Below are 72,089 nucleotides of genomic sequence, written 5' to 3'. Positions count from 1 at the left end.
TTGATTAGAATTGTGAATGTAATTGTTTAGAATTTGACTTTTGGAAGCTGTATATTTTGGGAATGTAAAGTAATTGGGTAGATTATGTTGTAAGATTTGAACGTTTATAAAGGAATTGACCTTCCTGTATCTCTTCGATTTTTAGTATCGATGGGTTATTATTGAGTTTAAATTGAATTAGTACCGAGTCCTGGCGAGAGCTGGGCAGGCGTTCCGTCGATACCCTTGGGTTCGCCCTCGGGAGAAGTGGGGCGTCACAGTTGGTATCAGAGATTAGGCTTTAGATCTTTGTAGAGTATCCTAGGCTTAAAAGTTTAGGATGCCGGACTGTGGGATTTGATTGTGTGTTGCGTGCAATGTGATCTTGGTGTTTGAGGTTGTAGCACCATTTTTGCTCACAAAATACTATAAGACTTTACTCTTTAAGTTGGGTTGGAGGTGAGTCAAGATTAGAAAATCTAAATAGCCATCTAGTGAGTTTAAGGGTTAGAAACCTTGCTTTCCCCACTCTTTTGCTTGTTGAACATTTCGAAAGAAAAGTTGAACCATTTAAACAATTTTGGGCTCCACTTTGAACTTGAAAATGTGATTCCCCAAATTTTAGGACAATGTTTTTCCCTCGTTCTTTTAAAATTTTGATTTATTTCTTTTGTTTTGTTTCAAAATATTATTTTTTTCCTTGGACACTTTAAATTTAAATCGAAACCCTAGTTTTATTTGTGACTAAAAGGTTATTATGTAATTGAGTTTATGTATGACAATACATATTTTATTATAGGTAATTATAGTGATTGGGTGATTAGTGGAGTAATTGAGGTGTAATTAGGTTTTTGGAATATATCAAGTATGTAAATTGTGGAGTAAATTGGTAGGATTGTGAATTTAATTGGGCTATAGTGTGACTTTTGGTTAATTACAAGTTGCTAGACTTCCTAAAGGTTCCATGATATTCCTAAGCTTAATTTTGATTGGCTAATCAAAAAGGTAGGGGACTTTGACCAAGGGACTTAGTATTAATCTTCTTAGCAAGACAAAAGCCAAAAGAAACAAGCAAAGTTTCGGCCAGCTTGTGGAAGAAATGAAGAAAGGAAAAATCGAGAGACAAAAGAGAAAGAACAAGAGAAAATTTCTGGTTTTGTGCAACCCATCCAACAAGCTTGGGAGTTAGAGCAAAAGAAAGCTAAGGAACTTGGTTCTTGAAGTGCAACCTTGTGAACCCATCTTTGGAAGGTAAAGCAGCCTTGAACTCTTGTAAAAGCTTATAGCAATTGAGTAGAAATGTTGATTTTGATGTTGTAAAATGCTAATGAGGGTTAATGATGGTTTATATATCACTTTTGTGGGTTTGTGTGGAAGATTTGGTGATTTCTATGGTAGTTTGAGAAAATTCCAGAATTGAGATTTCTTATGGTTCAGTTCTGCCCATTTCTGTTTGAGTATGCTAGAGACTGAATTAGCCTTAAATCAAAATATAAAAGTTGTAGAGAATGATGTTTTATAGTTTCCTGCAAAATTTCAGCCCAATCCGAGCACTGTAACTCATGAAAAGACAAAAATACCTAACTGCCATAGGAGTAAAGTCAGTGAACAGTTTTGACAGTGCACCAAGTTGGTCGCGTTTGTTCACCTTGATACGTACTGAACTAGCATTTAGTCAAAACATGAAAGTTGTAGTGCTATGTCTTAGCTTTCCAACACCCCTGGAATCACCTCCTTTGGATTTCGGTAGCCTGAGTTATGGTTGTTTACGCATAATGCGGTTAACTAGCCCGAATGTGAGATTTTGGTTCTGTAATCCGGACTTTTGACTTAGATACACTATAAACTGGACTGAGTTGTCTTCATAAAAGTTTTAGCCCTTTGTCTTAGCTTCGAAACGGTATAAATTTCACCCCAATCCGATAAGAGTAGCTTTGGTTGTTCCCGTTACGCTAAGCGACGGCAAATCTGTCTTTTGGTTTATAACTTAAACTTCATTTCCGGACATTTTCCTAGTTTGCTTTTGTACTTGTATGATTTTGAGCCTATTGAACGGCTATTGAAATGAGATGATTTTGTGTATGACTTTGGGGCTTTATTGTGATTAAGTTGAGAAGTGATTTGTAATGTCTTGTAGGATGGAAAATAAGGAATTTAAGGGGAAGTGCTGTCCAATCTTTGGGAACGTTTAATCGCTGTGAGTTTGGGTTAATTCTTGGTAGAATGAAGAGTTTGGACTTGATCGAGGAAAACTGTCTATGATGGATGAGGATTAAGAGCCGTGGCTGGTGAGTGATCCAAACTATTTCCAAAGCTCCTTATGAACTGTTTCTTACATTATTTACTCGATTGCATATCATGTGTGCTTGCATGTGAATTCATGACATGATTTGGCTCCAATGAGTTCTTGGGAAGTCTTTTGTTGAACACCAATGTCTCCACCACTGTTTACTTGGAGCAAGTGGCTCCCTATCACTGTTTCACTGTTACTGAATCAATTTGAGTTTTGGATGTTTAAGTACAATGATTTCACTAGCTCACGAGAGCAATAAACGTACATTGGATTATTGATTCATGACATCATTGAAATGAACTATTGAGAAACTAATTTGATGACTGCTTTTACTGGTTACTCGCTGAGCTTCTAGTTCACCCCAAAACGTTTTATTTCCCCTCCACAGGGCTCGAGGCGAAGGAAGCGCTTGTAACACATTATTCATGTGACTGGATGGCTTATATCTTGTATAGTTTAGGTTTGGACTCATTTGTGTAATAGTTGGGCAAGTGTGACTGTTTGGACTCAAAAGTGGATGTATGTGTACGTTCCACGCTTAGAATTAGTTTCCGCTTCGCTTATGATATGTGAATTTGTGGAACATTTCATGTGATATTGGAGTTTAATTTGTAATTTATTTGAGAATTGTAATGAACGACTGAGTCCTGGCGAGAGCTGGGCAAGCGGTCCGCCGAACTCTTTGGTTCGCCTTAGGGTGAGGTGGGGCTGTCACAGAAAATGAGACATCTTTGTATTCCGTTTGGTTTGACTTATTATCCTAGTTTGTACAAGAACTTTCACCTTGAATCTAGCGAGGAGGCTGAGAATTTAGAAAGTAACTCAGGCTTTTAGATGCAATTTGGAGTGTATAATAATTTGAATGATGTGGCTTGGTATCATCGATTCTTCTAGTTTTGTTCCTAACTGGGCTTATGATTTTTCTTTTGATCCTGCCTAGTATAGTAGGGGTGGTGCTCGCCGTGAGGCCTTTTGTATTTTGCCTGCAAGTACTATATTTGTGGCACTTAGTTGCATATGACCTATATTTGATACTATTAACTCGTTGTATGCACATCGACATGTGACATGACTTCTAGCTTATGTAAATAGCTATGCTTTGACTTAAAGTGTTCTTACAATATGTACCTGTTTTTCGATTCATATGCTTATACTTTCTATTTCTATTATGCGTTTAGAAGCTTGCTAAATGAATCGGCGAGGACGTGAAGGGGGGCGTGGACGTGGGCGTGGGTTTCGGTAACCCCGCACTCCCGAGAGAGGTGAGGAATCCGCGATTGGACCAAACCAAAACTCTAGAAACGAAGAGGGTGACCAAGTGGCTACGGCCATTAACCGCATGACTGATATTCTCGAGCGCTTAGTTGAGCGCCAAGGACCTGAACCAGTCAACCAACCTACGAACCAAGAGAGGGGTGAGGATAGAGCCCTAGAGCGATTCTTGAAACTCGCTCCACCTAAGTTCCATGGAGGGTCTGATCCTGAAGTAGCGGAAAATTGGTTTGAAAGGATGGTTGACATTTTTGTCACTCTAGATTATACCTAGGAAAGGCAAGTGAATTTTACCATTTTTCAATTTGAGGGGATAGCATGCTTGTGGTGGAATATTGTTAGTGCAAAGTGGGAAAGAGAACAAATCCCTTGGACTTGGATAAACTTTGAGAGGGAGTTTAATGTCAAGTTCCTCCCACCAATAATACAAGAAAAAAGGGAGGACGACTTTACTAAGTTAAAACAAGGGTTATTAAGTGTGGTCGAGTATGAGGAGCGGTTCACCAAACTTGCCAAATTTGCCCCTGAGCTTGTACTCACCGAACGGAAAAGGATAAGTAGGTTTATTCAGGGGTTAAATGTAGAAATTCAAGAATCCCTAGCAGCTGCCCAAATTACTACTTTTACGGATGCCTTGGATAAGGCACAGAGGGTAGAGAATGCTAAGTCTCAATCTAAGACTTTTCATGCTAGAAAGAGAGGTAATCCAAGTGATATCCCTAAACCATCTGAGAAGTCTACCCAACCCCTTAATATGGAAAAAGGGGTTGGAGGAGTGAAGATGTATGAAAAACCCAGAGAAACTCCATCAAACAAAGCCCCGCCAAAAGGAAATAGGAGTAGACGAGGTCAACAAAAAGGAAAATCTCAAACTGGTCCAGCCATGACTCCTCACGTAACTTGTGGATACTGTGGCCAGATTAACTACACTGAGACCGAGTGCTGGAGAAAACAAGAAAAATGTCTGAACTGCGGTAGTACCGAGCATAAGTTTTTGAATTGCCCTAAAGTTTCTAAGGGAAAAGGAAATTCTCAACAACCTGCTAAATCCATTGCAAAATCAGTCGAGTGCTAGAAGGAGTGATTAATGCTAATGATTGTAAGAGGGACCCAAGTAGTAGAAACTCAATGAGTAGGGGTAAATCTAACTCCATTCGACATATAGGAGTTGTAGTTTTACCCTAGCATAAACTGGCACTTTTAGAGGTTGTAATCTTTTGTATAGGGGATGACATCCTTTTGATGTATATTGCGACTTAACACGTTTTGATCTTGTTGATTCCCCTATTTTTTTGAAATGATTTGATGAACTTATTATAATTTAGTGTAATTATTGTGATCTTTTATGGTATATGAAAATTTATCTTGCTTTTAATTGATTTTACGGCTTATATGTATCTGTAATCTGTTGCTCTATGTCTCAAGACCTGTAATAAGATCATGAATGACACCTGAGAATAGTTAAGTTCCATAAGTGTGAGTTTTGAATGGGAGAACTAAAAGAGGTGAAAATTGGTCAAGTAAGAAAGGACCGGTAAAGATTTTGATCGAAAAGTGAAGAGGTTAAAAACGCAAGCAAGTCCCTCTAATGAAGGTTTTATAGAGAGATTATGGAATCAATGAAGCAACTTGAGAAGTTAAAGAGGAGACCGAAAGAAGTATTTGAGGTTATTCATAAATCAAGGTATGAATTTTGAGGACGAAATTCTTTTTAAGGAGGGGAGGATGTGAGGACCCGAAAAATTTCTTATTTTTATCGAATATTATTGGTTTATTTAAATATTTATTCACCTGTTTTCTCCAAATAATTTATTCTAACCTTCTTATATTCAATTACATAGAATTATGGCTCACATGTATTTTTAAAATGACTTGATTCCAAAATTTAATTTTTGAAAACTCGTTAAGTGAGAATAGTGAATACACGTTTGGAGACAATAGCCGATTTGAGAGTACAATGACCTTGAAAAATTGGAGACTTGTACATTAGTTTTAAAATAGGTATTTTTATGTTTAAGTGCTCAAGTGTTAGTTAGTTATACCATCGATATAAGAAATTCTTAGAGATTCCACTTTATCGCGCACAACTCGGGAGTACTCGTTTTTACGCGCGCGATTAATTGAGGGACTTTAGACCTTTATTATTAGACCGTTAAGAGTGAATAATAATAGTATGAATACAAGTGCATTAGAGGTTTAGTGCACAAGTAAAACAAACTCAAGAGGAATCGAGCACGAAACGTGCGCGTAAGCGAACTATCCTTAGTTGACTTTTGGAGTATTTTGGGCCACACATTCTTAAGCTTCTCATGGAAACATCACACCAGATCAAAACCCTTCTCTTCATCACCTCAAGTGGCGCTGTAACTCTTCCTTTCTTCCTCTTAGCAGCCGTGCACTCCATGGAAGAAAAAGACTAACAATTCTCTTCATTTCACCTCACAATTCTTGCTCAAATCACCTCAAATTTTACGTACAACTTACTAAACACTTGGTGAACAACCTAAGCTAGGAAAAGAGCTTGCTTTCCATGGTTTTCTTTAGCTAGCAAGGGCCAAAAATTTCTGCTTGAGTCACCAACAAAGGTAATCAACGATCAACCTTTCAATTCTTAGTTTATGGAAGCTACCTTGCACTTATAAGCTCATATAGTCATTGGGTAGCTTTATTTTTGTTGGAAATTGGATGTGTGGGCTCTATAAACTCCCACTCTGGCTTGATGGACTGATTTGTTGTGTTTTGATGTTATTAATGTTGGATTAGTGTTTAATCTAGTGGAAATAGGTTGTATTGTTAAAGGAAAACTCAAAGGAAGTGATGAGGGAATTTTTCCATTTCTGCCCCTGTACATGCCGTGGCCCTTAGAGCATAATTTTGTGGTTCCAATGACGCGTTTATAATGTATACATGTTATGTTGGTTGTGTATAAAGTTTCATCAAAAAATGTCATGATTTGGTTGGCCAAATGACGTGTTTTCGGAAGTCAGTAAAAACTGGAAATTTTCCCGTAACTGCACTGGCAGTGTTTTTGTTTTGGCTATAACTTTTTGCTCCGATGTCAAAATGGAGTGCTGTTTATGGCACTAGAAACTAGACATTCCCAGCTTTCCAACGGTATAAAATGAACATTCTGATTCCACCTGAGTAGTCCATACCAATTGTTTAAACATGACTGTCCTGTTTTGCATCTAAACTGGGAGCTCTGTTTTGAGCAGCGAATTGATGCTCAAATATGAGCTATCAGTGGACAGATTTTGAAAACAATTTCTTCTAATAAATTATAGCTTTATGAATCTAGTTTTCAACACCACTAATCACGCTCGATTCCAAGTTCAATTGAGTGAGTTGTGGCCGAAATTCAAAACTGACTCAATGATTTGAAACCCTCTTTTTGGATAGTAAATGCCTAAATCTTGATTGGGACTTGTTGTTTTGAAATTCTTGGTGTTGATCACCTACCAAATGTATCTTGGATGTTTCTTAGACATTGTCCACACAAATGGACCATGTTTGAAACATTTTGTTGGCCAAACGTTTTGAAAACAGAAAACGGGACCACAAGGCAGTTTTGTCTTGGAAGTTCTTGGAGTTTTAATGATTTTGTTAATCGACTTCCCGTACGTATTTTTCTATGATATTTAGTAGAGGGGTAGTCCTCATATGGAAGTTGAATTGTACCAATTTTGGTGTCAATCTAAGACCATTTCGATATACAAATGATATCCCAAATTTGCTCTTCGAATCTGGAAAATGTTTCCTTTTCTCTTGGCCGAATGGTCAAACCTAATTTGGGGAGTTATATTTCGAAAATTGTGATGTCCATTACCTTTAAATTTCTTAGTGGATATTTATGGACTCTTGGTTTCGAAAATGGAGTGATTTAGAACTGATTTCATTGCACAAAACGTTTGCAAGCAAAAGAAAAGTGAGAAGGCAGATTAGCCTTGAAATATTTCTTGAATTTTGGTTGTTTTAATGACTGCCTTCCCGTGGGAATTTTTGCATGAAACTTGGTAGAAATGTTGTTCACACATGGAAGATTTAGTGTACCAATTTTGGTGTATTTCTAATGCCAAATCAATGGCCAAATGATATTTCAAAGACAGTCTTTAAATCTGAAAAATGACTGAACAGTTTGCGAAATGTGACCAACTTTGGACTGATGTCTCTCGATACTCAAAACTCCAATTCTTGTTCTGCTTATTGTGTTGAAAACAATGATTATAAATCTAATCTAGTTCCAAATTTCAGAGGCTAATTTGCATTGTGTGAATTTTGCCGAATTTCCAAACTTTGCCAAAAATCAACCCAAATCTGTCTTGGTATTCCAAAACAGCCACTTTGAACCACATTCCGAATGTTATCCATTTGGAATCATAGAAAAGTGTCTTCTAGAAACTTACTTTGGAAGAAGTTTCCAACGGTACCAAGTTTTCCAATTTTGGACTTATAATGAGTGAGATACGATTTTTCAAAAATCTTGTATCAAATTTGAAATTTTTGAAACTTAAGGAAATGGAGTTTTTCGAATTCTCCTTTTTCCCTCGATATCTCTTGAACATTTCATACTTGATTTCGAAGATGAAAACTTGATTTCTCTTGTACTTTAAAAACCCCACTTTTGAGTCTTGATTCGCGAGTAATTTAGGCTCGTTTTCGTGAGATTTTCTTGGATTGTACAAGCGTACAATCATTCGTGATAATTTGGGTATATAAATGATGGTTCACTATTAATTGCTCAGGCTCGCACGAGGACCTTCAAGAGGATTCCACGATGGACGCCTGAATGTCAAGTGACATTTCTTCTTTGTTTATTTGGTGAGTGTCAAGTATGTGTTAAATGCTTATGTGATTGACATATTAGTTGTACAAGTGTTATACAAGATACATAAACTTGTCGAGCCGAGTGTGTACTTTATCGCACTCGTTCTCATTTGAAATAAATGACTCATGCTTGACCTGACTTGACTTGCTTGACCTGACGTGACTTGCTTGACCTGACTTGTCTTGACCTGACCTGACTTGCTTGACCTGACATGACTTGACTTGGAAACTATGCTATGGCTGCATATGTCGATTGGAGCGATGTCTCATCGACCTCCGAACGATAGCAAGTACCACACCGATTTGGTGGGAGGTACCTCTCGAATCGTTTCAGACCTATTAACTGAACGATTGTAAGTACCACACCGATTCGGGTGGGAGGTACGTTTCGAGTCGTCTTAGTACCCTAGATCTCTGAACGATAGCAAGTACCACACCGATCCGGGTGGGAGGTACCTCTCGAATCGTCTCAGAACCCTAAAGCATTCTAAGTCGATTGGAGCGATGTCTCATCAACCTCTAGACGATAGTAAGTACCACACCGATCCGGGTGGGAGGTACCTCTCGAATCATCTCAGAACTATAAACTGAACGATAGTAAGTACCACACCGATTTGGGTGGGAGGTACCTCTCGAGTCGTCTCAGAAACATATATGGAATACATGAAGGGCTACGAACTCAATTACCTACCCGTGGGACGGGGTGTCGTCACGAGAAGGTATTAAAATTGAACTTGGGCAACGTAAGAAATCATTAGCTCCGAAGAGCTTCTGCATCTTACTCAAGGGTGTTTATTATAAATTGTGAAATTCCTTGAATGTTATAGTTTTCACTATTGTTCAAGTGCTATTGCTATTGAATTACTTGTCTTGCATGTTTTCTTGGCCTCACGAGCAGCCGCTCACCCCGTTAGATTTGTTTTCCTTAACATGAGCTGAAATGGGAGGAATTCTGGAGAAGCTTACTTGATGCTCCATTTGATTAGAATTGTGAATGTAATTGTTTAGAATTTGACTTTTGGAAGCTGTATATTTTGGGAATGTAAAGTAATTGGGTAGATTATGTTGTAAGATTTGAACGCTTTTTAAAGGAATTGACCTTCCTGTATCTCTTCGATTTTTAGTATCGATGGGTTATTATTGAGTTTAAATTGAATTAGTACAGAGTGCTGGCGAGAGATGGGCAGGCGATCCGCCGATACCCTTGGGTTCGCCTTCGGGAGAAGTGGGGCGTCACAGATATAGGAGCTCTCAGGAGCTATTTTCCACTTGCACGATCAAGAACCTCCACGAGTTGACACTCCGTCAATCGGGTAGGTTATAGTCTGTAGAACCTCACTTATCATGTCCCCGTTCACCATTACATATCCCTACACCGGGCCCGCCTGTCATTTGTTTGAGGCGATACTGCTCGAGTATGCCAAGCAAGACCTCTCAATAGATCAAGCTTATATTTTCTCATGGTTCACCAAGGAGCCCGACCAAACCCATGCTGGCTCGAGTCCAAGGTTGGCCAGTGAGAATTGGACGTCCCCCATGTACATTTGTGAGTCGAGCAGATTCACTCCAACGACGTATGCAGCCATAGCATAACATTTCATTTCATTCAATCATTCAATCATTCAATATCATTCAATCATTCATTTCATTCAATACATTTCATTCCATTCATTTCAAATGAGAACGAGTGCAGTAAAGTACACACTCAACTCCATTTTCAAAATCTCCAATCATTTATAACAGTTAAGCATGTATCAAGTACTCATACACTTGACACTCACCAAGTAAACAAAGAAGTAATGCCCTTTTGAGGGTTTAAGCGTCCACCGTAGGATCCTCTTGAAGGTCCTCTTGTGTGCCTGAACAATTAATAATGAACTATCACTTATAAACCCCAATTATCATGGAAGATTGCACACATGTACAATCTAGAAAATATCGCGAGGACGAGCCTAAATTTTCTTGTAAATCGAGGCTCAAAAATGGGATTTTAAAACACAATCGAAATCTGTTTTTCATCTTTGAAATCAAGTGTAAAACGGTCTAGCAATATCGAAGGAAAATAGAGAGTTCACAACCTTCAATTTCCTTTAAGTTCGAAAATTTCAGATTTGTTGAGCGATCTTTGAAAAATCGTATCTCACTCTCTGTAAGTCCAAAATTGAAAAATTGATACCGTTGGAAACTACTTCCAAAGTACTAATAGTTTCTAGAAGACACTTTTCCATGATTCCAAATGGAAGATATTCAAATTTTGGGTTCAAGATGCTGTTTTGAATACTAAGGCAGTTTTTGGGGTTGGTTTTTGGTCAATTTTGAAAATTCGAAAAAATTCACACAATGCGAACTAGCCTCTGAAATTTGGAAACCAATTAGAGTTACAATCAAAGTTTAAAACAAAACAAGCGGAACAAGAATTGGAGTTTTGAGCACCAAGATATGGCGGCTCAAAGTTACCCAAAAGTTGGGACGGTAAGACCATTTTCCAGGTTTAAAACATAGACTTTGAATCTTTGGTTGAGCATCGAAATGGACTCGGAATGGCACCAAATTTGGTATGATTACACTACCATATCTATTCGTCTATCAAATTTCATGCAAAAATTCGTTCGGGAAGTTAGTTAACAAAACCATTAAAGTTCCACAATTTGCTAAGGCAAATCTGCCTTGCACTTTCGTTTTTCTTTTCTCAAATATTCGGCCAATGAAAATTCCTCAAACATGATTCATTTATGAAGAAAAAGTCTAGGAAATATCTAAAATACATTTGGTAGGTGATTAACACCAAGGATTTCGAATAACAAGTCCCAAATCAAGATTAGCTATAAATCAGTCCAGAATTAGGGTTTTATTTCACGAAGACAGCTCTGAAATCCGGCCACAACTCACTCAATTCAACTCAGAAGTGAGAGTGGTCAGTGGCGTTGAAAACTACATTCATAAGGCTACAATTTCTTAGCAGGAATCATTTTAAAATTCTATCCAAAACTAGCTCATATTTGAGCATCAAGTCGCAGCTCAAAACAGGGCTTCCAGTAAAGACGAGAAATAGAATAGGAAATTTTACAAGGTTGGTACGGCTCACTCAGGTGGAATCAGGGCATGCATTTTATACCGTTGGAAAACTAGAAGTGTCTAGTTTCTAATGCAGCAAACGACACTCGATTTTGACATCGAAGCAAAGAGTTATGGCTGAAACAAAACCACTGCCAGAGAGGCTCTGGTTACGTTTCCAGTTTTGCTACATTTTCGAAATCTTAACTTTTGGCCAACCAATTTGGATGATTTTTGGTGGAAACTTTCCACACAACCCACACAACATATTTACATCAAAATCAAGACCACAAAAAAGTGCACTAATGGTCACGGCAAAACAGGGGCAGAATTGTCACTTTTACTCATCTCACTTCCTTTGAGTTTTCTTTCACAACACAACTTATTTTCACTAGATTAAGCAGTAATCCAACATAAATAACATCAAATCTCATCAAATCAGTTCATCAAGCCATTGTGGGATTTCATAGAGCCCACTCACAAGATTTCCAATAATATAAAGCTACCCATATGAATCTATGAGCTCACAAGTGCAATACAACTTATATAAACCAAGATTCAAGAGGTTAATCATCATTTACCTCCTTAGATGGCTAGAGCAGAAATTTTCGGTCACCTTAAGCCCAAGAAAACCATGAGAAACAAGCTCCTTGCCTAGCTTAAGTTGATATCCAAGTGGTTTGCAAGTTGTGTGTAAATTTTGGAGGGATTTGATGAAGAAATGAAGCAAGAATTGATGAAGATTTTGGTTGTTTTCTCCTTGAAGATGACCGGCTGTTAGAGAGAGAGAAAGGAGAGTGTTTTGTTGCAAATGAAGCTTCCTTGAGGAGCTTAAATGTGTGGTTCAAAAGTGTTCAAAAGTCAACTCTCCCTCCGCGCATTTCGTGCTCGATTCCTCTCGAGTTTATTTCACTAGTGCACTAAACCTCTAATGCACTTCCATTCATACTATTATTATTCATTCTTAATAGCCCCAAAATAAAGGTCTTAAGTCCCTCAATTAATCGTGTATGCGAAAACGCGTACTTCCGATTTATGCACGATAGAGTGAAATTTCTAATAAATTCTTATAACGATAGTATAACTAACCATTATTTGAGTACTTAAACATAAAAATAACTATTTTAAGACTAATGTATAAGTCTTCAATTTCCAAGCTCATTGTACCCTTAAATCGAATATTGCCTCCAAACGCGAATTCACTATCCTCACTAAACGAGCTTTCCAAAAATAAATTTGTAACAAGTCATTTTAAAAATACATGTAAACCATAGTTTCATGTAATTGGGTAAAAAAAGGTTGGAATAAAATATTCGGAACAAACGGCCAATTAAATATTTAAATAAGCCAGTAATAGGACTTTAAAATAAGTAAATTTGCGGGTCCTCACATGAGTCTAGTATTACTTCCTCAAATCTCCAATAAATTTGTATCAGCGCGTCTTTCGGAAAACTAACGACGCGCGAGCGGTATGCACTTAATTAGAACTCATTCACCTTTAATTACTCAATTAACTTTTCTTAATCTACTATTGATCATTCTTAATTTCCCCAAGATAATTACACTCTTGAATAGAATATCACCTCAATACACATGTACTCATTATTTCTCACTTAAACGAACCTCCGAAAATTAAATTTGCTAACGAGACGTTTTAAAAACATAAGGAAGACATTGTCCCGTATGAATGGAATTAAAATGGCTGAAATAAATTATTTGGAGAAAACAGGTGAATAAATATTTAAATAAACCAATAATATTCGATAAAAATAAGAAATTTTTCGGGTCCTCAGAAAAATGAAGAAAAATGAGATCCGAGGGCTATTTTGAGCGATCCGACCTCGGATCTTTCCCTCGAATCACTACTTTCGGCTTACCAACTTTTGTTCTGTTCACACAAGTTTTTTGACCCATCTTTCCTGCAAGAATATAGGTGGAAACAGTCCAAAACAGCTGCAAAAGAAGCTTTACAACTCATTTTTAGCTTGTTTATGGGCTCAAGACATGATTTAACACTTGTCTATTACAAGAAATTCCTCTATAAAGAGAAGCTTTGAAGAACATTTTCAAAACTTTGGGGGGCTAGAGAAACTCCACAAAAATGTAGTTCTCACTAGTTTTTCTTAGTTCAATTAGTTTAGAAGTTGAGTATAGAGTAGTGTAGTTCATCCTACTTGTTTATTAGCTAGGCAAAGATGAAGATGGAGATGAAGAAGGCAAGGAAGAGCTCATGTGACAAGGGTTACTTTTCCTTTCCAACTCTTTATCTTTTGTACTTGATTCGAAGTTTAGCTAACATACAAGTTTTGGATTTTATGTTTATTATGTGTTTCTAAAGTTTATGCCTTGGGTATGGTTGAACTTCTTACGATTGTTAGTATTTATTACTTGGCTATTTGATGCTATTATTTGAGCAAGTTATTTGGCACTTTAGATCTCTAAATCATGATTAATCTGGTACCATTAATTGTGATTATCTAAGGTGTTGTTTCTACAATGAAAATTGAGATTTAACACTGGTTCAATAAGTGCTAAACATAGGGAGTACACTCAAGGTGCACCTATGTGGTTTTGGTGATTAATTTCATGTAATTTCATTGAAGAAATGAACTTGTAGCTAATTTCATAACCATGAGAATAGGTATGGATTAGTTATGAGTATAATTGGTTCACTACGAAAGTAGAATTCATATGCATAAGGAAATTACACTATAACTAGCCAAGATAGTAGCACTCAATGATCCAAAAGTTGCACTTGCATGAGTAGTTAGGGATACCATAACCTAAGGAGCTTTCATTTGTTATTTTGAATACGTTTAGTAGGTTTCATTTCTTATAATTCATTGATAGTCTAAATAATAGAGAAGGTTTAGTAGTGCCGGTAATTGTTCAATTTTTCTCGTGGGATCGACCCGATATATACCCTAAACTACTAGTTGACCTGTATACTTGCAGTAAAACAGGTGTATTTCAGATTTTTTAACTTGTATGTATAATTAAAAGCCCGTCAAGTTTTTGACGCCGTTGCCGGGGATGATTTGGCAATATCGGTGTGAAGAGCAAATTTATTAGTATAGATATTTTATTAGTTGTCTAGTGTGTGTTGATTGAGTCTAGTTAATATTGAATGTTATTTTCTTTTATTTTTGTGTTTTATGTGTGAATTACCTGTTCTTCTTACTAATCTTGCTCTTAAGTTGTTTAAAAGCAGTTTTAGGTAATGTGGAGGGTAGGTCGTTTTGGAGGACAATGTTTGACAAGTGGAAGATTGGCAATAGATGGTTACCAAGTGCAAAACTCCTTCAATAGAGGTAACCAAGAAATTATTGAAGGTATGTCTTTTGAAGATGGTTTAAGGTGCTTAAAGGCAAAATTTGATGTAATTATGTTACAAGTTCAAATGGACACAATTATGCATGAAATTGAGCAAGGGAGGAATATTAATACATTCAATTCTTATCATGTGATTTGTGACTTGTGTGGAGATTATCATGCTACTAATACATGTAGACAAGCACAAAATATGGAGTATTTCGATGAATTGGGGCATTGCAATCCTTGTTTTGATCAATATGGTGATAATTTGAGCAATTCTTATACTTATGGTTGGGATAATCAATGTACTTATAGTGATTCTTCATGTTTTTATGATTTTCTATCCGAATGTTTCCAATATAAATCAAAACCATCTTGGGAATTGGCAATAGAAAGGTTACCTAATGCATCTTTACCTTTGGAATTAGAGAGTGAACCATTAGCTAAAAATTCTAAACCATCTTGGGAGTTAACTATAGAAAAATTAGCTAATGTGACTTCTGACTGTTTTAATAGGATTGAGGAAATGATAGATGAATTAGTTTCTCACTTTGGTAGAATACATAAGCAATTGAATGCATTGTGCGAAGTTATTTCTTCTAATAATTTGCAAAATGATCCTAGCATGAATGGTGGGAATGCTGTATGTGAAAATGGATTGCATTTTGATGAAAATGATGTATCTCAATTGTGTTTCAATGAGCAAATATCCATTTCACATGATAATATCTTTGGAACTAACCTTGAATCTCAAGAGGTGAGTTTTAATGACTCATTTTTCACCCCTCTTGAGGAGTGTATTGAAAGTATAGGTTCTAAAGGTATTGTTGCCCAAGATATCCTCATTGCATATCCTTTGGTGAGTTCTCAAGTGGTGCATATTCAAGGTAATATCTATGAAACACTTGGGATAGGTAAGTCACTTCCATCTCTCACATCATTAGATCATGTGACTTTTGCTATAAAGTCACCTTTTAATGATCCACCACGGCCTAAAATGGTGGATTATTCTTTAACTAAACCTCCTTGAAAAAATGAGGTGATATAGTCAAGCTAATTACTATAAAGAAGCACTTGTTGGGAGGCAACCCAACGATTTCTTGTTTTTAGTAAGCTTTTAGTTGTTTAACTAGTATTTTTGTGTGTTTTATAGGTGGCAATGACAAGAAATGAAGTGAATTATTTCAAGTGCAAAAGGAGTTTATAAGGAGTAGAAACCAATGCAAAAAAGGGAAGTTTAACCTTTATTTTTGAGTGTACAATGCTTAATTTCATGATATGATATTAAGTTAGTCATTTGCATGAAGTTGAAGTGCATTCAAGTGTTTAAATGTGTTTATGACCTATTTGCACTCTTTTGACCATTTGAACACCATCATGTGTATTGCAAGTGTCGAGGGGACTATTTGATCAAGAACCTCAACCCTCAATTTGCATTCTACATGTTTTTGATTTGTTTTGAGGTGTTGAGATTCATATTTAAGTCACTTTCCATGTGCGTGAAGTGTTGAATTGTTAAAAATTTCATTATAGAGCACGAATTGGAGAATGTGTTTCAAATTGGGGTCAAAGTGAAAATTGCGGAAACTTCTACAATAAGTGCATAATCAATGGATTCGAGGCCTTGGATCTATTTCTGCAATCAGAGAAAAATTTGAGTTTTTTTTATCCGAGCTCGCTCATCAAGATCCGACCTCGGATCCTTTCAAAAATGAAGGCTCGGATCACTTTTCCTTATTCTTCCCTCTCTTCCTCTTTCATTTTGTACTTGAGGGGGCTTGATCATTGATGATAAAATGTATAAATGGAATTTACTTTGTTCATGATGATGGACTTATTTGTGAAATTAGCTTTCTTTTGCTTTGGATACTAATGCATATACTTGATTAGCAAAGATTAGCTCATTTCATGTTCTTATCCCATGAACATTGTATTGTTCCACATGCTTGATCCTTGTCCCTTTTCCCTTGATTTGCATGCTTACTTCTTGATCGTTGCAAGTTTTTACTTAGTTTTTTTTTTATTTTGATTTTGCCATTTGAAGTGGTGCATTAATTAAACTCTCCTTTCTTTGCAAACAAAGTTGGAAGTTCATTGCTTGGCCATGGATTTGGATAGTGCAAGTTTATTAGGGAAGTACTACTTTATCTTCCTTTTATTATTTTTTCTTTCCCACATTTAGGACAATGTGAAGTTTAACTGTGGGGGAGGGAAATGTTTGAACTTGCATTCTAATGCCATGTGATGATATTTTGTGGATTTAAATGCTTAGAAATGTTGGAATTGTGTTTGAAATACTTGCCATGTGGATAATTTTCTTGAAATTGGGTTTGTTGGCAGGGAGTTTCGTCCATTTATAAGGGGAAACTCTATCCAAATTTTTCTAAAATCTTTTTCAATATTTCACTATGGCCCAAAAATTCTTCAAATTTTTGCACTTTTATTTAAAAAGGGCCAAATTGTTCCAATTTTAAGTGTCTAATTCTTCCACTTTTGGAAACTTTATATGTATTTTGGAGGATTTAATCTTGGAAATGATTATTATGCAATTAGGATTTTTGCATTTTAGAAAGTATATCTAGTAAAGTGAGGAGAATTATGCCTATAATTTTGCATGTTTAATGTGATTTCTCCTCTTTACTTAATTTTGCAAGTAAGTGATTGATATAGTCAATAAAAGCTATACTCTTTCTTTGATTATTCTTGCGTATTTGTTAAGAGGGAATATCTATTTATTGTCTTTTACTTTTGAAAAATGAAAAAAGAAAAATCAAAAACAAAAAAAGAAGAATAAGAGTATTTTTTGTTCTACTCCAATGATTCATGTACCGAGTAACTGGGGGTCGGCATCTACAAATGTCGACATTCGCGTAAAACGATACTTGAATTAAGAGTATGCATAGCAATTTAAATAAGTGAAATGTTGAGTAACCGGAGTTCTTCACTTAAAAGTGTCGATCTTCGCGTCAAAAGACGTTTTCACTATTTAAGTAAGATATCCGGCCGTAAATCCCTCTTAGTTAAACATTTTGAGAAAAGAGATGATTTTGGGAGGAGGAAAGCTATAAATTGACTATATGACTCGCTTATTTGTGAAATTAGGTTACGGTGAGAGATTAAGTTTAACTTGTTGAATTTAGGGCATAATTATCTTTCCTTTACTTGATATTATAAGTATTTAGTGTAAATTGAACAAGTGCATAATGATTGTTTACCAAGTTATGAGGAATTTAATTTGAAAAAGTGCATATAGTGTTTCACCTCTTGAATCATTGTTGTTGGAGATGTGTTGATTGCTTGAGGACAGCCAATGATTCAAGTGTGAGGAAGTTTGATAAGTACATATTTTGAGCATTTTAAGTGTATTTTATTATTTAGTTTTGGTGTGTTTTAACAACTTTTATAGCTAATTAACTAAGATTCTAGTAAAAATATGCATTTTGTGGTTTAAATGGTAAAAATTGCATTTCTATCATGTTTTTATAGGTTTAATGTTTCAATCATCAAATAGCATAAATTCAGAAGAGAATTGGATGATTGATGATAGTTTGAAGTGATAAAAAGAGAATATGAAGTGCAAGAGATGAAATGCAATCAAGTTTTAAAGAAAAGGAGTTTCATAGCTTTGACACCTTGTGGTATTTCAGCCAGATCTTGAGTTACAATGATCGGATTAAGGTGATTCTTATATCATTTTGAAGCCAAGAGATAGATCTACATTTGGTATGAAGACATTGAAGTCCAGTTCAGTCGTTTTCATGGTCAAAAAGTCGAAATACTGAAATGCAATTTTATGGTGAAAAGCTGAAACAAGGTTCTGACCAGTCAAGGGTATTTTGGTCATTTATTGGTCCACAGAGCTCCAAATTGGGATTCTTGATGTATCGGAAAGCTAACTCAAAGAGCTACAGCTTTCATGTTTTACACAAAAGCTAGTTCAGCCTCTAACATCGATAAAATACCAGTTGAAATTGGACAAAAAACAGAGCAAATAATTCGAGCCCTGATTCATTTTGATCCGAGCCCTTGTCTGATCTTCTGGAGAAGTGGATCCGAGACCAGCGGATTCGAGCTCGGACCCACTGTAGCAAGCCTCGGATCCAAATGAACAGTGAAGGTAAAAATGAAGAAAAATGCGATCCGAGGGCTATTTTGAGCGATCCGACCTCGGATCTATCCCTCGGATCACTACTTTCGGCTTACCAACTTTTGTTTTGTTCACACAAGCTTTTTGACCCATCTTTCCTGTAAGAATATCGATGGAAACAGCCTAAAACAGCTGCAAAAGAAGCTTTACAACTCATTTTTAGCTTGTTTATGGGCTCAAGACATGATTTAACACTTGTCTATTACAAGAAATTCCTCTATATAGAGAAGCCTTGAAGAACATTTTCATAACTTTGGGAGGCTAGAGAAACTCCACAAAAATATAGTTCTCACTAGTTTTTCTTAGTTCAATTAGTTTAGTAGTTGAGTATAGAGTAGTGTAGTTCATCCTACTTGTTAATTAGCCAGGCAAAGATGAAGATGGAGATGAAGAAGGCAAGAAAGAGCTCATGTGGCAAGCGTTACTTTTCCTTTCCAACTCTTTATTTTTTGTACTTGATTCTAAGTTTAGCTAACATAGAAGTTTCAGATTTTATGTTTATTATGTGTTTCTAAAGTTTTTGCCTTGGGTATGGTTGAACGTCTTGTGATTGTTTGTGTTTATTACTTGGCTATTTGATGCTATTACTTGAGCAAGTTATTTGGCACTTTAGATCTTTAAATCATAATTAATCTGATACCATTAATTATGATTATCTAAGGTGTTGTTTTTGCAATGAAAATTGAGATTTAACACTGGTTCAATAAGTGCTAAACATAGGGAGTATACTCACGAGAATAGAGGTGCACCTATGTAGTTTTGGTGATTAATTTCATGTAATTTCATTGAAGAAATGAACTTGTAGCTAATTTCGTAACCATGAGAATAGGTATGGATTAGTTATGAGTATAATTGATTCACTACGAAAGTAGAATTCATATGCATAAGGAAATTACACCATAACTAGCCAAAATAGTAGCACTCAATGATCCAAAAGTAGCACTTACATGAGTAGTTAGGGATACCATAATCTAAGGAGCTTTCATTTGTTATTTTGAATAAGTTCAGTAGGTTTCATTTCTTATAATTCATTGATAGTCAAAATAATAGAGAAGGTTTAGTAGTGCCGGTAATTGTTCAATCTTTCTCGTGGGATCGACCCGATATATACCCTAAACTACTAGTTGACCTGTATACTTGCAGTGAAACGGGTGTATTTTGGATTTTTTAACTTGTACGTATAATCAAAAGCCCGTCAATACTGCAAGGTTAAATGCAGCCATCAAAGCAAGTTCCATCAAATCTTTAGCTCAAAAAAAAAAAAAATGTAACAGCCATGAATTTATTTACTGGATTTTACTGACTAAACAGCATTAACGAGTTTCCAATAGAAAAATAAAGTACTGACATGTTGAGATCCGAGATATTAAAGTCTTAGGTTCAAATTCCCTCTCTACTTCTTGTCTCCAAACCATCCCCTTTTGAAAACAAAAAACAAAAAAAGAAAAAGGTTTTTTTAAGCACTGAAAAAGAATGCTAAAGCATAATTGTTCTGTCTATGAAACATTGTCCTGCAGATTTGACTTCCAATTCTTAGCATTTGCATTTTTTCGGATGAGGAATTTCTTCTTGCTCTTCTACTCTCATATTGAGTTCAACATTGTCAGTGCTAAGTTTAGTTATCATCAAGAGTTAACCTTATGTTCTCCAAACCGGTTCCTAAATTTTTGTGGCGGATCTAGAAAATTTCTTAAGTGGGGAACTTTTTAACTCATCTCTAAAATCTTTTTTTCTCAAAATGAAATTTTCAAACACTATTTTATATGCTTCAGACTGCATAAGAATCCTTGCAAAAGCATTCCCAAGTGTACTCTTCCAAAATTCAAAACTTTAAATTGATTTTAGCAATAAATCAACTTTTTACAAGCGTAGGAGCAAAACAATAGTAAAAACAATGGTTGTGTTTGGATTGGTACTATTTGCAATAATATTTACCTTTCCCTCAAATTATGAAACATAACCAAAATAATGTTTGGATCCTCAAATATGGCCTATTCAGCGTGGGACGAATTGAAGTTTGTTGATGAGGATAGAAGTTGATGGTTGGAGGAGCCAAGTCGGATGTACGTGGCCATTCAAACTTTCAGCTGCTTCTTAGATGGGTGTAATGTTGTGGGTAACAGTTTAGCACATCCAAGGCTATAAGCCTTAAATAGATGTGGGTCCACTAGTCCTTTGACTAGTACTAAGCACCAACGTGGGAACAGTGGGCATTAATTCAAGTTCTCTTGATATGCAACTCAACACTCTATAGGATTGCCCAGGAAATGCGGAATTTATATGCACATACCAATTTAAGTTCAGACAAATCCAAGTCATCGGAAACAAGAGGAGGAGCACAATTTATTTCAAACAGGAGCTTCTCCTACTATACGAAGACTTGCATAGTACTTGTACTAAGAACCACCATTTGATTACAAAGAGTTAAAAATAGCATGGTAACAAAGGGATATTTCCACCGTACCCCTCACCCAGTTTTTTGGTTGCAGTCTCACTTCGCCTAATACACCTGTGGGTGTTAGCCACTGATTCTCATTCACCTACTATCTCCACCTTCATGACGTGGCATGCATTTGATTAGCCATTTCTTCTCTCATTCCCTTCCATTATTCTATTTCTTGCGGGGACGTCAACGGTTGTATCTGTGGATATGGAGGGGCTCCACATTCGCCTTTGAATTGCATGCCCTCTTGCTCATACGTCATGAAGTGATCATCCGAAGGCTGATTTTTCCTAAGAAAATTGTGTAGTGCACAACATGCAATAATGACATTGATTTGCGTTTGCATATATGAATATGGAACCGGACCCCTTAAATAGGCAAATTGTTGCTTCAGGACACCGAAGGAGCGTTCAATTACATTACGAAGTTGAGAGTGACGAGTATTAAATAGCTCTTTCGGCCCTTGGCCTCGACCACATTTTTGTTCAACTCTTATGTTACGTCCTCCCTTGAACAGTGCTAAAAAACCTGGCACCATCTTATAAGCTGCGTCAACTAGGTAGAACTTGCCTACATCCGCGAAAAGAAGTTCAGGACACCAGGGAAATTCAATTATGGGGAAAAAATTGCTCTGATAACCAGAGAGTCAAACCCCAATATATATGTGCATCGATGGCGTATAAATAATAGCCAAATTTAATAACCTTAGGGGCAAAATGGAAAATCGGTGTGTATTCTCATTGCACTTTCTAGCACCCGTGCATCGTGTGCACTACCTTCCCATCCGGCATAGACATAAATGCACCACATATCATGGTTACATACAGCTAATACGTTTTGGCTTTGAGTCCCATGCCTATTTGTGTAGGCTATCTGCTCTACTACCAGAACTGCAGCTGGGATATGTGTACCGTCCAAAGCACCTAAACAGTCCTGCATTTATAAAACATATGCAGAAAAGCCAGTTATAAAAATGGTTATTAAAAGACCATAATATTAAAATATGACAAAAACAGGTGGGCACTATTAAGAAGATGCTTTTTTCAACATAGCATCTGATATGCAGCTACTACTAGGAGGACCGAAGAATGATTCATCTATAGTCATAACTTTACCCCAATTTCTATGTGATGGAGAAATCCGGGATATCCACAAAGTGACCTCAAATTTTGACCCCTGATATGAAATTCCACTATATTTTATCCAGTATTCCATCCAAAAATGATCAATTGGAGCGAGTGAAGACATGTTTTACCTTGAACCAAGGATAATATTTGGTGCTATATCTTATTTTTCGATGCACTTCGTCACTTTGTTTTGGACGAATAATTTTTTGTGCAAATCGACATAACCCCAACAACACTTCCGCTACATTTCTATGGATGGTTTCCGTTGAATGTTGGAATCTTTCAGCTACTACACGAGTTCGCATGTTATGACTTAGCGTATCTAAAGTCATGGCTAGTGCTTCCTTGATCGACACATGCTTGTGTGGATTCTGAGGGACGTAGTTATTGCCTACTAGAACATCACAAAGCCGCATAAAATTGTCGACAGTGATTCGGCAATTCTCCAAAATACGTATTGGGTGACCAGTTATTAGCTCTTGAACCCACTTCCAACCAGGCATGTCAGAATTGCGGCAAGGTATTTTGATAAGAGACCCATCGTAACATTCCGCTTCCAGTGAAAAAAGTAGCATAGCTGCACCATTGAGAATTGCCTCTTCATCTTCTTTAGAGCGTGAGCCAGAAGAGGAGAAAGCGAAGTACGGATTAAAGTTGGCCATGTATGAAAAATAGGTATAAGCCTGCAATGGATGAAAAAAATAGTTGTTAATTGAATGGCAAGTTGAAATCTAAAAATCGCAGGACTTCACCTCGTTACTATGACTGAAAGAAAAACTGATGAGGACGATGGGAGGGGAAGCGTTAATACAAGACAGGGCTTTAAATAGATGATGCAGCAGTAGTCATTTAAGTGCTTGGTAAGAAAAAAGCTTTTGTGCCAATTCCTTAAGGGAAAGTAAAGGTGGAGGACCGATGATGCACTTCTTTTGAGGCAAGTAAGAAACAAGAAGTCAAATTTAACGTTATGTGTACAGAGAACTAAAACTGACGTGAATTAGTTTTGATGTTATGTTATATATATAATGGGCAGATTCAGGGACGTGGATGTGATGAAGGCCTGCATAGCTTTTGTCGTCCACTGTAAAGTTGTAGGAATTAAGTATGTTGAACACAGAAAGAGATGCCTAATAATCAATCTGTTCATTCATGTGCCTTCCTTGGTGGCCCTTGTTTATTTGCTCTAGTTATTTCCTTCCGCAAAAAGCATTTGAGGCATGCTAGTGGGTCTGCCCACTGTCAGTGAATTGAGACAAGAAGCTATTATTGCATATACAATGCATGAGGTAAAAATTGATCATCCAATTTTCGAATGATAAAAAAACGTCTACCAATCTCACTGGATGCACTTTAACTAGACATGTCTGACATTTACAAAAGCAACCCAAGGCAGAACCTTTTTTATTTTTTTTTGTTTTTTCGGGAGAACTCCTCGTTAAGGAAATTTGGTAGGGAAGTACAAAGCCTGGTGTCCTACTAAACCTCCCAAAATAATTTCAGCTTAATCGTGAGAACTTCCCCTAGTTGATTAAATATACTCCAAAGTGAAACAATCACTTTGGAGCAGCATGTTAAAAACTAGCTTTAGAGCAAACACTCCAAAGTCAGTTGGTACTGAAGCTTTGGAGCAGCATTCTAAGTGCTCACAAACAATTTGCATAAATCCACGAGAAAGCATTGGATAACCAACTGGAAGCACTTTCCTGCAATCCATTAAAGAAATGCTTCACAAAAAATAGCTCACTCAAAATTAAAAATGTCATCCATTACTGCTAACATGGGACAACAGCTAAGTAATCTGCCATCTCTTATATAATGAATATCCGACACCTACTTAATGTTCATAACAGCTAAGAATCATTAGAAAATAGGTAAAGGCATTCACTGATACAATCTGGTGGCCAAACTAGCAATAAAATTCCACCAAAGACAGCAACATATAATCAATAAAAATAGGGAAACAAGCTCTGTCCATAGCAATAACAGAATTCAGGGGATTGAAATCCACAAAGTTAGGCCCTTGAGGTTCCCTACTTCCCCTCGATCTTGGGCACGATGAACAACTCAATCCATGTCCTCTGCTCACTCTCACTGAAGCTAAAGAAATAAAGCACGGAACTCCTTATCCAATAATTCTTTCAAGAGATACATTTGTAGGGTTCTCTCTAACTTCAATCCCTCCACTACTTTTTTGGCTACTTCAATTGAATACCTCTCCTTTGTTGCTCTTTCGGTAAAACTATGGAGAAAAATCTATTGAAGTTGCTCTCAGTGCCTCTTGGTAGTTATCTGAACCCGACCTTCGGGACTTGGTTCCTCTTGAGCCTTCCTTCTCAGAACTGTGGGCAACACTATCCAATGGTCGCTTGCCGGGATTTCTCACAATTGGGCTTCCATCGTCTTCCGATGTTCCCTTCGAATCTGCTAGGTTGATGACAGAACTTGAAGCCACTCCTTTGCTTTTGAGGTTCGAATCATCCCTACGTCTATGGACACGAGGAGGCACAATTTGAGGTAGGTGTTGAGCCAAAGATTGAGCATGATTGCCTGTGGCATGGTTGCCGTCCATCACCTCATCCCATAGGATCATCAAATCAGTACTATGTGGGTGTTGGAAGTCCACATACTGACGATCCAGCTATTAGGAAATTGCCGTATTAGATAGTTTATTAAAAACAAAGCTTTCGTAACAGATCAGAATCGAGCAAATAATGGCCAAGGAATCTAATAGTTTTCAAAAGTGACATAAAAGTTACAAACTTCCGTGAGAACTGAAATAGTGTCACAAGCCATTAATTACCAAACAAATGGGAAGTAGCACGGAGGTCATAAAGACAAATTTCTGAAAGACAAATCTGTAGTAGCACCAAAACAGTGGTCAGTGCCTTTGTCTCACACAGCAATTCTCTGGTAGGTACAGACTTAGGTGTTATTGAACTAAAGGTTTGCAGTAAAGTCATTTGGTGGAAATGTCCTAAGAGGCCAAAAGATTGAAGTAGCAAATGCATTTTTCTAATAAATAAAACTTGTGTAACCTCTAACCAAGTGTTTATTTCGCAGCAAACATGACAGTGGTAAGCGCAGAAGTATATTTTGTTATCTGAATAAGGCAAATGTTTAAAAACAGTTTCCACAATAAATTACAAAGTGCTATTTATTGAATAAGTCACTGGATTGAATAAGTGAAGAAGTATCACTCTTTGGTTAAGAACAAAGTATGTTTAACATTGAACTATTTCCAAGCACAAACACACACTGCACACACAAAAAATGGCAATAAAAACACACTCACCAAACTGTCTCTGATATGACACTTCAACTAAACAGCAATCGTGTGCTCACTCAATATTCCAAGCGCAAAAGAACAAATTAAATTGCAAATATTCAACCATCAGAGCTCGAATGCATGTAAATACTAGACGAATACTGTAGGGCGACCAGAAAATAAACATTCTTGGTGTCAACAAACACCATACCTGCCACAAATATCCCCATTGCTCTGCTCCGGCTAAGAAGCATCTGTGTTCCTCGTCCCATCCTATCCCTGTCTCTGGCTTGGCACAATCACCTCGGAGGTGTGTGAACAGTCTCCACTTATCAACCACTCGATAATACTTGGACTGGGATTGAGTTCCAATGCAAGTTACCTCGCATTCTTGAGTCAAGTAGGCAGCCATTGCAATGTGGTTTGCCAAGGTACTCCGAGTTGCCTCCCACTTTCCATTTTTCTGCCAATCAACATAGGTGCGGATGTACAGCTCCTCTTCCCAGTCTTGCCAGTGCTTCTTTTCAGACATCTATGGATGAGGACAGGAAAGGAAACTCAGTCACAGGACGCAAAATCAAGAGGAAACAGCAAAATCCAGTTATTTAATGGATTCGGGTTGGCAAAAATTTAAAACCCACCTCAAAGTATTATTAGGCTTTCTTCAAAGTCGTTTGAGTCGCACAAAGACTTTGCATTGACCGAAGTAGTCAAACTTGATGGGGATTCTGAAGAAATAAAAAACATGGTAAGCATTTAGGTTGATTAACTGAGATGCATTTGTAAACGGAAGATATTTCAGAGGAAACATGGTAAAGAGAGTGAGCAGTGCCTTACCAGTTGATGAACTTAATTTTTTCCTTTTTGCAGTGGGCATTAACACTTCCGTTTAATCTGTTTTTCCTATACCTTTGTAGTTTTAGCTCTGAAAAAATGTGACAATAACAATTCGAAGGACAATAAGCAATCTGCCTGACAGAAACATGACAAGATGTTCAAACAGGAACAGAACAAATGCAGAATCACTTTACGAAAGGGACGTTTAGAAATCAGCTCTTGGAATCTAGTGTTCAACTACGGAATATCACTGGATGTGCTTTAGTAAGGACAGGGGATGAAATATTCTGCCAAGTTTAATAAAAATACAGCGAGCAGTGTGCAAAGGCCGCTAAGAACCATCTTCACGTATCAGATTACACACAACAAGCATATCAAATTTTGGCAATAAAAAGCAAAGTACTGGAAGCCTACGAGCAAACATGCAATTTGGAGTTCCCATACCATAAACTCATAAGCTTTAAGTCAGTGAAATTTAAAAGGAAAACTTAAGTATTTGACCCTCAGTCATAGCAGATAGGAGCACACAGAAGTAGCAACGGTTTAATTGAAACCACCATTTGGAGATACAATGAATAACAGAGGCAGAATTTGGAGATACCAAGCAAGCTCATTCAAAACGGCATTCCAAATTATCAACCGAAAGTATTGAATCAAATTAAGTTGCCACTGAGCCAGTGATTCTCATTTTAGTTGGATAGTGAACAAGATAAACGCATAGAGGTGGTAGCAATCATTTACTGATAACCCAAAATATGCCTTCACATATTAATTTGAAAGTAATGCATAAATGAACAAATCCCAAAAACCCTAACAGAGAACAATTTCTATCATCAGAAAAGAGTTTGGATAACACATTTTTTGATTATACAGACCTTCTAGAGAAATCAAATTGAGCCATCTCTTATATAAATTGCAGTTGGCAAAGAAAGTTAATTACTTCCCGAATTCAATTTCACACAGCTTCTGTTCATACAACAATCTAATACTTTGTTGAAGCTATTTGTTCATTCTTGAACGCCGCAGACAACAAGAACATACAAGCCGGGCAGAGGCGATTTGCAACTCCCAACTTCAGAAGCCCAACCATGGCTACAACGAGGTAGCTGTAGTTCAGGTTTGGTGGGCAAAAACCCAAGGGAGAGCTACTGTATTGAATTAAATAGCTTCCCCTTTCTTCTCTCAGTGGGTTTCTTGTTTACTTTAAGCTGGATTTTGAGCATGCGAATCGAATCCAAGGACTGATTTTGCTAGCTATCTGCCCTTGAGAGAAGATAAAGGCCTAGCTTTTGCACTATTGGATGGGAGAAGACAGCCAGGAATCAAGAGGAGGAGCACGGCTTAGGAGAATAAATTCTGTGCAGGTTTGGAAGCTATCATCGCAGCTTTACCTTTACTTTTCTCCTTCACAGGTAGCACCAACGGTAAAATATTGCACAGTTTTCTGCTAATTGATGTCTTACACATACAGATGAGAACATGCATGGGACCGCCAGCGGAAGACAAGAATTTCCACGTGGATGCGTGCTTTATTTCCACTACGAAAAGCCGACTCCATGTGTGATTAACAGTTCACACTTTTGGGAGAGAGATTCAATTATTTGGGTTATTTGAGGTGTTGTCCAACCACTATTCTGTAGCATTATTTGAAAAAATCAGAATAATGGCCTATCCAAACAAACTCAATGTTACTGACAATATAGATAAAAGAGCTCAAATTTTTTTAGATATTGACTTGGTAAATGAGTTTTCAGATTTAGGCTATGTTTTGTAAAATTAAAATTTAAAATCTGAAATTTGAATGCATTAAGTTATTGAGTTGTCAAATACTAAATCTTATACATTTGAATATATATCACAATAAGTGACAAACGAATAGCTAATCATTTATTTTTTTGAGCAAGTTTCATCTAAAAAATTTAGTGCAATTTAATTAATTTAGATATTCGATTTTTGTCTATCAAACACATCTAAACATATTAAAATATGAATCTATTAAGTTTAGGTATTGAATTAAATTATTAAATAGGGACTTAATGTTGAGATAATAAACATGAACCACTGGGTTACTAAAAGAGAATAAAAAATTTACTCTAAGGTTTCTACACTATAATATCATCCAATTGCAGCATAATAGATGTATAGGTTAATATCTGCTAACTACATGCACAAATATAATTGATATGGAAAGGCCACGAATATATTATTTAGAAGTTTGAAACGTTAAATAAGATATGCATGAGCATACCTATTCAACGATTTTATTTATTTTTTCCTTTTTTTTTCTTTCTTTTCCTTTCCTTTCTCTCAATCTACGAAGGTTTCCTTTACTTGAAGAATTTTTTTGCTTGAGTGAAAGGAAAGGAGGGAAAAGAAAAAGAAAGATTGATATTCCTCCTTTTATCTTTTTCCTCCTTTCCTTTCTCTCAATCTATGAAAGTTTCCTTTTCTCTTATATAGAAGAATTTCCTTTTCAATTTGTCATGTTGGCCGAAAGAGTGATTAACGAATGAATGGTGTTGAAGAATTCCTTAAAAGCTTGCACAATTACACTTGAAGCAAACCTCTTAGTTTCCATTTTAGCCCTAAGACTTGCATTCATGGAAATAAAAACCAGAAAGTATGAAAGAAACCAGATGAATAAAAATATTCTTCGAATATGGCAATTCCCAAAGACTTGACAATAAATAAAGAAAGAACCATAATATGTCGTGGAAAATTAATAACACAATAAATTAGAGATTCAGTTTACTAAAATACAAACTTAAAACACTTATCTCTTACCCTTTTCTTGCAACCTTTTTTCTTTCCTTGTTCAAAAAAGATCCCAAACTTCCATTTTCTTTCCCCAGTTCCTCCTCAACTTCAGTATAAACATACATCAATGATCATACATATCATTAATAGCTTTTTCTTTCTGAATATTTTCTTTTATTTTGCAATTGCTAATGCAATGGACAAGCCATCTAATTCTAGCCCTTACTCGCCTGGCTATAGATTTGATCCAGATGATCAAATATGATTGTATTACTTGAAGCAGAAAATTTTCAACGAAAGTGTGGCAGACATAATTCCAAACGCCAGAGTCTATGATGTCAACCCTGAGGACCTCCCATATGGTAATGTGTCTAATTGAACAAATATTCATATATGCTTCATTGCTAGTAGATTAGCCTCCAGTTGTTTTGGTTGGTTCTTCTGATAATAATTAAAAACAAAAAAAAATACATACATTAACTTCATATAGGACTTGTTCTCAACTGATTTTTTGGACATGTTTTTAATTTGTAATTTAAGAAAATCATTATTGATGTGATATTCTCAAGTGCTTTCTCTAAAACTTTTTACTTCTCAATTGCTTTTTTGGATACAAATTTTGGCATTTTACAAAATAAGATTTTGCCAAAAAAATTAAAAACCATTAAGAACATGCCTGTTTGATTTGATTGGCTCTTCTCATGAAAATTAAAGAAAATAAATAAACACTTGCATCAACTTGGTATATGCATGGATAATAGTTTTAATTCATAAAGTTGATGGACTCTGTACCATGTGCATCAAAATTTGTATCTTTTATAAAGTACAGGATCATAAAGTTATCGTTAACGGGCAAATACTAAATAGGGCCTAATTACCAAATTATGCTGTCATGCATGTTTGGTTTTATCTTTGGCATGTGAAGAGGAATGTTTTAGGTACTAATTTTTAGAGCTTTTATTCTGTGAATTTATACTTGTATCTTCTGGATTAAAAGAACAAGAATTTTAAGCAAACATGGACATTCTAATGTCATCAGCGTACTTGATTAATTCATTTCTTAGTCTTCTGTAGAATTCATGCTTATTTAATTCCAACCATTATAAGAGAATTTCTCAGACGCAAAGACAATGTACTATAGCTTGTTACTGTTAACTTATGTTTACCATTCATATGAATGATAGTACATTTGTAAGAGCAAAATTCACTAATTTTATGCATTTATCTCTCTATTCGAGTTCTTAAAATTTTTCTCTGAGATTTATAGCTTTTGCCAAATTGAAAGGTATTGTGATTTTTGGTGTTAAAAGAATTTGTTATGACTGAATTGGTTTTGTTATTAATTTTTTTCGTTCTGTGCTTTATTCAGTGGTTGCATACGGGGTACATTTATTTGTTTCCCTGACAAAAACTAAAAGTTTAAGTATTTTTTGAAGTCTTGAAACTTTATCCTAAATTTTGTTTGCTCCAAGACTTTTTTAATTTCTTTGAACTACATACACCATCGCAACCCCAGGCAAATGAGATGTCCTGCATTTGGTATTCAAGATTTTTTTGGCTTAACCTTGTACTTCTATTACGTGTCCCAAAAATTTGTATTAATACGTAAAATAACAGAATAAATTGCATAACAAAGAATTAAAAGAATGAAAACTGAAATTTAATTAGTCTCAAAGAATCTGAGGATTTAATATGGATAGTTACGGGTCTAGATCATAGATTCTCTTTTAAAAAGTTTAATAAGCAACCCTAATCTAGAATTCTTCCGACTTTTTTTTTCTTTATTCTTCTTTTCTCATTCATGCTGAAAAATTACTGGAAAAACCTCGTGAATATCCTTGGATTATGATAATTTTTTATATGATGTGCAGATAGCTCTAAACATGGAGATGGGAAGACATGGTATTTTTATACCATAAAGCCAAATCACCAGGTCATGGCAGGCAATGGATATTGGAGTCTTCCAACTGAAGAGATTGCTATAAGGGGAAATGTGTCTGGTTTCAGGAAAGAGTTGGTATACTGTGATAGTTGAAGGCAAAAGACTAATTGGTTCATGCATGAATACAACATAGACCCTAGTGAGATTGCACATCCTGCCCTTGAAGAAAATGAGAGGCGAGAGGTGATAATTTTCTTTCTAATTCAAATGCAATTGCCTATACATAGTCTAATTCCCTTAATTGCTAAAGTGATCGATTAATTAAAAAATTTTAGCCAGTACTCAGTATGCATAAATAATCAGGACTACATTTGTAGGGGTTGTTCTTGGTTAATGTAGAACTTGCAAAGAATTTAATCAGATTTAGTTAGAAACTATTCATGGTTAGATTTTAAATTTTAACTTTTTATCTTATTTACAAATATAATATTTAGGGATGAAAGAAATCGATGACATAAAAAAACTGATTTTTCAAAATTAAAGCCCAAAATCAAGTAAAAACGACAAACACCCAATACTAGTGGTATATTATAAGTAAGTGTTATATATATTGTCATTATTCTTGCAGGCATTGAATATTGTGATTTGTCAGATATTTCGCAAGGGTGCCTCCAGGCGGTCATCCAATGTCGGCTTATCCAGGAGGGGCTTATCATATGATAACTAGATGAAACGTTTAACGTTCCATTGAATCTTCTTTTTCACTTTCTAACTAGTATTCTATTTTGGCTTCAACTGGATATTGGTGCTAAGAGATCGGTGAAATTTTTGTTATGATACCAACATTTGACTGGTTACTTTCATATTTGGTAAATTCTGTGTTAACCATAAATTTTATATTGTTTTCTAATTTTATTGTGTTTACATTTACAAAACCAATCACGTTTAGATTTATGATATTTGGCCATGTGTGGATGTGCATTATTAACAATTAACAAATAATGAGCTAGAATTCGATTATTTAGATTTGATGTCTGAACTTTGAAACAGATGAGGGTTAAAATTGATTTGGCATTAAAGCAATTGCAACAGATGAGGATTAAGTTGCCTCCTGTGCATCTTTTTTTTTTTCCTATTCTTAAGGGCTGCTTTTATTTTTCATCTTTTTTGCTGCAAAGATTTATTTCTTTGTGGGTAATTTCTTTATTTGAGTGGTAAATTAACTATAAAGTGTGATAATTTCTTTATTTGAGTGGTAAACACTGGGTTTGTTTGTTACCTTATTTATAATTTCATCCCCGACTTGATTATTTCTTTAGTCTTTACTGGTTTCAAGGATGCGTGGACTTTGTTCCCCATATGTTAAGCCTGTTCCCAAGTCACACATAACCCCGGGGGGGGGTGAGGAATGTTAAGAGACTGAATGTTTCACATTGATATTTCAAGTATTTCCGACCACATTAATAAGATCTTGGAATATTTCACTCACAGTAAATTAGTTTTGAAATGAAAATTCAAGTTCTTTGTCATGATATTTGTGCGGGTCTTGAGTTTGTCTGTTACCCGATTTATAGTTTATATTTTAACTTTTGATTTGGTTTAAGCTTAACTTGTGAGTTTTTTTTTTTATTTGAACTTTTTTATTTTATTAATGAAAGAGATATACACAATATTTTTCCTTACAGACGTCTAATTTTCCGAACTGAGGGCAAACCCAACTTGTCTAGAAAAATTGCCCCACGAGCTACCCTTGGGAGCATAGTGAAGCTGTCATAAATCTTGACTTGTTGGTGGGGATGAGATGTTCCGACATTGGATAAAGCGTCAGCAACTGTGTTAGCCTCTCGATAACAGTGTGATAAATGAGCAGAATCTTCCAAGAGCTTCAAAATCTGTCTGATTTCCCTTCGAATCTCACATGGACATTGAATACGCTGCTGAATGATCTCAACTAAAAGCAATGAATCTGATTGAACCCTTATATTTTCGAAGCCCCTATTTTTACCTGTTTGAAGACCAATAAGGAGGGCCCAAGTCTCTGCACGGAGAGATGTAGTTTGTCCAAGATAAGCCGAGAAAGCAATCACTGGTACGCCAAATGAATCTCGGAGAACTCCACCACCTCCACCCACTCCTGGATTACCTTTAGAGCATCCATCCGTGTTGAGTATCAACCTCCCTGTCTCCTTTATTTCCCAGCGAACCAATTTATATGCAATTCTACCGACAGATACATGCGATCGATCATACAAATGATGAAAAGACTACAATTGAAGTTCTTGTTTGAAATGAATCCCCACCATAGACTGTATTTCTGAGAAAATGTTCTTACAAATAGCAGACGATTGCATCTGGACACCCTCAAACATTGCTTTATTTCTTGCTTTCCAAATCTGCCAGCAAAGTACACTAGGTAGAATGCGGTCGATAAGTCGTCGTGTCTCAGAGTCATGTAAACGTAGCCACCATCCTACGATGCGAGGACGCAAAAAAGATCCTGGACACCTGAATCCACATAGGCCTCCAAAATAGTTCCAAACTACCGAGGCAATATGTCCGTTGGCAAATAGGTGCTCAATAGACTCCACAGATGCCGAGGAGCAGCAAAAACACTTTGAGGGAAGTTGGAAGCCAAGCTTACCTAACCTATCTGGTAATGGTAGTCTTCTCAGAAACAATCTTAACATGAAGAATGAGACTTTCCAAGGAATCTGAGGATGCCAAATGTAAGTAAAAGCCATTGACTTGTGTCGGGTCTGCCTGACGTCCCCAAAAGCCGATTGGAGAGAGAACTTACCAGATGTCGTGGGCATCCAAAAGACTTCAACTTCCCTCCCTTCCTCTGGTACCGGGTGTGCCAAAATGGAAGTAAGTTTCTCGCTTGGCATCGTCGAATGTAAGAGATTTATATTCCAGTGACCATTGGTGATAAAATTTTGGAATGACAAATTTGGGATAACTTTTGCATGTAGAAATAACGCACCACTTCCCAACCAGTTGTCATACCAAAAATGACAAGCTCCATCCCATAACATTGAGAGCTCCACTTGTCTACTTACATTGATCATCCTTCTCCAGATTGCCGAGTCCGTTGTTCTGAGTTCGATCTGACAAGGATGAAGGCTTCCGCAATATTTTGCTTTCATGAACGATGCCCACAGGGATGATCCTGTTCGGAAATTCCACCAAAGCTTGCATGAAAAATCTTGATATATGTCTCGTAGTCTCCGGAACCCGACTCCCCCTTCCTCAACCGGGTAACACAAGTGAGACCATCGTATCCAGTGGAATTTCGAGTCGTCGGTTGATGATCTCCACAGGAAGTTCGAGCACGAACTTTCTATAATTTTGAACACCTTGGCCGGGATCACAGCAGCTGACATTAGATGCATTGGCATAGAAGCCAACACGTGCTTGATTAGAACTATTTTGCCTCCAAAGGAAAGCAGCCTCGATTTCCATGACAAAATCCTTCCTAGAATAGACTGACACACTTCTCCAAAATATGAAGATTTGCATCTTCCAGAATAAAGAGGGAATCCCAAATAACGTATCGGAAATGACTGCCAGGCAAACCTAGTGATACGTTCAATCACCCTTCGTCTCGCCGGTGGCATCGATGGGTGGACCAAATAAACAGCTTTTTTGCACATTTATGAGCTGCCCCGAACACCTTTGATATGCCTGTAACACCGGCATGATTGCCTTAAGAGAAGAAGAGGATCCATTTACGAATATAAGAACATCATCCGCAAATGCCAAGTGAGTAATAGTCGGACACCGATATGGAACTTTGAAACCCAGGAACCTCGATTGCATGGTGAGGTTATTCAGTCCTCTAGATAAAACCTCAGATCCTATAATGAATAATGCAGGAGATAATGGGTCTCCCTGACGAAGACCTCTCGAAGACTTGAAGAAACCGTAGGAGGAACCATTTATAATGATTGAAAACCAGACATTAGAGAGTAACCGCCATATAAGGTCAATAAATATTTCCCCGAATCCAAACCTCCTTAGAATATTAATAATATGACCCCATGACATCCGGTCATATGCCTTGGACATGTCTAGTTTCATTAAAACATTTCCACCTCTATTCTTTTTCCCCATGCTTGATACCATCTCTTGAGCTAGTAGAAAATTTTCAGTTATATTGCGGCCCTTCACAAAACCTATCTGATGTGGGGAAATGATTTTTGGCAGTAAACAAGCCATCCTGTCTGTCAAAATCCGAGATAACACTTTATTGAAAAAATTGCATAGACTGATAGGCCTGAATTGAGAGAATTCCTGAGGATTTGGCGTCTTTGGAATTAGTATAATTGAAGTAGAAGTGATGAATCGTGGTAGCTCCGCCCCACAGAAGAAGCTCAGTACCGCATTGTAAACATCTTGAGCGATCACTTCCCAAGCAAATGTAAAAAATTTGCCTGTAAAACCGTCTGGGCCAGCTGCACTTTCTCCATCCATTAACTTTATGACTCCATATACCTCCTCAATTGAAGGTAATGCTTCCAGTTTTCCATTATCCTCTTCCGTAACCAAGTGCGGAATTAAATGTAGCATATCAGTAGATGATTCCAAAGAGCCCGTGAAAAGATCATTGAAATATGCCGTTGCCTCACTTGCTATATCATCGTCCTTTTCCACCCACGCACCATTGGACTTTTTGATGCGGTGTATCATTCCTTGAGCTCTTCTCTGCCTTACTACCGCATGAAAATATCTTGTATTCCTATCTCCATGACGAAGCCATTTGACCCTGGCCTTCTGTCTCCAATACTATTCTTCAATTGACATTGAATACCGCAATTCTGTTTGTGCCTTATTAAGCTCAATTTGACACTCTTCGGAATAATCGTGGTCTAGCAACTCCTCAGCTCGTTGAACTGCCATTTCTGAAGAACGGACAGCATCAAAAATATTCCCAAAATGTTGGTTGTTCCATGATTGAATAGCTCTCCTTGTTGCCAATAATTTAGAACACAATACGCGTAGCGGAGGCCTACCCACATCTTGTTTCCAAACATGGCGAATCACTTCCAAGAGATCTGGTTTGGAAGTCCAAACATTCAGAAATCGGAACGGCCGAGGTTTGTTATCTGACTGAGTTGCAAAAGAAACCTTCAATGGTGCATGATCGGAGGGGTGTCTTGCCAAGTGAAGTACCGAAATGTCATTTGAAAAATCCAAACAAGATCCATTGACTAAAAATCTGTCCAACCTTTTTGAAATCCGAGCTCTACTCCGTCGATTATTAGACCATGTAAATTTAGATCCTGAAAAACCGACATCAAAGACCTCAGCTTCCTCCATGAAATTCATAAAATCCATGCCTTCCGCTATAGCAAATGGACGCCCCCCTCGCTTTTCATGTGCTGCTAATATAACGTTGAAATCACCTCCAATACACCAAGGAAGTAAAGTAGGCTTATCATGTAATAATGATGTCCATAACTCTTTACGCTCATCCACTGAGCACTTTGCATGAACAAAAGACATAATGATGGAACTTGGTAGTAATGGATTTTGAACATCTAGAGAAATATGTTGATCCGAACTACCAACGATCGAGCAAACAAAAGGATTATTATAGAAAACCCAAATATCGTTAGAGCAATTAACAAACACATAATCAAAAGATAGACGTAACCAAATGAGTTCGATTTTAGATACGTCTAGTTTTGGCTCACAAATCACAACAAAATGAACATGATAAATCCGAACTAATTTAATCAATCTTCTTAGGTTTGGTGCTTTTGCTATCCCTCTAATATTCCAAAATAATCCATTAATCATAAGAAAGAACCTGGAATGAATTTTTGGATGATGTCTGTGACCTTAACTGTCTGTCAGATGGGATTGGAGCCCGCATACCCTTTCTGTGCGGTTGTTGGAAGTCACCACCAGCCTCACCTATTTGATCAATGTTTAGGCCATTCATTGATGATTCCAGCAATTTTTCTTGTAGGACACCAATTCGGGGGGACAGATTTCCAGCATTAGTAGGCATTTGATTTGCTTCTACCAACTGTTGTGTAGAAACTTCATCCTCCACCCCTCGCAATTCAACATAGAGATTCTCCAAAACATTATTGTCGGCCAGCAGCTGCAGTTCAACATTGGTTTTGTCGGCCAATTGCTCATGGTCACTCATTGCGTTGTTGTGGGCCTGATTTGCTTGTGTAAATGTTGTAGCTTTGTCGGTCAGATTCTGTTGTGCCAATGTTAAAGCATTCTCATCCAGATGATGTTGTTCGGTGCTCAAAGGCTTCTCTTTGAGGACATGGGACCCTTCACTTTGACTGCCATGATGTTTCTCCAGCTGGTTTTCCATTGCTACATGTTCCCCATGCAAAACCGTATTCATCACCTTACATGTCTCCATGTTTACGTTGACATCTGAAATTTCTAAATGGGTTACTACTCCTTCTTCATTAGCAGGATCATCATCAATAATGCAGTGTTGCAGATTTTTTACTTCCTTTTGCACGACTAGCACGGCAGGTTCAGCAACCATGGCCTTTGCTGCTGAAGTTTTTATCCCATTTTTCACCGTAGCAGTGGTTGAAATTTCCTGTGAAGTAGACTCGTTTATCACAGTTTCATTCGCAGTAGCAGCAACTCCATTCACTATCATTTCATTTGCAATAACATTGGATATATTCGCTGCCTCTTTATTCTCCAAATCAGTTTGATTAGTCCCAGGTTGATGAGTAATCATCTGATTTCTATCTATGTATGGGTTTTGCTGGTTGTTCAGTTGCAGCCGAGACCCATCTTTTTTCAAATTCTTGTTGCAGTGCTCATGAGAATGTCCTAATCTTGAACAAAAAGAACAATACGGAGGAAGATTCTCTGTCTCAATACGTTGCCAAAAACCTGATTCCCCTTCGACAGCAACCCACACCCTTGGCACAACAAGCTTCGCAACATCTATCTCTACGCACACCCTGGCTACACTAGGACGAATCCCAGCAGCCGTTGCCGAATCTAGAAACAAAGGTCTTCCTACTGGAGACAGTATGGAAAACAAAGAATGTTTGTCAAAATAATGAATAGGTAGAGCTGGAAGATTTACCCAAACCGGTACTAGAGATGATTCTCTATGCACATGAAATTCCCTGGTCCATCGAAACACACGCATTGGATGTTTACCCAACTGCCAAATTCCTCTTGTCCAAATTCTATTGAAATCTGCTTCAGCTGTACATTTAATAAGGACATGCCTATAGTCCAGTAATCCAATGGAGACTTGGTCTTTCAGATTTAAAGAGGCAAAAAACTTTCGAATATCTTCCAGAGAAGGTCGTCCATGAGAGAATTTGCCAACCAAAGTCCATCTAAATGGTGCTGCAAGTTTGTCCGCTTCTATTCTGGAAAATATAACCGCCGCTTCACCCTTGTAAACAGAAGCCTGCCGAATCTGGATTGGAGATGTTGCCGGCTGTGAGAAAAGCTGAGAAAAAGATTTTTTTTTTGTAGGGGAAAATTCTTGCCCCTCAGCCGATGGCTGAAGGGCTGCCATGAAACCTTACGATCACTAGTGGCGAGAAGAGAGAAGATAGAGAGGATCCTAAGAAGAGAGAGAGTCTACAAAATTATATCCTTGACTTACTTAACTTGTGAGTTGGTTATTTCTCTACTGGTTTTGAGGGAATTGCTTTAAGGTCACGAGATAATAATGGTAGGTACTCGAAAAAAGGGTTTACTACTGGCAATTGGGCTAGTTCATATAGTGATTCCTTAGAATGTATTTGGATAGGTTGGAGATTGTTTAAAAATATTATTTGAAATAATATTGTAGTATTCTTTTTTTAATAATGTGATGCATGTGAAATAAAAAAAATAGTTAGGAATATAAAAAATAATTAAAAAATGTGTTTGTAGCATCAATTTTTTTTTGTGCAAATAAAATCTGTATCCAAATAGGCCCAATGTTAGAGGAAGATCCTTTATATTTGAGGAACAATTCAGACATGCCTTTATTATTTCCTTTAATTTGAAATCATCGTCTAGAAAGTTGATAATAATCTAAAGATTAATGGAATACATCTTTTAATGGACTCAGTACTTTATATGCTTATTTTATACACTCTGAAAAATAGTCACAAAGACAATACCCAACAATAAATGAAATAAGTGATTGCGTCTTTTTAAGGGCTAATTTTTGCCATTATTAGGTCAAATGATCCGTAAGTTTATGAGATCAAGCAAGTTTTGGTTCACCACAAAAGAGGAATACTTTTGATAAGTGACTAATTTACGTAATAATTGTATGACATTTTATATTATTTTTAGTCACTTTGGTTATATTATTGGAAGAAAATGAATTATTTTGGCTATAATTGGTGAAAAATGCTTTTAAGTGATTAAATGAGGTTTTTATCACTTTTTACTTGGATTTTATGCATTTTGACAGTTTTGACACATTTTCGTATTTTGGCTATAACTTGAGTTACAATGATCAGATTGAGATGATTCTTAAACCAATTTGAAGATAAGAAATAGATCTACAACTTTGGTGAAGACATCTGAATCCAGTTTTAAGGTTTTCCAGGTTAAAAAGCCGAATTACAGTAGCTTCTCACTTTGGTAGAATACATAACCAATTATATGTCTTGTGTGAAGTTATTTCCTCTAATGATATGCAAAATGGCCCTATTATGAATGGTGGGAATGTTGTATGTGACAATGGATTAAATTTTGATCAAAATGATGAATCTAACTTGTGTTTCAATGAGGAAATGTCCATTTCACAGGATAGTACCCTTGGAGTTAACATTGAACCGCAAGAGGTGAGCCTTAACAACTCATTTTTCACCCCTCTTGAGGAACGTGTTAATTGTATAGGTTCTAAAGGTATTATAGCCGAAGAAAACTATGTAGATGTTCCTTTGGTGAGTGCTCAAGTGGTATATATTCAAGGTAATATTTACGATTCACTTGAGTTAGGTAAGTCACTTCCATTTCTCACATCATTAGAACATGTGACTTTTGCTATAAAATCACCTTTTAATGATCCACCATGGCCTAAAATGGTGGATTATTCTTTAACTAAGCCTCCTTGAAAAAGGAGGTGATATAGTCAACCTAATGACTATAAAGAAGCGCTAGTTGGGAGGCAACCCAACGATTTCTTATTTTTAATAAGTTTAAATTGTTTAATTAGTATTTTTGTGTGTTTTATAGGTGGCAATGGCAATGGTTTATGCAAATTGTTTCAAGTGCAAAAGAGCTTATAAGGAAGCAAAAAGGAAGTTTTCTTGTTCATTTGATCCAATTCATGCATTTAAAGTGCTTTATACTAAGGTTATATTAATGCATGGTTTCATGTTTCGAAAGGCAATTGGTTGAAAAAGAGCATGTTTCACCTTTAAAGCGCAAGTTTTCTTGAAGAAAATGAAACAAGTGGAAAATAGGGTAAGTTAAAAACTTGGTTGAATGGAAAACGGAAGGAAAAACTACAGAAATAAAAAATTTCTGCAGCAAATCCGACCATAAACTGGCCGGATTAACAGGGGAAGGAAACAACAATTTTTTGAAGCTACTGCCTCATATCTGGCCGTAAATCCGGCCGGAAATCCGGTCAAAATCCGGCTGGATATGCATTATGTTAAAAAAAATAAAAATAATCCGGCCGAGATCCTGCTGGATTATGGGACGGATTGATCTGCGAATTTGAAAAAAAAAATTTTGGCTCACTGGCCAGAATCCGGCCTATAATCCGGCCGGATTCTGGCCAGTTTTGCGTAACAAAGGGGAATCCGTTCTCCTTCTTTCTTCTTCAATTCACACACACACTCACACCTTAAACACACACCACTCCTAAAATCCATCTTTTCACCATCCAATCTCCAAACTAAATACACCAAAACACTCCCCTTTTGTGACGCCCCGAAAAAAAATGAGTTTGAGAACCCGAAAATTTTCTAATTTTCTAGGGTTTATTTTATTTAATTGCCCGCCTTTTCTACATTTTCTTTGTTAGAAAATTTCCCCAGATAAAGTTTATGAGCAAAGATAGTTTTAAAATGATTTTTCTAGTATCGGTTAGTTTTTGAGAAATTAAAAGCGTATTTTGGACGTGGGACCCGCTAGTGCGGTAAATGCATTATATTTTTGACAACTTGTTGGAATTTTGTATTAAGTGATATTATTTTACAAAGTGTTAAGATATTTGTATTGGAGAGACAAAAAGATAAGTTTTAAATCAAAAGGTGACAAGTGTCACCATCCTATTCACTATTGGACTTTTGACCATCTTACCTTAACTTTACTAAAACCAAAATTTGACCAAAAATCAAGCCATTTCTTCCTTCTCATGGCTGAAACATGGAGAGCAAGAGAGAGAGAGAAACCTTCATCTTTCACTCCAATTTCTTACTTCAATCTTGAGTTTTAACCGATGGAATTGCAAATCACTCCATAAAAGTTGGTTACTAAGGAGATTCCAAGGTCTTGGTGGAGTTATTTTGGAGAAGGAACCACTAAGACTATCTTTTGTGAGGTATCAAGGTATGGTGTGTAAAGATTCATTTTTTGTTTCCAATAATGGTGAATTAGTGACTTGTGATGGCTAAAGAGATGGTTTGATGGATTATATTTTGAGTTGTGGTTGAATTGATGAACTTTTATAATTTTTGGGGATTTTTCTGTTTTAATATGAACATGGTTGTGTGGTTATGTATGATGATTGGAAATGATGTTTAATGACTCTAGGAGGTGGAAAAAGTGATTAATTGCAACCAATTTCTGTTTTGGACCAAAAATTGAAAAGTGAGGGTTTTGTGATGAACATTCTGTCCGAATTTTTAGGTCGTAGATAGAGGCTGAATTGGCCTTGGCTAAAAACATGAAAGTTGTAGGTATTGATGTTTTAAGGGTACCTGTAAAATGTCAGGTCAATTTGAGTAGTGTAGAATGAGATAAGCCGAAATTACTATTGCTGTTCTGGGTTCATCAGGATGTTAGAACTGTGTCTGAAATGGGTTGTTTTGACTGTAATTGTTTTGGATTTGGGTGTTGAGGTCTTCTGATGAAATGTAGCTTGATGTCCTAGCTACCATATGACTTTGGAATTTCTGCATTTGGACCTGTTTAGACTGAGTTGTACTGATTACAGCATAGTGTAATTTATAAACCTGCAATTACGGTTCTGGTTTGTTATTTGGCATATTTGACTTAGTTGTACTGGGATTTGGACTGAGTGACCTTCTACATTGTTGTAGCCCTGGTTCTTATCTTCGAAACGGTGGGTCTTGGACCTCCATCCGATACTCGTAGTACCTTTGGTGCCATTACCGCAAAAGGACGTCAAAACTGTTTTTCTGGTTTTGAGCTTAACTTTCATTTCCGGACTTTTCCCTAGTTTGACTTGTACTAGTACTACTTGGAGCTTGCTGAATGGCTATTGGATGAACTTGTTGTTGTGTGTGTACCTTTGGGTTGGAATGAGGAAATAATGAAGCCATGATGGCTGGAAAAGTTAACAAATTCAGGGGAAGTGCTGTCCGAACTTTGAAGGAACTTGTTTGCATTGAGTTTGTGATTTAAGACTTGGATTTGAGCAAGGCAATGATATTTGATGGATGATTTCTGAGCCATGGAGGTGAGTGACCCTAAACTATTTCCAAAGTACTTGTGAAATGTTTCTTGCATTATGTACTCGATTGCATATCATGCGTGCTTGCATGTGAGTTCATGACATGATTTGGCTTCAATGAGTTCTGGGAAAGTCTTGTGCTGGACACCAACGTCTCCACTCTGTTTATGGTTCATGTTCATGTTTATCTGGAGCTCAAAAAGGGGCTCCCTCTTAATGTTAATGTTAATGTTAAATGATCTATTTGAGCGTTGGGTGTTCAAGTGCTATATTTCACTGGCTCACGAGAGCACTAAACAAACATTTGATCTCTGAATCATGACATCATCGAAATGATCGAAATGCAACATTGTGAAATATATTTGTTTAATGATTTTACTGGTTACTCGCTGAGCTTCTAGCTCACCCCAAAAATATTTTATTCCCCTCCACAGGGCTCAAGGCGAAGGAAGGGCTTGTAGTACTTATTCACGTGACTGGATGGCTTATTTGGAATTGTTTCCGCTTCGCTTATGACATTTAAATGTCGGAACATTTGAAGTAATATTTGAGTTTTATCTTGTAATCTGTTTGAGGAATGTAGTGAACGACTGAGTCCCGGCGAGAGCTGGGCAGGAGGCCCGCCGAACCCTCTGGTTCGCCTTAGGGGGAGGTGGGGCTGTCACACCTTTCCCTTGTAAGTTGATTTCATAGCTTAAATTCCTTCAAAAACAAGTTTTAATTCAGATTTGAGTTTGAGAAGAACAAGGGTTTCAAATTTTTGAACTCTTTATTTGAGGCTGAATTGGAGTGAAATTTTTGGGGGTTTCTTCACCATTTGCATCATTAATCATCTACCAACAAGTTTGAGGTAACAAATCTTCACCAGATGTTGTCATTTGAATTTTGCCAATTTTCATTTTTTTCTATTTTTGGGCAATTTCGAATTTTTTTCATTTTGTGAAGTTTAATGCTTTTTATTATGTTTATTGAACTTATTGATGATTATAGGTGATGTTTAACTCATGAGTTTATGATTATTTGGTGAATTTAGCAATTTTTAGCTAATTTTGAGGATTAATTTGATTTGATAATTATTAGCTAAATTCTTGAACTAATTGGATTAAAGGAAAATGTAGGAGATTACTGGATTGTTCTAGGATATTTACATGCTAAATTTAGGCTTAATTAGGTTATCCTTTGATTTTTGGCATGTTTATTCTAGAAAATTTGGTTAAAGGTGAATTAATGACCTTTTTAAGTCTAAACTCATAGTTAAGGTGCTTTTTAGCATTTCATTATGCTTATTTAAGTTATTCAGTTGGGAGTGAGTTGTGTGATTATTTAGTTGCTTCCTCTAATTATTTGGATATTTTATGCTTAAATGTGTTATTTGGGAAAATGATAAGAGCACTTGTTGTTGTTGATAATCAATTTTGATACTTACTTATGGTACTGATTGCTACTTATTAAGTAAGTAAGTTGATAAGTTGTCTCTTTAAAGATAAAGATAAACGTGAACAAGTGTTTGTTATCATTATTTAACAATGTACTTATTAAATGAAGTTAACGTTTAATAATTTTAATTAGGTACAATGGCTCGCACTAAGAAAGGTACAGTGAAATGTCCACCTCCCAATAGGAGAGGAGAAGCTTCGACGTCTAGACCACTGCGCAGGAAAAGAAAAGCAAGTAGACGTCTTGTACTTGAAGACGAACTCTCGTCCGAAGAAGAGACTCAACAACAAGAAATTCAACAAGAGGCACAAGAGGACTAAGAGGAGCAAGTCCCATATGATAAGTCGCGCTTCACCTCTGCCGAAAATGAAACCTGGTATAATGCTAGAAGGGGAGCCAAGGTATTAGTGGAGAAAGATGTCACTCCGGATGTTGAGGAGGTCTACCATCTCAAGGATTCCTTTGCCAAATTGGGATGGGAAAATTTCTTTAATATCCCAAACTTCTATTATGAGGAGCTTGTCCGAGAATTTTATGCGAATGTGGAGGACAAGAAGGTTTTTCACTACGACACGAAAGTGATTACTAGTACAGTGCGAGGGAGAAAAGTTCGAGTCCATAGAGCTGATTTGGAGCGCTATCTTCATGTTTTGGATGTGGGGTATAAGGTAGATTTGAAGAAAGCTTTCAAACCCAGTGATTTGGACTCTTGAACATGCTAGAGGCACTTGTATGCTTGGGGGTTGAATACAAGGCTACTCGGAAGACCGGGCGGTATTCAATATTGACTTCATTATTTTTGGAATCGCAACGTCTTCTAATCTACCTGTTTGCCTCCAACATTATTTCGAGGGCAAGTGGAACCAATGAAGCGCGCACAAGTGATATCTATTTCTTGGATAAAATGGAGCATGGCTTAGGAAACATCCAAGGCATTCCATTGGGAAGCATTATCACCAACCACATGTGGGCTGTGGTTCGCAGTAACGACATCAAACATGCTTTCCCATATCCTCGGTTCTTGACCTTTGAGTTTCAAAGGGTTGGAGTGGATTTTTCTAATGCTATCCCTACAGGTCTCAAGAAGAATGATGTCTTTACACTGGATTTTTGCAGGTTTATTTTGAAGAGTAAAGACGTAGGTGGTTCTTCGACTCAAAGAGGTGCTCAAGGAGACATTAGACACGAGGAGGAACCTGAAATTGAACGAATTGAAGAAACTCAAGGGGTTGAGACAACCACCCCACCGGTCTCAATTGAGCCGTCTTCCTCACGTCGTCCATCCTCACCTCAAGACACTCGGTCATTTCTTAAGAAGATAATGGATAAGCTGCTTTGCGTCGAGACTGAGGTGAAGAAAAGTCGACAAGAGAACAAACGGAACTCCAAGCATCTTCGTCGCATTGAGACCAAGCTGGGTATTGAAGCTCCTCCAACTCCACCCTCTTCACCTGACCAAGCGACTACTTGAGGGAGTGCTCGTCACCACGTGACATTGCCGCTGGCTTTTATTTTATTTTCCGTAGTGCTTGTGTTGTTTACTTTTTAGTAGTTTTTCTTATTTTTTTTGCGTGAACTAATCCCAGTGATCTTCATCTCTGATGTGGTTTTAATGATTTCAGACTTCTTAAGGTTGGAAATTCATCACTTGGCCATGCATTTGGATAGCGCAAGTTCATATGAGTAGTATTTTCTTTACTTTGTATTTATTCTCCTTTTCTCACATTGAGGACAATGTGAAGTTTAAGTGTGGGGAAAGAAATATGTGAACTTGCATTTTAATGTCATGTGATGATATTTTGTGGATTTAAATGCTGATAAATGTCGGAATTGTACTTGAAAATTTTGCCATGTGGATAATTTACTTGAAAATGGGTTTGTTGGCAGGGAGTTTCGTCCATTTACAAGGGGAAACTCTGTCAAATTTTTAAGCAATCTTTTCTAATATTTCATTATGGCCCAAAAGTTCTTCAAATTTTTTCATTTTTATTTCAAAAAGGGCTAAATTGTTCCAACCTTAAGTGTTTGATTCTTCCAATTGTTGAAACTTTATGTGTATTTTGGAAGGTTTAGTCATCATTTAACTTGAAAATGATTATTATGCAATTAGGATTTTTGCATTTTAGAAAGTATATTTGATAAAGTGAGGAAAATTATATCTATAAATTTTACATGTTTAATGAGATTTCTTCTCTTTAATTAAGTTCGCAAGTAAGTGATTGATATAGTCGATAAAGGTTATACTCTTCCTTTGATTATTTCTATATATTTTTCTATGAGGGAAAAAAAAGAAAAGAAAAAAAAGAGAGAAAAAATAAAAAAAGAAAAGAAAAGAAAGTAAATAAAAATTGTTCTACTCCAATGATTCTTGTACCAAGTAACCGGGGGTTGGCATCTACAAATGTCAACTTTCGCGTAAAAAGATATTTGAATTAAGAGTATGCATAGCAACTTGAATAAGTGAAATGTTGAGTAACCGGGGATCTTCACCTAAAAGTGTCGATTTTCGCGTCAAAAGGCATTCTCACTATTTAAGTAAAATTATGTGAATAAATCCCTCTTAGTTGTAAATTTTGAGTAAAAGATGATTATAGGAGGAGGAAAAAGTTATAAATTGACTATGTGATTTGCTTATTTGTGAAATTAGGTTAGGTTGAGAGATTAAGTTTAACTTGTTAAAATTAGGGTATAATTATCTTTTCTTTACCTGATATTATGAGTATTTAGTGTAAATTGAATAACTGTATAATGATTGTTTTCCAAGTCATGAGGAATTAAATTTGACTAAAATGCATATATTTTTTCACCTCTTGAATCATTGTAATTGATTATGTATGAATTGCTTGAGGACAAGCAATGATTTAAGTGTGGGGGAGTTTGATAAGTGACTAATTTATGTAATAATTGTATGACATTTTATATTATTTTTAGTCACTTTGATTATATTATTGGAAGAAAATGAATCATTTTGGCTATAATTGGTGAAAAATGATTTTAAGTGATTAAATGAGGTTTTTATCACTTTTTACTTGGATTTTATGCATTTTGACAGTTTTGACATATTTTCGTATTTTGGCTATGACTTGAGCTACAATGATCGGATTGAGATGATTCTTAAACCAATTTGAAGATAAGAGATAGATCTACAATTTTGGTGAAGACATCTGAATCCAGTTTTAAGGTTTTCCAGGTCAAAAAGCTGAATTACAGTAGCTAATTTCTATTGGTCGAAGCTGAAACAGGGCAGTGAGCAGTCAAGGGTATTTCGGTCATTTCTCAGCCTACATAGATCCAAATGAGATGATTCTTGATTCATTGGAAAGCTAACTCAAAGGGCTTATGTTTTGATCAAGAGCTAAATCAGCTTTTATCATCAAGAAAAGTTCAGTTGAAGTTGACGCAAAATCGGAGCAGAGCTGGAAATTGAACAAAAGTGCACGAAAATGTCACTGTAGCAATCCGACCGAAACTTGGCTGGATTTGTGGCCGGATTTGTGGCCTGATTGTGGTTAGAGAAGGCTGCTCTTTATGCGGAAAACTTATTTTCACCTCCAACAACTCACATGCAATGCCAGACATGTGAGAACTACTTTGCAGCTGTAAAAGGGTGGTGTAGGCCTCATTTTCTTGACTTCTTTCATCTTTATATAGCCAAAACTTGCAAGATTGAAAAAAAAAGGAGAGACATACGGGAGAGAACTTGGACTGGAAAAATGTAGCTTTTCCATTTTTCTTAGTATAGGATAGTAGTTTAGACAGTTCATCCAGTCTTGTTTATTAGCTAGGCAAAGATGAAGATGGAGGATGAAAAAGGCAAGGAGATGAACTCATGTGACAAGGGTTATATTCCTTCCAAACTCTTTATCTTTTGTACTTGATTCCAAGTTTAGTTAATATACAAGTTCTGGATTTTGTGTTTAATATGTATCTTTAAAGTTTATGCTTTGGGTTTGGTTGAACTTTCTATGATTGTTAGTGTTTATTATTTGGTTATTTGGTTGCTATGATTTGAGCAAGTTATTTAGCACTTTGGCTCTTTAAATCATGATTAATCTGGTACCATTAATTGTGATTATCTAAGGTGTTGTTTCTGCAATGAAAATTGAGATTTAACACTGGTTCAAGAAGTGCTAAACATAGGGAGTACACTCACGAAAGTAGAGGTGCACCTATGTGGTTTTAAGTGATTTATTTCATGTAATTTCACTGAAGAAATGAACTTGTAGCTAATTTCATAACCATGAGAATAGGTATGGATTAGTTATGAGTATAATTGATTCACTACGAAAGTAGGTTTCATATGCATGAGGAAATTACACCATAACTAGCCTAGATAATAGTATTCAATGATCCAAATATAGCACTTGCATGAGTAGTTAGGGATACCACAATCTAAGGAGCTTTCATTTGTTATTTTCTTGCATAAGTTCAGTAGGTTTTACTTGTTATAATTTATTGATAGTCTAAATAATAGAGAAGCTTTAGTAGTGCCGGTAATTGCAATCTTCCTTGTGGGATCGACCCTTAATACCCTATACTTGCTCACGATTCGTATACTTGCGATAAATCGCGTGTGGGGTATTTAGGAGTTTATAAACGTAAAACTTGATTAGGATGAGTTTAATGTTATATGTATACCCTACGCCCGTCAACTTTATTTCAATGTTAATATGAATATAAAAAGATTTTCAAATATAGTAAAGAACTGACTTCACGATAAATTGGATTACCTTGAATTAGTCAATGGTTTATCGTCAAAATGAAATAGTCAACGTTCTCTAAATATGAAATCTCTATGTTTGATGCTTTGACATGAGAAAACCCAAATTCGATTTGGTTTATCGGTTCGTGGCACTGAGCAAATGAACTAGAAAACAGGCAGCTGAACCTATTTCACAAGAATCAATTCGTCGCTGAAAATGGAATAATACAATATAGGAAGCTTTTTTATCCACAATCGAATTTCAACCAGTATTCCTGACCAATCTCTAATTCCTTTATTTGATTTCGTTCATTTTTTCTATAACCTATCCTCCGCCTTTCATGTATAATAATTTGATCAAGTATCGGTTACCAAGTAATTGGACATGATTCAGCTCACCCACTCATTTAGCAGTTCATAACAAAGTCCTAATGTCCGACCTACACCCTAAATAGGTACACAAGTTGGCTAGAAATAGTATATATAAATAAACAAACTGAATTGGACATCACAAAATTCTAGGAGGTTCATTCTAAGAAAAAAGGGGAGATAGCACATATTTGTAGTCAAATTACAATAACAAGAAAGAAACAACTTTAAATCATTAGGAGACTCTGGTCCTTTTAGTTTTCGTATTCTGTTCACTATTGATTATTGATGATTAGATCCATTTTCCATTACTGGGTTAGAATTGCTCTTCCCACTTAGTCGGTTGATAGTCCATCATGGTCTTCATGGACGGCAGGTAGATGATAGAATTTCGACCAACGGAAAACTAAACTTTCCCACCAAAGAAATATTCCATTTACCTTCATGCTCTTAACATTCCAAACAATTTTTCTGGTTTTCCTACTTAAGAACTCAGACGGGAAAAAAAGGGCTTAGAACTTTTGTAATGGCTGCAAATCTCGAATCCCAAATTTTTGAGCCCAAAATTAGGTTTCAAAAAGGGTAAAATCAGGTTTCAAGAAGGGGATTGGCTGTTGGCATGTTTCATATCTCATGCTTCAAATGTGTATTTCGAGGACAATTGAACCGATCGTGACAACTAGAGGTTTTTTTTTTTCACACAAACACAGATGGGGTTACTTAGATTCATATACTCAATTAAAAAGAAAAATTATGCGGTAAAATGATGAGGAAAATAAAGAATCATTTACTCAACTAAAAAAAATTATTTATCCCAAGGTCATGCCCAATCATGCCTAGACCAATTTAGTGTCTTCTCTTATATCCACTTGATTTCTTATATCTACTTGATTTTTCGATTGGATACCTCAACTTGACCACCAGTCTAAGGATGATAAAAGCATCGGTTTGAAATTTAAGTCCATATTTGGTAAATAATGCTTGAAATTGAGCATTGTCAAAGTGAACTCCGTGATCACTCAATATTGCATGGGGAACTTCAAAGCGTGTGAAAATATTTTTTCACAAATTTTACTACTCTTTGTGATACGTTCCTCGATCAACACGTTTCGAGACACGTAGCACGTTTGCCCAACGATCTAGCGAGGATGTCCAACGCTTGGAATTGCGGGGTCTAGAACCAAACGGACGACACGATATGATTCAAGACGGTAGACGACACTCCGATGAAGGTGAATACTCCAGGGGAATAGGTCGGTAGAACAATCTAGAACAGAACGCAAGACTGCTCAAAACCCTTGCCAAAGCAAGTAAAGGGGTCGAATCTCTCTCTCAAGAAGAATCGAAAATATGCAAAACTTTATTGATAAAACGTCTGACCCTAAAACCTTACAAAGCAAGCCTATTTATAGGCTAAAGTGACTGAAACCCTAAAGGGACTAGGAAAGGGAAAAGTCGGCCCATGGTCTTGGGACAAGATGGGCCGGCCCATGCTCTTACTTAAACACTAATCAATTGCTAAATAACTACTAAGGCCTAAGGCCCTATTCGGCCAACTCATTTGGAGGCCCACTTGACTCTTCATGGGCTTGGGTCATGGTGTAGATAACTCGATTAAAATCCTTCAAGCCTTCAATATCTCTATGGACTCCATGTTGGTTTTGGACAATTCGAACAAGGGTTTGGAGGGATTCTTTGAAGAACTTGGCTCGTGCACGTGTGACTGGGCCCAATGGAACTAGGACTGGGTCATTACTTGGGCTAAGGTCCGTGCACACATCAGTCCCCTCCACTTGAGCAGGATTTGTCCTCAAATCTGGATGGAAATGAATGACACGAACAAGGGTTGGTATCATGGCTCCAGTGGCTCCTCTTGTTCGTATCATTCCCCCCCTCTTGAAAGCAATTTGCCCACAAATTGAAGCACGAATGGTGACAAGACGAGTTACATGCCTTCGACTCAATCTTGTTATGATGGCTACAGATGTCATCCAATGCAAAGCCCATGGGCTAAGTTGGAACATAACCCTTGTCGAACCTTGAATCTCACAAACCATCTTCAATGTATGCTCAACTTGATCGTTTGTGGTCATGAGGTAAGGGTCCTCAAAGTGGTATGAAGTGTATCCCATGAAATCGAACTCCGGCTCGAACACACTTGCAAGGCACCAAGGCGGATTTGGTGATGTTGGAGCTTCATGTGGACTAAGAGCAAGACGAAAATCATAATGGTCATTGAGGTACTTGTTCTTTAAACGAACCCTTGGTACACAACGATCCCCAAAATGTGGAGTGTTCCCTTCAAGACGAGCTCGAATCAACTCCCCTTTGGTGTGGACTAATTTGAGTTGATATTGTTCAATGAATGGATACCAACGGGGTTTAACTCTTGGAGTGCCAACTTCATGGAGGCTTGCAAAGTCTACAATTGATTTGGAATGGAACACACCAAGATCAACTCAACTTGCCTTTGCTTGATCTGTATAAAAGTAGAAACACTAAACAAAGCGAAGGTAAGTTCGTTAGGAAAATAATAGGCCTTCACAGGGTTGCTCAAGATCAGCCCACTTTCTCTCTTTTCTTCCTTTTTACCACCCATCTCATTAGATTTTTCCATCTCTTTTTCTAGTTCAGCAGCTGCCCCTTTCATCTCATTACTTTCAACTCCCTCGGGTTTTACCTCTTCAGGCACAATTCCCTCATCTAGCTTTTTCTCCATTCTATAACGCTCAAGCTCACTTTTCATGCATGCTAGATCAATACAAAGTTGGTCATAAGTAAGTGATACAAGTGCAAGACGACGACTATTAAATAAGAAGGAGTACTTATTAGTATCTCCGTCATATTTAATTTCTCGCCTCGACATCCATGCTTTGCCCAACAACACATGTGTCACTTGAATTGGGACTACATCACACAACACCTCATCCACATATTTGCCGATTTGAATAGGTACAAGTGTGTACTTAGTAATCCAAACATTACCATGAGTGCTCGTCAACTTGTATGGTTGAAGATGATCAATGGTTGGAAGATTTAATTTCTCAACCATGATAGCACTTGCAAGGTTGACTTCACAACTCCCATCAATGGCCAAGCTACAGATTTTATCTTTGACACCACAACGAGTATAAAACCAACCAAGCAACTGAGATTTGACGATGTCCAATTGCTCATCTACACCACGTAATGCCACTTCTTTGACTCCTTTAGGATCAGGAAGCCAATGTGGTGAGCTAACTTTTATGCGTCTTGTACTCGCCATGAATGTATGAGGGAACCTGCAAAAGTTAGTAACAAAACCGCAGATATTGTTTTTAACGCTCCCTTACGTGTTTTCTCTCGACACTCGTGTATCACTCACAATTACTCACTCTAATGGACTTACCAAATACCTTTACCTGTTGGGTTAGGTAGTTGAGAAAGGCCGCTCAAGTCCAATAAATGTCACCAACTTCTTCCTCAAGAGTAATCACGGAGATGTAGGAGAAAGTGTAGGGAAGTGTTTCTAAAAATTAGGAGAAAATATAGGAGAAAGTGTAGGAGAGTGTTCCTAAAATCTAGGAAGAGAATATATGAGAGTTTCCTAAAGTGGATGAGAGAATATAGGAAAGGTCCTAAAAATGGATGAGAGAATTTTAGGTGAGTTTTCTAAAAATGGATGAGAGAATTTAGGAAAGTTTCCAAAAAAATGGATGAGAGAGTTTAGGAAAATTTCCTAAAAATGGATGAGAGAATTTAGGAAAGTTTCCTAAAAATAGATGAGAGACTTTAAGAAAGTTTCCTAAAAAATGGATGAGAGAATTTAGGAAAGTTTCCAAAAAAAAAAAAATAGATGAGAGACTTTAAGAAAGTTTCTTAAAAAATGGATGAGAGAATTTAGGAAAGTTTCCAAAAAAAAAAATGGATAAGAGAGTTTGGGAAAGTTTCCTAAAAAGGTAGGAGAGAGAGTGTCCAAGTGAGTACAAAGAAACCCTAGCCGCAAGTAGACATCCTAGCCGCAAGTAGACATCCCTAGCCGCAAGGATAACTAGATTTTGTGTTCGGATGAACAATAGCGTGAACAGTGCCGGATGAACAGTAGCGTGAACAGTGCCGGATAAACAGTAGGCGGTGAACAGTGTCGGATGAACAGTGACGTTTTTTTTTTTTTTTCTATAAAACAAGGCAGCGGAGAAATAAGGAAAACTAGGACAAGACTACGGATATAACGGAAGATACCTCCACCAAAGCTCTGAAGCCAACTGATACGTTCCTCGATCAACACGTTTCGAGACACGTAGCACGTTTGCCCAACGATCTAGCGAGGATGTCCAACGCTTGGAATTGCGGGGTCTAGAACCAAACGGACGACACGATATGATTCAAGACGGTAGACGACACTCCGATGAAGGTGAATACTCCAGGGGAATAGGTCGGTAGAACAATCTAGGACAAAACGCAAGACTGCTCAAAACCCTTGCCAAAGCAAGTAAAGGGGTCGAATCTCTCTCTCAAGAAGAATCGAAAATATGCAAAACTTTATTGATAAAACGTCTGACCCTAAAACCTTACAAAGCAAGCCTATTTATAGGCTAAAGTGACTGAAACCCTAAAGGGACTAGGAAAGGGAAAAGTCGGCCCATGGTCTTGGGACAAGATGGGCCGGCCCATGCTCTTACTTAAACACTAATCAATTGCTAAATAACTACTAAGGCCTAAGGCCCTATTCGGCCAACTCATTTGGAGGCCCACTTGACTCTTCATGGGCTTGGGTCATGGTGTAGATAACTCGATTAAAATCCTTCAAGCCTTCAATATCTCTATGGACTCCATGTTGGTTTTGGACAATTCGAACAAGGGCTTGGAGGGATTCTTTGAAGAGCTTGGCTCGTGCACGTGTGACTGGGCCCAATGGAACTAGGACTGGGTCATTACTTGGGCTAAGGTCCGTGCACACATCAGTCCCCTCCACTTGAGCAGGATTTGTCCTCAAATCTGGATGGAAATGAATGACACGAACAAGGGTTGGTATCATGGCTCCAGTGGCTCCTCTTGTTCGTATCACTTTGGCTCTTATTATCAGACAAGGTCACTACTTCTATCCACTTGGTAACATAATCTATCACAACTAAAATATACAAATTTCCATAAAAAGATGGAAATGGTACCATGAAGTCTAAACACCAAACAGCAAATGGTTCAACCTCCAAATTCTAGTTTGTGGCACCTCTTGTCTGCAACCAATATTAACAGTGTGTTAGCACTTATCATCAATGTTTTTAAACTCAGACCGGCCAGTGAACCGGAGAGGTGGCTGGTTCACGGTCCGACCGGTCGGTTCAACGGTTCTCTGTTTTTTTTTTTTTTTTTTTTTTAGTGTTAAGTACTAAGCAGGTTTCATTCTACACTTGAACTTTACCAACATAACTTAATTTAAGTTATGATAATAATAAATTTTCTAAAAGTTATACATAAAACATGGAATGATAAATATAATTAAAATATCATAATTCACCACAAGTTTTCATAAATTTATTATAAACATAAATAGATACAATCCAAATGTTCACCAATTATCACAAATAAAAACACAAAAAAATAAATAAATTAAATATTGAAATTCTTTTACAACCCTTAAAAAAATCCATGAAAGAATTCAAGTTAAAACAAACCATTTGAATAGCAAACTTTTATCAGTGGCATAATAAGCAACCACACCACCTTCACAATTTCATCAACTTAAGCTGAAAAAGTTAAAATTTTATTATAAAAATATAAATCTAATTGCTCAAACGAAAAAAAACTAAAAATTTTTGAAAAACAAATATACAGTTAAACACATAAAAAATTAATTGCTACTAAACATTACTAATTAACATGTTATATTAAATTCAATGATCCTATGCCATTAATTATTTTAAATTCAATTATCAATTGCTTCGATTATGTGCCAACTACCATATTTTTGACCAGCCCAATGTTATCATTTGTAATTCCTACCCAATTCCTACACAGATGTGCACTACTTTTGCAAAAATTTCATCCTTAATTAATCAAATAAAAATAAAACAAAAATGAGGGAAACATATGAAAATTGAGGGGAAAAAGAAGAAAATGCAAAAAATTCAACTAAAGATAATAATATAGAAGAAAAAACCTTGAAAAGAAAAAAATTAAACTTACCAAGATGTTGGAAAACAACAAAAGTTGAAATTTTCAACTTGTTTACAATCTGCTAAAGATAATAACCTGATAATAATGGTGAAGACTTGAGAAAATCTTGTTGTGGATATTTGGGTTAAAAATGGTTAAGAAGAAAAAATTGAAAAAAAGAATAAGAGAAGAACTTGATGTTTTAATATATTTTTTAGTCAAGTAGAATTCTCAACAAACTTAACTACAGTCTAGCGGTAAGATTGTCATATGCAAACTTGGAGACCCAGGTTCGAATCATAGCTATACCATTCTTGATATTTTGTTGAAGAATTTAAAAAACCGTCGGTTCACGGTTCTAAACGGTTCACACGGTTCGTCCGGGTTTCAACGGTTCTCCATGAACTTCCGGCTTTAGCATTAGACCGGATCGGTGACATGGCCGGTTCGCGGTCCAACCGGTCAAACCGGCCGGTCCGGTCCGGTTCTGAAAACATTGCTTATCATATACCATAACAAAATTCTGGCATCTTTGAATAATGTCGGCCAAAAGAATCCTGATTGTAGCAACTTTTCTATAGTTCTCTCTTACCCATGATGACCATCATAGGTAGATGAATAACCATGCTCAAGAGCTGAAGACATCTCCTCCTCCGGCACGCATCTACACATCACACCACCAGCACAACGCTAAAGCAATGAAGGATCCTTCTAGAATTAGTGCTTATCTTGACAAAGAATTTTTTCTTTTGCTGAAAAGTCAAATCAGAAGTCACAATATTAGACACAAGATAATTGACATACTTAGCAAGCCAAAGTACCTCAAACCGATCAGTGGCCAATAATTGCTCATTTTGAAACTTGTCCTCCATGGATGAGTCATCATAAGCATTCATTTGTTCCAATTTTGACAACTGATCGCTACCAAATTCTCTGAACCTTTCTTATCTTTTATCTCCAAATCTAACACTTATCCAACGAATCAACCCTGGCTTTGCATCCTTTCTTGATAAGAAATATTTGATTTGCAAAATGTTCAGTATATACAATTACTTTAGAACCAACAAGATAAGAGCAAAATATCTTAAAAGCAAACACAATACCAAGAAGTTCCTTTTTAGTAGTAGCATAATTCACTTGTGTATCATTAAGAACTTTCCTAGCACAATGAATAGCATGCAATTTCTTTTCTTTTCTTTGGCCTAACACAGCTCCTATAGCATAATCACTAACATAACACATCAATTCAAAAAGCAAATTCCAATCAGGTGCAATGATTACAGGTGTAGATGCAAATTCTTCTTTTATCTCACTAAACGCTTCATGGCAAGCGTCATCAAAGATAAAAGCTACATGTTTGAATAACATGGTACATAGAGGTTTAGTTATCTTGGAAAAATCTTCTATAAATCTTTTATAAATGCCAACATGACCAAGAAAACTCCTAGTAGCACAAATAGAGTCACGTGAGGGTAATTTTTCAATTATCTCAACCATTACTTCATATACCTCTATACCTTTCTCAAAGACTTTATAACCCAAGATAATACCTTCATGAATCACAAAATGGCATTTTTCCCTATTTATCACCAAATTAGCCTCTTCACATCTTTTTAAACTATGATTCAAATTATTCAAAAAAAATATCAAAAGAGAAACCATATATAGAAAATCATCCATAAAAACTTCAATGATATCCTCCACCATATCTAAGAAAAATAGCCATTGTGCATTGTTTGATATGTGGTTAGTGCATTATAGAGCCCAAATATCATTTTCTACAAGGAAGCATGCCATATGGGCATGTGAAAATGCCTTTCTCTTGATCTTTTGGAGCAATTGAGATTTGATTGTACGCCGAACAACCATTGACGAGGTTCTACAATGCACAAAATTTTAATAAAACCTTAATACTCCATTTTCTGCAGATATACAGATCGTTTATCTAGTACAGGGTTATTAGGTGTTGATCCCACAGGGAAAATTGTCAATTACCAATAGTTTTTGAGTTCCTTTATTATTTAGACTAGTACAAATGCAAGAAATTAAATCTACACTACAACCATAAAATAAATGTAATAAAAAAATAATAGAAATCTCCTAGAGTTGTGGAATTTCTCACCACTCTTGCAAGTAAAATTACTAGTTAATTGAATGTTATTATCTTGCTAGTTGTATGTAATTTTCTAATGTATGTGAAATCTACTCTCGTAGTGAATCAACTATACTTGTAGTTAAGCCATACCTATTCTCAGATTATGAAATTAACTACAAACTCATTTCTTCTATTTAAACTCATTTAAGATTGTAAGGTGGTGTCGGCCACCTTTGGGTGTATTTAAACTTAATACTGATGGCTGCTCAAGAGGTAACCCAAGGAGGGTAGGTGGTGGTGGGGTTTTGCGTGATGATGGAGGCAATTTCCTGCTCGCTTTCTCCTCATTTTTTGGGAACGGAACCAGCATTCAAGCTAAGACGCGCGCTCTTCTCTTTGGGGTTAAGTTGTGTCTTTCTTGTGGTTATGTTAACTTGCACATTGAAGTGGATTCTTTGGTACTTGTTCACATCCTAAAACAGAGATCTAGATGTCCATGGAGTATTCTTACAGAGGTTAAGCACCTTCTAATGTTTTCGTCTAATTTTGTTGAAATTTCTCATTGCTTTCGAGAAAGTAATCAAGTTGCTGATTGTTTATCAAATGTGGGGTGTGATCAAGGTTTCGATACAACGTATCTTCAGTTTTTGGATCTCCCTAATACAGCTCGTGGGGCGTTTCATTTAGATATAGTAGGCCTGCCTTCAATTAGGAAATATAAGTGTAAATGATGTAAAGGGAATAGTACCCTATACTCCTTTCCTAGCATTTGCTTCTTGGTGTTATTCGGAGCTAAGGTCTATGTCCCCCTCCTTTTTTGTTTTGCTTTGCCAATAAAAGACCAAAAAGTTAAATTTTAAAAAAAAAACTCATTTCTTCTATGAAGTTACATGGAACAATCCACTGAAACCCCAAATGTCACTACAAAAAAGGTACTTTTTTGATGAGGTAATTTGTGATGAGAGCCCTATTCACCACAAAAAGTTAGCATTTATGACAAAGTTGGATGGTCATCATAGCAAATACTTTTTAAGACTAAACCCATGGCTTGTCATTCAAAAAAAAGGAAAAATGAACTCTGGTAGTGGGTGCGATGCCATTTGTGATGCCTTTAACTCTTTATCTTCCAGCTTAAATTTCAGACAAACAGAGCATGCATCTCTCTCATCTCTTCTCTCCTCCAAATCTGAATCCCTTCCTTCATTTCCTTTTCCCTTCTTGGTTGTAGATTTACTTTTATCGTGATGGGTTCCAATCTTAGGATGTGTTTCCACAGGTCGCTTCTCTCATTTCTCCCACAAGCTGCTCCAAATTGTTTCATCATCTTCTTCGATCTGTCAATCAGGTGCTTATCCATACCTAAGAAATTGCATCTGCTTGACCAACTCTATTTTTCACTCCTATTCTGGCAAAATTCCGTCTGGTCTATTGAGTGTGCATTTGTATCTCACATTGAAACTTTTATAAAGAAGTATCTCTTTTGGGTGGTTATAAATATACTGGAGTTAAATGAATTTAATTGTGCTAATGGCACCAGCCCAAATGCCATGTGCACCAGTTCAAGAGAGTTTTGGGGGGGCCTACGCCCCAGTCTGAGAGGAGTTTTGGTTTGGCATCAAACCAAAAGAGAAAATCATGGGTCTTTGAGCCATTAAGTATTTAGTGGTATTTAGGTTCTTTTGTGGTTTCAGTTTTAGGTGCCTTTTGGGTCTAGGAATTATTTCCTAGGGTTTTGTACTCTCTCTCTTGTGCTCTCTTTCTGCTATAGTAAATTTGCTACCTCTTCGCCCGTGGACATAGGTCAGTTTCATCGAACCACGTAAATTGCGTGTTTCTCTGTTTGATTTATTTGTTTTGTTATTATCATTATTGAGTTGGCAAGAACTCTATTATTCTCGTTGGTCAATTCCTGGGACTGGACCTAACAAATTGGTATCAGAGCTTCAGGTTTTTGGGTCATGGTTAGATTTGGGTTCTTGATGGCAATAACAGGTTTTTGGGTGCCACAGAGAATGAAGAAAAAAAATTTCATTGGAGTTCAGTTGGGTTTTAAAGAAGAGTTATTTGGCCCGTTGGAACTCATTAAGGGTTTTGAGAAGAAGGTGAAGTAAGATTACAATGTTCGTGGTTTTTAGCCCGTTGGGATTTGTTGAACCTTTTGTGAGATTTGGCCTGTTGGGACCTGTTGAGCCTTTTGCATCTTGGTTTGTTGGTGACTCGTTGTGGTTCGTTAGGGCTTTTGTAGTTCATTGAGATCCGTTGGGACTTTTATGGAGAAGGTGGAGCTTGTTTGCTAGTTGTCTACTATTTACCGATGTTGGATACACGCCAAGGTGGAGATTTGTTGAGTATGTCTTTGTATCCCACATCGGAACTTTTATAAAGAAATATCTCCTTTTGATGGTTATAAATATAGTGGAGTTAAATGAGTTTAATTGTGCTAAAGGGCACCAGCCCAAGTACCATGTGCACTAGTCCAAGAGAGTTTTAAGGGGTCTGTGTCCCAGTTTGAGAGGAGTTTTGGTTTGGCATGAAACCAAAAGAGCAAGTTATGAGCCTTTTGGCCATTAAGCATTTAGTGCTATTTAGACTCTTTTGTATTTTCAGTTTTAGGTGCCTTTTGGACCTGGGAATTATTTCCTATGGTTTTGTACTCTCTCTTTTGTACTCTCTGTTGGTTATAGTAAATCTGCTACCTCTTCATCCGTGGACGTAGGTCAATTGGACCGAACGTAAATTCCTGTGCTTCTCTGTTTGATTTATTTGTTTTATTATTGTCATTATTGAGTTGACAAGAACCCTATTATTTTGGTTTATCAATTTCCTGAGATCAGACCTAACATGGTCCATTCTTTTTGTGAGGTCCTCCAGCCAAATCCTATCCCTTCAAGCCCTAATCCCCTCTCGGATGCCTCCTTTTACACTAACCAATTTTCGATTCCCTATTCAACTGAGTATTTAATTTCAACCCACTTCACGTACCTCTCTCATCTCCTCCTATTTGATGCATTTGTTTATCAAATTGTAAAGTTAATTTTTATATTGTATTTGGAGATTGATAAAAAAATTATTGGCGAAAGAATTTTCTTGAATCTGTGGTTTAGTTTTCATCTTGGCCTTTTCAAACAGTGTTCATGTTACCTTTGTTTTCTATTTTTTATCATGATTTAGTGCAAGAAATGATTGTGCTATTTGTTTACTATTTGATTGTGTACTTTAATCCAAAAAACTTATTTCCGGTGATGGAGTGCTTTTTAGAGTTACATGTACTTCTTATCCAAATATAAAGTGATGTGTGATTATTAAATGGTTGATAATTGAATAAAAAGAATTCTTTGAATTATGGCTTATAAGTTAGAAAGAAGAAAGAAATAAGGAATAGAATGAAATTTGATTGATCATGGTAACATGCCAAGAGAAGATGATTGTAGGTGAGGCAGAAAGCACTAATTCTATGAAGTAGAAGAATATTGTTTGTTATGGAAAGCAAGCATGTAGTAAATTTAGTCAAACCAAAAACTATACAGCCAATAATTGATCTATGTATTTTAGTATTTGATTATATTTCTACTGTCTCTGTTGATTTCAATAACTAGAATGTTAGCATGTCAGAAAACCAAAAAAAGCATTGAGTGACTTTGATGTTATTGTTCTGTTATATGATCACAAAAAGTTACATATTTTACTCATGGTAGAACAAAATTCATTATTCACTAGCTCAGTTATTTTGTATAAAGCTCTTCATATTGGTGCTATACTACATAATTAGAAGCTGAAACTAGGACAAATTATTGATCATCGAGTTAGAAACTCCATTGCACAGATGCCAAGAGATGGTGAAACAATTAGTGGCTAAAGGTAAATCATTTCCCGCTTGTTTTAAAGTCAATTAACCAATATTTCCACATTTTCCTTCTATCTTTTGTCAATTTCAGGTTGGAGAATTGGGAAAAAGATACAGCATCACTGAGTGCAAAAGTAAGTTTTTGTTTCTTCCTTGTTATCGTAGCATTTTTTTTGGGCTTAAAAGCACTAAGTGTAGGTTCAGTAATGTACTCAATATGGTGATTGATATGAAGAGTTATCAAAGGAATTGTGTTATTGCATGATTTGTTGCTAGGCCTTTAGGGATTTTTTTCATACTTCATAGTGGTTCAAAGGATTCTAAGTGTACTATCTAGTTATGTTCGCATTGACCAGCCATCTTTTCGGTATATATCAAGTCAATTTTCTATGGTAAAGCGGTGCCAACTTTTGCTAATTTACTACCTACCTTAAATGTGATTTATTCTCTACTTGTGTTCTATCTAGAAAGTGAGCCATTTGTGTTTATATATTTGAAATTGTGCATGTACTTTGACATTTTCAGTGAAACTAGACTTTTTGGAAGCTAATCTTGTAATCTTTCAACTATAATTATATCTAAAATTAGACAGCTATAAGTGTATCAAGGTGGCTGTATATGGAGGGTGTGTTTCGTGGTTGGTCTTTTACCAAAATGTTCAAATTCCATTTCTTTGTACTTGATTGATTAATACGGAGGGTGTGTTTAAAGATGTCTAATTCCAATTTGTATTTGGTTATCTATGTGGATGCTTGAGAAAATTTGGACAGCCTGCTGTCCTTTTGGACAAGATTTTATACGTAAATTCTCATTTGCATAACACATCTATCAAGTAGTTAGATTTCCTTACTATGGTTATGGTTAATATTTAGCTTTCTATTGCTATGATTTTGATAGGTTTCGGTTAATCCTATTACTTGGAAGGGTATATGAAATGGTTGGAACTTTATCACTTTTTCCCTCAATTTTATTGTTGTTAAAAATTGTTTAACAAGGATTCTTATGAAATCCTTTTGAATTGTGGAATTTTATGATCAAGTCACTATTCTGAATGGGATGAGGATCAGCCTATTCACATTAGGCATGAAGCTGAAGCTTAGGTTGTTCGAACTTTGCAGCAAATGCTGGCGAAAAAGTTTAATTTGTATACTCCTATTACTGATTGATTATGGAGAATATATGAGTAGCTTCTTTAGTAAACGAGTTTCTTCAAGTTACTCTTTCCCAATGCTTGTGTGGTTAATGAGTTTTCTGCTCAACTCATGTTCATCGCCTCACAAAATTACAGCTTTTGTTTCCTTAGTGTATAATTTTCTGCTTTGCTTTCCTTTTTCCTATGTGGACAGGTTCCAAACTTCCAATAGTTGAAGCTATTAGTACCTATTGGAGTTTTAAAGCTTAATATCTTTAACCATTGGTTTCTTGTTTTCGTTACATTATTCATTCTTTCTAATTCATTGGTTCTTTTTATTACTTGCAGGTTATAGGTTGATAGAGATTGTCATAGTGTTATAGATATCATTATTAGGCAAGGAAGAATTCTAATGTCTTCTTATTTTGAGAATATGTATACAAATCTTAAATCGAATTGTATCTGAACCTATGTTTGACAATTTTTGCATATTAATAAATGATGTTCAGAATTTTGCTAGAAACTTGTTTGCTTCAGTTTTTGGCAAACTGTGTTTGAGGATTATTGATTTTGAGAAGCAATTGACAATGATTGTTGTGGGATATAAGACATAAGGCAATCATTTGCTTCATATGAAACTCTTATCTTGCTAACAATGGTTTCGTCACAAAAAAAGTCTTGAGTTCTTGGATGAAGAAGGTTTTCGTGATGACTTTGTACCTTTGGTGACGATGGCGTCATCAAGAAAAGTACCAAAAAAATATTTTATTGTTAGTTTTCGTGACAACATGACTTTTTGTGATGGCATGGCTGACTTTTATTGATGGGGAGTCGTCACTAGTTTTGCTATTTTTTGACAATTTGGCTAGTCTCACAAATATTTTTGCGATGATGAGCTATTTTTGTCATAAAATGGTTTTTGCCACGGGCCATGTGGGACGAATTTTTAGTGATGATGTAGTCGTCACGAAAAGTTTTTGTGATGAATATTTGAGTTCTTGTGATGATATTCACTCATCATCACTTGTCACAAAAAGCCTTTTTTTTTAAGTGAATGCACTTCTACTCTCGTGAATATAACTCTCTAGATTTAACACTTCCTTGAACTAGTGTCAAATTCCAATTTTCATTGTAAACTAAACACGTTAATATTATCACAATTAATATGATAGTGATTAGAAAAAGATCCGTAATTAATTATTAGAAAAAGATTTAACACCTTAATATTACCACAATTAATGATTAGAAAAACAAAAGTGCAAAATAACTTGCTCAAAAATAGAACTCACATAACCTTGAAAAGATCACATAATAATCATAGAAGTTCATCAACCCTCTAGGTATAAAAACTTGCAAAACATGAAAGACATGAAAACAAGATCTAAACTTGTACTATAACCAAATATTAGAATCAATACAAGAAATAAAATGATAGGAGAAATGTCACCTTTGTCGCATTAGCTCCAAGCTTTCCATCTTCATCCTCAACTTCATCTATGCTTAGTTACATACAAGACTTTGATGAAACAAACTATACTAATCTACCCTAACTAATGAACTAAGAAAATTCTAATGCAAAATTACATTTTTGTGTAGTTTCTCTAGGCTCCAAAGTTGTGAAAAATGTTCTACAAGGCTTCTATTTATAGATGAATCAAGCTCCAATCAATCATGTTAAAGTTGTACAACTTGTGTCTTGAAATCACCAAAAGATGCTTCTTCAATTTTCTAATGTTACTTCTACAGAAACTGATAAGGGTTTATTTTACGTATTTTTAAGTACATTTTATTAGTTGATTTTGGTTTGATTATTTAGTTTTATAACTAAAACAAATAGGTTTTGGTAAAAATATACATTGTTTGGTAAAAGTGGCTATTATTGCATTTCTATTGATTTTAGTGATAAAAATTTCATTTTTATGCAGGTTTAATGATTCAATCACCAAAGGATGTCAAGTGATGTGAAAAATAGATAAGTGGTGATGAATTCAAGTGGTTAAAAGAGAAATGAAGTGAAAAACGTTCAAAGTGAGGGAATGCAATTCAAGACAGTTTTGACACTCTTCGGTATTTCGACTATATCTGGAGCTACACTTATCGGATTGAGAATATAGAAGCTGCATTCTGTGGTCGAAAATCGAAACAGGGGTTTGACCAGGTGATAGTATTTCGATCATATCTCAGGCTACAAAGCTCCGATTTGGATGATTCTTGAAGCATTGTAAAGCTACTCAAAGGGATACAACTTTTGTGTTTTGCACAAAAGCTAGTTCGGCCTTCATCATAGAGAAAATCGCAGTTGAAGCAAGGCCAAGTTGAAAATGCGAGTTGAGAAAACGCGAGTTGATGCCGCGCTTTGTGTAGGCGCGTTTTGTAGCCGAAATGCTGCAATTTGTTCAGCCATTCTCTTGTGTTCATACTACTTTCCAGCCATAAGTTGCAAGGGAATTCGGTGCACATGCTTCAGAAGACAAAAGGGCAAGAAAGGTGGCTTATTTTCAAGTCAAAAACATTGGTTATTGACTATCTTAACAAATCTAAGATTTGGGAATCAAGAGGTGGAAATTTGACCAAGCTTTTGAGCAGTTTTTATAGAGAAAAATAGGAGAGGTCTGGATATCCATACGTAGCTAGATTTTCTGATAGCAAAACTCTCTCTAGTTAGTTAATTTTGCAAGAATACTTGGAGGCTTCATCTTGTAAGCATTTTTCCAGTGCAAGACATAGCAGAAATTGGAGGGCTTCACCATTAACTTCGCTAAGCTTTTCTTAACCTTCTTGTACTTGTAACTTGAGATGTTTTTCATTAATGAAGTTATGAGTTTGATTGTTATATCATCAATGAGTAGCTAAATTTCTATATCTAGGGAGTAGATGAAACTTATGGCCAAGTGATATGAATTGAATGTGATTTATACTTGTTGTATCTTGTATTAACTTGTCTACTTGTGTATGCTTGATTACTTGTTATTGTTTGATCACCAATAGCAGGTTTATAGTTGTTTTTACTCATTGAGAAATGGTAAAAACAATGGAATAACATAAGTAGAGTTTGAGTTGTTAATTCATGAGAATAGAATTACACTCAAGTGGATTAAATCTGCATTTCATGCATGAACAAGAGCAGTTTCAGTTTTCACCAAGAGATTAGGGAAAACTAAGTTGTTTTAGACCAATTTTATCATGAGAATGAAGTTTTGGCAATTTTGGAAATGAATCCCTGGTTAAACAAGAGAGTAACAAGTATTAAATTCATTCGTTTGGATCATTTGTGTCATAAGTGGAATCTATATCCCTAGATTCAAGTATTTGGTGAATTTTTCTCCATTTGTGATATTGCAATTTTCTAGCTAAGGATTTTAGATAGTAAAAAGATTATAGTCGGATTTAACTCTGAATTTTCTGCTCAAATATATTGTGAGTCTAAATAATAGAGTAAATTGGGATCTAGTAATTGTTTAAGTTGCTCCTCGTGGGATCGACCCGATACATACCCTATATTACGAGTTTGGCCTATATACTTGCAGTCAAACAGGTATAAATTCGGCTTTAACTTGCACTTGTAGAAAATGCCCGTCAAAAACTAGCCAAAATTGATCTGTAAATAAGTTGGAAAAATTGTTTGAAAACTGGGCAAGTGACTGTGCAAGTTGCACAACCGTCTTCAGAATGCGCATGCTCAAGGTAGTGTGTTATGGATGCGTATTGCCTCCCGTGTATTTTTTGTCCTTTTCTGCTCAAGGTTCATCAAGGAGAAGAAAACAAAGATGCTTGCATATTGAGATCACTTGTTAAGCCCAAAGAATTGCATTTGTTGGTCTGATATTCTCCAAATCATCCTTGAATCGCATCCAATGTAATTGTATGAATCCTCCTTGATCCGAAATGATTACTGCTCTTCAAATCCTACAAATGCAACCAAGTTTGTACATTAAACTGCTCAAATGCATGTTTTTTATTATAAAATGAAACTTGTGAAAATAGAGGGTTAAAGAGTAAGTTTCATCTTTAAAAACCCAAATTCACACCAAAAGTAATCAAATAAACACATTTAAAATATGCGAAATAAACAATTATCAACCATCCAGAAAATAATAGAATTTCTAACCAACCAATCTCTCTAGAATTTAGTTTAAAAATGGCAATGAAAAATGCTCCTTAAATTATTGCTTGTCCTCAAGTGATGGGCGCAGGGTATACATATAACAATTAGCTCATCCACAGTCAAATTTTACATTTATAAATTCTTAAATACCCCACATATGACTTTTCACAAGTATATGAGTTAAGAGCGAGTATAGGATATTAAGGGTCGAACCCATAGAGAAGATTGTCAATTACCGGTGGTTTTCGAACTTCTTTATTATTTAGACTATCACAAGTGTAAGAAATTAAATCTACACTATAAACATGAGATAAAAGTAATAAAAATAACAATATAAAGCTTCTAGAGGTATGGAATTCCTAACTACTCTTGCAAATGAAATTATCGGTTAAATGAATGCTATTATCTTGTCTAGTTATTGTGACAGCCCCACCTTCCTCTAAGGCGAATCAAAGGGTTCGGCGGACCGCCTGTCCAACTCTCACCGGGACTACGGATCTGGAACGAACGGAAACCCTACCAAACACTCAGAAGAACGTCAAGAAGATAACATTCAGAACCCAATTGAGCCGAACTATAAGATACAATCACTCTTTGGCACAACGTTCCCACGAAAAACAAAACGAAATGGGAGTGCGCTGCCACATCATAGTCCAACCCAATACAAGTAAACTTTGTTTAGCATGAAAGAGTGTACATTCCTAAGTACATATGCCACATAAACATGAGGAAACACTTTAAAATATACATATTATTAAGTTTACAAATCAAAAGGAAACATCGTATTAAGATACATTTAAGGTTTCCAAATTGTCGAGGAACTATACCTAAAACAAAAGGCTCATTCCTCAAAACATCAAAGTTCCAAAAGATGGTTCCCTGTGAGGAAAACAAAGATAACGGGAAGGGGGTGAGCTTACGCTCAATGAGGTACCAAAATAATAGCAAGTAAGAATCATGGAATTTCATATTCAATTAGTCACATACGCAAATCAAATAAAGAAATGAACAATACCATAGATAGAAAGGATACGGGTGGCTCTCAGGAGCCAAATTCTCATTTGCTTCACCGAAGCTTGATCAAATAATAGTTGACACTCCGTCAACTTCTAAATAAAGTAACCAATCCAGTCCAGTAGAGCACTACTTTACACCAAAATCTCGTTCACCACACATACCCCTTACCGGGCCCGAACACCTCAACAGAAACAGAAGTGCTAATACTCGAGTATACCGGAATCAAGGGTCTCAATACCCAAAGATTCCTAGAATAGACTACCATGGTTCGTTATCTAATAGACTAGGTCCTTGCCGGCTCGACTCGAGTAACTTAGCCGTAGGATTTGAGTTCAGAGGTTACAGAAAGGTCGTTGGATACAAGCTTCCAAACGATGTCAGAACAGATACAGATACAGATAACAGATTCAAATTCACACAGTAAATAGGCATACAGACAGACAAAAGAATGAGTGTGATGAAGTACACCCTCGTGTCAAACAGAATAAACAGATAATACAGTCATTCATATCACAGATTGCATGTACAGAAACCAAGTTAAGCAACAATGAAGGAAGTGGTACACTCACCGGTTCCAGTACAGATACTTCAAAAGTTTTTACCTAAAGTGACTTTAATCGTCCAGAAACCCTAAAATAACCAAGATAAAACAATTACAGTTCGCACATCCACAAACCCAGTAAATGGAATGCATCAATGAGGCTTGACTACAAGTCGTATGCCTTCCCAGGTTAAGTACTAGTACAAAAGAATAAAATATGACTTTTGAGCAAAAAGATAACAGTTGGTCCTAGGGTTATAAACATCTCCCAAAACCTCTTCATTTTTTCCAAGATCAACTCAACTTGAAAGAATCGCGTAGCCCTAAAATTTTGGGCAGCATGTCCTCTGTATTTAACTTTTTTCCAGCCATTTATGGCTTCATTATTTTTCCTCAACTCAGTCCAATTCAACACATAATAAATCTCAATACAATAGCCCTTCAACTAGGCTCAAGTTCATCCAAATACAAAGCAAGTCTAGGAATGCAACTAGAAATCAAGTTTTAAGGACAAGAGCGAAATAGCAAGTTTGACGTCTCCTAGCGTATCGGTCACAACTGGAGCTATGCTTATCGGATTGGGGTGAAATTTATACTATTTCGAAACTAAGATAAAGGTCTACAACTTTGATGAAGATCACTCAGTCCAGTTCATAGTGTATCCAAGTCAAAATTTCAAATTACAGAACCAGCATCTCACAATCAGACTAGTTAACCACACTATGATTAAATGACAATAACTCAGGCTACCGAAGTCCGATTGAGGTGTATCTTATGGTGTTTCGAAGCCAAGACATATACCTACATTTCTTATGAAGGTCTCCAAAGCTAAATCATGCATTTTCAGAGTCAAAAATTGAAATCTCCCGAAACAGGGCTTATGGGCAGTCAAGGGTATTTCGGTCATTTCATGGGCTACAGTGTTTTGATTGACCTGAAATTTTGTTGGAAGCTAGTTAACATCAGTTGCTACAACTTTCATGTTTTAACCTAAGCCTGATTAGGCCTCTAACATGGTCAAACAGAATCGAACAGAACAGGGTTAATTGAAACCCTAAACTGGAATTTCCGCACCAAACCAGAAATTTTCCGCAACCAATCATATCCATTATATACCAACTTCATTTTACACTATAACAAACCATCAATCCATGACTAAACAATAATTACTATATGAAAACAGAAAAATCAATAATAAATCAAAAATCCATCAAAAGTCCACTTCCAACCATCAAACCTACTACAAATCAACATATTTAGCCACAAAAGCCACTAATTTGACATTAACATGAACAAAGAGGAAGTTGTAAGCAAAGCACCTTGACACCTTAAGAAAGATGACAACTTAGGGTTTTCCTTTCACAAATTCCTCCACTAGAAGCTTTAATCCTCCTTAATAAGCAACTTTGATGGTGTAGTTTCCAAAACTATCGGTTAAAACTCAAGATTAAACTAAGAAATTGGAGTGCAAGATGAAGTATTTTCCTCTCTTTTCTCCCTCAAGAATTTCGGCCAAGCAAGGTGAAAATGAAGAAAAATTTGGTCAAAATTTGATTTTAGTAAAGGTAAAGAAAGTTAGGCAAGTCCAACTTCCAATCGGATCGCGACACTTGGCCCTTCTTAAGTTTATTCTTATCCCTTTGTCTACCAAGTTTAACCTAGATAACTATCCACTAATTATCTCCTAACACCTTGTAAAATAATATCTCTTAATACAAAACTTCAATTAATTGTCAAAATTTTATCGCACTTAGCGCACTAGCGGGTCCCACGTCTTCAACGCACTTCAAACTTATCAAGACTAACTTATACTATGAAAATGATTTAAAACCTATACTCACTTATAAAAATATCTGGAAAATCAATATAATAGGGTTTAATGAAGAAAAAATACACGCGAGGAAATAAAATAAATAAGATAAAATAAGGAAAATTTACGGGTCCTCACAGTTATGGCGTAATTTCCTAATGTATGTGAAACGTACTCTCGTAGTGAATCAACTATACTTGTTGATAAGTATATATTTTACATGTTTTTTAGTGTGTTTTATTAGTGAGTTTTGGTGTGTTTTATTTACTTTTATATCTAATTAACTAGGATTCTAGTGAAAATATGCATTTTGTGGTTTGAAGTGTAAAAATTGCATTTCTATGGATTTTAATGGTGAAAATTTCATGTTTTTGTAGATTTAATGATTCAATTATCAAATGGCATGATTTGAGAAGAATATTTGGATGATTGATGATGGTTTGAAGTGATAAAAAGAGAATATGAAGAGCGCAAAAGACGAAATGCAACTTAGTACACAAGAAAGCAAGTTTTTCAGCTTTGACACCTTTTGATATTTTAGCTTTATCTTGAGTTACAAGTATTGGATTGAGGTGATTCTTGAACCATTGTGAAGCTAAGAGATAGATCTATATTTGGTATGAAGACATAGAAGTTCATTTTAGTCGTTTTTCTTGTCAAAAGGTCGAAATACAGAAGTGCATTTTCATGGTCAAAATCTGAAACAGAGCTCTGACTAGTTTAGGGTATTGTGGTCATTTCATGGCCCACAGAGCTCCAAATGGGATGATTCTTGAGGCATTGGAAAGATAACGCAAAGGGCTATAACTTTCATGTTTTGCACAAGAGTTAGTTCAGCCTCCATCATCAAAACAATAGTAGTTGAAGTGGTGCCAAATTCACAGAAGTAAAAATGCGACCCTTGAATACGTGGCTTGAAGTCGCGTATTCTAAGGTCGTGTATTCCTCAATTTCGGCTGCAACTTGCTCTGTAATTTGTGTTTTCTTCATACAAGCTTTTTGACCCATTTTCCTACAAGAATATCGGTGGAAACTACGCAAGACAGCTGCAAAAGAAGCTTTACAACTCAAATCTAGCTTGTTTATGGGCTCAAGAGAAATCTTAACATGATTTAACACTTTGTCTTTTGCATGGAATTCCTCTATAAATAGCAGCCTTTGGAGGACATTTTTACAACTTTGGAAGGCTAGAAAAACTCATCAAAAATGTAGTTTTCACTAGAATTTCCTTAGTTCATTAGTTAGAGTAGTATAGTATAGGTAGTGTAGTTTACCCATCTTGTATTTATATTTAGATTTGGATGAAGATTGAGGAGCAAAGATGGAGAGTTTGAAGCTCATGTGATAAGGATGACTTCTCTCCTATCACTTTCTCTTTTGTATTTGATTTCATGTTTAACTATAATACAAGTTTGGTGTTTGTTTTCATGTTTAGTTAAAGTTTATGCTTAAAGTTATGGATGAAATTTTTATATCTTGTTAGTGATGTTTACTTGGTTATTTGATGATATTATTTTGAGCAATTCATTTATCACTTTTGCTTTTTTAATTATGATTAACCAGCCATTAGTTGTGATTATCTAAAGGTGCTAAGTTTGCAATGAGAATTGGAATTTAACACTAGTTTAAGGAGTGATAAACCTAAGGAGTACACTCACGAGAGTAGAGGTGCACCTTTGTGACTTTAGTGATTTGTTTCATATAATTTCATAAAAGAAATGAGCTTGTAGTTCATTTCATAACCGCGAGAGTAGGTATGATTTAAGTACAAGTATAGTTGATTCACTACGAGGGTAGGTTTCACATACATTAAGAAATTACGCCTTAACTAACCAAGATAATAGCATTCACTTAACCGGTAACTTCACTTGCAAGAATAGTAAGGAATTCCATATCTCTAGGAGTTTTTTATTGTATTTTTGTTACTTTTATAGTGTAGATTTAATTTCTTTCACTAGTGATAGTCTAAATAATAAAGGAGTTCGAAAACCATCCGTAATTGACAATCTTCTCTGTGAGATCGATCATTAATACCTTATACTCGTTCACGACCTGTATGCTTGTAGAAAAATCGCGTATGGGGTATTTAGGATTTATAA

General features: G+C 36.2%; 1 protein-coding gene across 1 annotated transcript; it reads right to left on the bottom strand.

Moving 5' to 3' along the window:
• Nucleotides 1–35,980: 35,980 nt before the first annotated feature.
• On the bottom strand, nt 35,981–36,700 carry LOC140021205 (uncharacterized). Its single transcript, XM_072071970.1, has one exon. The coding sequence runs from the start codon at nt 36,698–36,700 to the stop codon at nt 35,981–35,983; it is 720 nt and encodes a 239-aa protein (XP_071928071.1).
• Nucleotides 36,701–72,089: the final 35,389 nt, after the last annotated feature.

This window comes from Coffea arabica, chromosome 11e (genome assembly GCF_036785885.1).
Source record: "Coffea arabica cultivar ET-39 chromosome 11e, Coffea Arabica ET-39 HiFi, whole genome shotgun sequence".
In the NCBI taxonomy this organism is placed as follows: domain Eukaryota; kingdom Viridiplantae; phylum Streptophyta; class Magnoliopsida; order Gentianales; family Rubiaceae; genus Coffea; species Coffea arabica.
This window is presented reverse-complemented; position numbering and strand designations above follow the sequence as displayed.

Coding starts and splice junctions, on each gene's coding strand:
- LOC140021205 (XM_072071970.1), bottom strand. CDS start 36,700: ATGTCTTTTGTTCATGCAAAGTGCTCAGTGGATGAGCGTAAAGAGTTA.